Below are 72089 nucleotides of genomic sequence, written 5' to 3' on the forward strand. Positions count from 1 at the left end.
ACAAGTGACTGAAAATGGATCGACCGACGGTGGTTGACGGTGATTGACAATGGCGTCGTGTATTGAGAAATGTGGCCATATTGTAGTAAACATGTAATTGTTTTCTATTTATTTGAACGATAAATAAATAAATAAATTTAACTTCACATTTCACTATTATGTCTTTTGTATTTATATCTTTTATATTTTGCAAGCATAGCAAAATTGTGACAAGCAAATATTAGCTCATTGATTGTTTAAAATTTAAACTGAAGATAAGTGGAATAGTAAATAACGTTTACATTGCGAGAAAGACAACTTATTTCAATAGATGATCTAAATGAAATTGTAATCTCGTAAAATAATCAAAGTGAACATTTGATTCAAATATTGAGAAGGATTATTATGTTGTCTACAATTCCAATTGGGGAGATGACAAGTATTATGTAACGACACATATTTCACAGGCACCGGAAAAGTGAATTTAGGGCCTCCGTCTTAGGAAAATGAGTTCGTAAATATTTATTAAAAAAATATTTACGAAGTTAGTTATGGGTTGAATTAGATTTTAATTAGGTGAATTTATTTTTAATTAGAAGTAATTAGTAGAAAGGACTAAATTGAATAGAGCATAAAAGCTAAATAATAGAATAGAGAAAGAATAAAGGATTAAATTAGTAATTAAACCAAATTAGTGACATGTGTAAGATAGAGAATAAATAAATGTGTATTTAAATTATTAGTACAAATGTATGTTAGATATATACTTACTTATAAATTAAGTAAAAGATATTTACTTATTATTATTATTATTATTTTATATTTTATCTATTAACTGAGATAATGACAAATGTATGGTGTGGGATTAATACATGTGTACATGTGTGTGTGAGTACACATGTATTATTAGTTTTATTTGTTATTATATAGATATTTTGTAATTAAATATTAATTAAGTATATAATGTATTATAATAAAGAATGAATAAAAGAAAGAAAAACAAGAAAAAGTTACGGAGAACCAAACGAAATAGAAAGAAAGAAAGAAGAAAAGAAAAGAAAAGAAAAGAAAAATGAGAAATTAGGGTTTGAAAGTTTGGAAGTTAAATTGGCAAGTCAGTTAAGTCCCTTTCTTTGTGATTTTAATGTTTTTGGAGTCTTAGAGTAAAGTACTCTTGAATTTGTGTGGAAATATTGAAAGTTGATAGACTTTTGAGTAGGGTTTATGTTGAATAAATGATGAAATTAGGGATCAAATTGATAGAATTGTTGATTAAAATTGATTAAAGGACTAATTTGTGAACTAGCCTATAAGTTTTGAATTTTAGGGGTTAAATTGGAAGAAATTTGAAATTATGGTAAAATGATGAAAGATTGATGGTTATATTAAAGTTTTGATGGAAATTGAATAAGAAAATGATGTGAATTGTAAAAAGGAAGAAGATGAAAATGGTTAGGACAAATTTGGGATTTAGGTAAAAGTTGCATGAAAAGTTATTATTTTATATAAAATATGTATGTTATTAATTAATTATAATTATGCTAATTTTTGTAGCAAACAAGGAAACCGAGACGTCGAATACAAAGGGAAAGGAAAAAGTGATCGAGGAATAGCTCGAGAAAAATATCGGTTTTTATTATTATAATTCAAGTTATTTCTTATTAAATGTTTAATTTTAATAAATGTGTATGGAATTTGAATGTGAGGTAAGTAGTGATATTTGAATTGAATGAGAATTGGATTTGATTGATGAATGTATACATGTGTGAAATTGAATTGTATAATGATTTGTGGTGAATTTGAAATTGTGATTGAATTGTTATTGCGATGGATTTGAATTCGAATGATTACGATCAACTGAAAGTGAAAGTGATATGAATATGTGATTTTGATACCCTATTAACAAGTCGGACTATGGTGGATATAGTCAGCATGCCATAGGATAGGAAGAGTTCAGGGATTCTTCGACCTCAAGTCGATGAGACACTTAGTGTGTCATATTTACTTCGGATAGATTCGATAAGGCGTTGGTCGCCACTTTGCTTCGGCTTAGCCGATGAGACGTTGGTCGTCACTTATTTGCTTCGAACTATCCGATGAAGTGTTGGTCACCATTTTGGTGTGTTGGTTGGATCCTTGTATCTGCCAAAGTCTGAGTCATGTTAATAGGGGAAAATAAGTGAAACAATAAAATCAAATGAATTTGATTAATTGAGTTATTGAATAAAATAAGAAAGTGATATTGTAAGATGGAATGTGAAATGAAATTTGTAAAGAGATTTAAGGCATGAACCAAAGGTTCATGAAGTGTTCATATTTGAAATGTGAATTGAATAATTATATGTAGTTGAGAGATAAATCAAAGGTTCATGAGTTAATTGAAATCTCATTGATGATTTATTAGATCTAACATTGGAAATGATATAATAGAAATATGATAGTTTGGTATGAATTTATATATATGATTTATATGTATGATTTGATAATTATCTATGCATATTTATAATATTTTATATTTGCTATAATTTGAATTATAATAATACCACTGAGTATTTCCAATACTCAGCATACGGTTGTTTCCTGTGCATAGGTTAGGTAAAGTTGAAGTTCAGTCAAGCATTCGAGTCAATCCCGACCTCAGCTCAATTTTGGTGATGCATCTATCTTTTAGAAATGTGGCATGTACTAGGTTTGGTTTTTGTCACTTGTAAATACTTTATATTTTGAATGTAAATGTGATGCATAATCTTTAAGAGGTAACGAAATGGAAGAATGAAAATTTGCTAAGTTTGAATAGGTTTGATGAATGTTATTTGATCAAGGTTTATAAGTAAATGTTTTGGGCATGAATTAGGTGTGTTTAGTATATGAAAATAGCTTAAAAATGGTGAAAAATCATGTTTTCACATGGCCAAGTCACATGGGCGTGTGGAAAAGTCAGACTTGCCCACAGGTTTGTCCCACGGCCGTGTGAATAAGTCAGATCTGCCCACGGGCAGGCCACACGAGCATGTCCCAGGCCACACAGGCGTGTGCCCCTATTCTGAAGGAAAAGTTTCCAAAGTTCCCAGTTTAATCCCAAAACATTTCTTAAGTATATTTTGGGTCTTGTAGGTCCATTTTAGGGACTTAAAAGTGGAATTTGAGAAATTTTAAATTGAAATATAGATTTATAACTCGGTGTTGTTCATTATTAGTGTTTAATTTCGGTAATACCTCGTAACCCTGTTTCGACGACGGGTTGGGGTTAAGGGGTGTTACATCTTAGCTATCGGAGCAATTGACTCCACAAGTAGAGACATAAATGTATTCATTGGTAGAATGATACATTACACTAAACCTAAGATAAATTAATTCTAAATCTGTTTGCGAATTATTTTACTTGTGACGTTCATAGTGTGATTTACCTAAATCTTGAGTTAATCACTGACCATGCATATGCAACTCAAGTGCTTTGATATAAGTGGATGCTTATGCTCTAAAGATAATCTAGTCCATAGTCGATATGTTGGGTACATGACTTGTGTATGGTATGGCTTTACTAGCAAGAGTAGAATTCATAATTCAATTAAAGAGTTAATGGTATTCGCTCATTGGCATTATGTAGATTAATAAATATGGAACGTGGCCATGGGTTGTTAGTTCTCGAACGAGTAATTTATCATAGTCATTTATTAAAAATGATCATATTAATCATTAAGAAGATACAATAGTGAAAAATGAGATAAAATATTATTGTATTGAGTGAACGAATTTGACTTAAAGGAATTAAAGATATCATATGAGGGTAACACACACATGATGAGGTCATTGGACAAAGCAGTTGGATGAATTATTTTGTAAAGAGTATACAATAAGGAGTTTTCAACCATGGTACTTCTTGTGGACTGACTCCATGATTAATTAATTGCGAATTATCAAAACGATGTTTCTAAACATAATTGCAATCATTAGAGCCTAATTGCATATGTTTGATTGGTCCCTCCGCTAACTCAACAAAAGCTTAATCAGACTGCATTTAAATCAAAAGAAAATTTTACGACTTTTGGAATAACTTAATTTAGTCAATTTATTCGATATGAAATTAAATTAGGTGGTCGTGAGAATTGTACAACTAGAGAATTTAATTAAAGAATTTTCTTGAAAATTTAATTTGGAAAATCTAAGTGATTTTTAGAAAAATTAATTTTGATCAAATAAAATTAAATTAATCAAATCAATTAAAATTAATATGATATTTTTGGAAGTTAATTTTCAAGTCAGACAATTAGCTCAATGGATAATTTAACTTCTCTCCCTCTGCACTTACAATTCTTCTTCTTCCTCCTCCCTCAACTCAAGTTGTTGCCTTCGTCGGAGCTAGCGATTGGCCTCCCTCAACCCAAATCACAATACTAACTATAGTAAATGCAAAGCTTTGAATTTGAAGAACCAGAGAAGAAGAGGCCTCACTTGGATTCTCCTATCATGGCTCGTAATTCATCCATTCCTCCCAACCACACAAAATTTGTAATCTCTCTCACACATTTCTTTTTTAAAAAACACTTTGTATTCTCATCTCTCTCCCTATAGTTTTCAAGTCACTAAACCCACACAATAAATTCACAAATTACAATACCTTTCTCTATTCCATTCATATATAAAAGCAACAACAACAATTAACGTAACTAACCCTTTGCCTTTTTTATTTAATTTTTTTAGTCTTAAAATTCGAATTTCCCTTTCAGTGTTTCATTCAATATTTCTGGGAAGAACGTGCAAATTTTATATCTTCTTATATGGATTGTATTTTTAGGGTGTTCAATATTGGATTCAGGTGCAATTGGATGTAATAATTGTTTTGAAATTAGGGTAAACGATTGGGTTTTAAATCTAATTGACGACTTTGTTTCGATGTGAAAATCAGAGTCTGGATACAAAAAAGGGCGAAAGGAAGATGATAATCAAACAGACGATTGTTAAGAGATCTGTTTTTTTCTTTTGTTTTTTCATTAGAATAGTTGATCTTCAGGTGATAATTGTCTGCTATTAGACGAGTCTTTTGTTAAGAGATCGTGGATGTTTTATATTTTGTTAAAATTTGGTTGTATTGTTGATTCCTTTATATTTAGCTTTTCTTATAGATGTGTATTTTTATTTGGTTGCTAAGAAAGTGTAGGAAATGAAACGAAGTTATATATATATAAAGACAGAAAAATTGGAGTGGGGAGAAAAAAAAAGTCAAAAGAATTTTTTAAAATTTTTTTAGATTATGACATCACCATGACATCATTTATGTCACGTGTCACAATTTTATTTTGTCACGTGTTTTAAGCTTAATGGCGTTAGACTCAGGTGTCGATTTAGTTGACGAAAAAAAGTTTAGGTATCAATCTGGGACAAAAAAAATCATAAGTACCAATTTGAGAGAAATAAACAAATTTAAGTACCAATTTTATATTTAACCCAAAAAATTCTTAAACTATGACTTCTTCTAAATTAATATAATTTTATTTTTTATATTATAACATTAAATAATTTTATTCATACTTTAATTATAATATTATTTTTAAAAATTGAGACTTTATAATTTATATTAATATTGATAATTTAAATATTATATATTATTTAAATATGGCGCTTTCCTAATAGAATTGTCAACAAAACAGCTAGAGCACATTTAAAATGAGTTATAATACATATTTACATAGTGAAAGATTCTTCTTTTTAATTAATATAGTTCATATGATGTCTAAAGATATTTTTAAATTAAAAAAACAAATCTAAGTTTAACTAAATTTAAAATAAAAAAATTTATTCAGATCAAGTCATAAAATTAGACAATAATTTAACTTAACAAATTAATTTTTATTTTAAAAAAAAACTCTTCCAAGGACTAAAACCTCAAACGATTTGGCCCCGAGAGTACTTATTCTTTTTGACTCGATTTTAATCTTGGAAAGTTATAGTATCTTATTATATTAAAAAAAATCCTAGTAATCAGCTAAAGCAGGACTCGCAAAAGCTCAGTAGAATCTTTCTCCCCCACTAAGCTTGGAGTTTCATGGCCGTCCGCCAGACAGTGGTTGGTAATAAGCAAGGGACCCACAAAATAATACTAATTGATTACAGATCACATGGCTCGGTTTTGGTCTTTTATGAAGAAGATCATCATCATTTTGCAACATAATCATAGAAACAGTTCATGGCTTCGAAATTTACTTGTAATTCGTACATATTTGAATATAAATACAAATATATACACACCTATCAAGTATGCGAAATGTTGGCTCAGCAATTAGAACCAACCAGGGGAGATATTGTACATGAGAACGTGTCTCACAGCTAATTTCTGGTATAATCATATACGCCTGTGCATTTCTTGATACACAAATAATAATATCCTTACAAGACAGTACACCGTTTGTTTTCACAAGTTTTGGGTGTGTAATACTAGCAAGTATTCTTCTGCATACCTTGTTTTCCAGTTTTAGCCCATTTTATGGTTGATCGGGCTAAGGCATCCATCGGATCCATACATTTCTTCAGAAGAGGATCTTCTCTAGGTAATATATTCTGAAGCTCATCAGAAGCAAGGATGACAACATTGACGGCCCTGATCAAAAGCACCTGGATTGCTATTCTTAATAGATTCCGAGCCCCTTCGGTGTCTCGTTTGTTCAATGATTCGATCGCTGGAATTAGAATGTGTTCCATGGTTGCTTTGTCTGGCAAAACTACCTCAAACCCCTGCAAATTTCCAGTGTTTGAACAAACCAAGTTTACATCAGGATCAACATTTCTTCCTACACAGCTAAAACAAGCTCAAAACAAACATGTAATATGTTTCATATCATGTTATTGGACCATATCATCTTCATCTCTCACTTGTGGAATAATCTAAACAGTTCCTCTGTTTCCTCACATAATATGACTAGCTTGGCACAGTCAATTGCAACTGTTACTCGAGGGATTCGGGTATGTTCAAATGTTTATGTACTTGGAGGGTCATATATCCCCCGAGAGAAACAATTTGCCAAAATTTTAACCCAAGATATCAAGACATAACACATACATATATAAAACTCAAATTCATGTTCCGAAATGCAGCGTATGAGAATTCGAATGTTCAATCTGGTACACATGAAAACTTATATGCTCCTTCTGATGCAATGTATATCAACTTAATAACATTAATATATCATCACAAAAACCCAATCCAGAAGCAGATAGTGTAGTGAATGTGCAATAATAAAGCTCCAATAAGGAGTTAAAATGACATTATTCGGGATACCTGATTCCCTAGTTGATCCTGGTAAGAAGCAGCAGCTATAGTTTCAGTGGCAGCCAGCACCCCAATCCGCACATTACTCCCAGTACCATGTGGCTTCAGTTTTGCTTCCTTGAGCTCCTTCGCAACACATTCACCAATATGAAAAAATGGCAGTGAGCAGCCCTCTGATATCTGTTGATGCCATGCATTTGAGATATGGCATGGCATAACTATGCAGCTAGCACCAGACTGTTCAAGGAACACTCTTTTGTGCCTCAAATTCCGGACAATAGCTTCATGATTCGCTTCATTTTGAGCCGTTTCATCGAAAGATGAATGAATTGAGGCTTGAGAAGCAAGTGCCCCATCTATGGAAGGATCACTGCAAACTACAAAAGGCACACTTTCTTCTCCTTTTCTTGAGCTCCACCACACAAGTTTCTCCAGGAAAATAAGAGTGGACAGAACAGAAACCCCTCCAATTATACCTACAGTGTTAGCTTGGCTAAGCAGGGAATTCTGAGCTTGGGGTTTTACTTGTGGTGAACATGAACTTGATATCTTTTTGGACTCTGATAGGTTTCCACTCTCATCACTTTGTAAAAGAATTGAACACATCTTCACCGCAAAACATGGGTTCAACTTTGTTCTACTCCTTCTCCTGTTTTTGCTTATGTTACCTATTATTTGTGGGCAGTTTACAGTATGGAAACACATAGTCATGCCTCCATCAAACATCCCTAATTACCAACAACTTTTAGAAGCTAAAACAGTTAGAATCTTCAAGGAAAGTGCTGCGTTTCAGCACCAAAATCCCACCTCAAAACTAGAATTTTCATGTCTTTTCATCTTCAAAAATGCCCAAGCTCGCCGTAACCATAGTGCAACTCTATACAAAACCAATCCGACATATTTTAAGGGGAATTTTGAGAGCAAAGAGAGAGCCGTAATTAACAATGAGATTTTTTTTTTGCTTGTTTAGATTTTTGTAAAAAAGGCACAAGGCAAATGGGGATCCTGAGTTCTTCAGGGTTTTTATACATGACAATGAAGTAACAATGATATTAAAATAAAAAGGAATCTTCGTAATTGTCACCCTCTTAGCTTATTCCATTGCACCATTGTCCACCGTTCAATGAATGATTTTACAAATCCAAATAAAGACAAACCATCTATTACCTTTGGCCTCAATTATTTTCCCTTTTTTATCTTTTTCCTCTGGCAAATGTGACGGTGATGGCAGGAAGGGGGAAAGTTCTCAACTCAACAACAAAAATCACTGCTGTGAAAAGTTGTCTTCACATTTTACTGCTGAATGATGATGATGATGGTGATATCATATGATACAACAAATCTGACTAAATGGGACTTTTATGCTGATGTTAAATGGGCAAACAAACATGAATGGTGGATTGAACAATGAACGATGAAACAAAGTGTCACATGACAAAGAGTTGATTGTCTTCAAATTGAGCAAGTGGTTTGAAAAAGTGTTTCTTTCTAGGACAACCTGACTTTAGAGACACTCACTTGATGATGATTCAATAGAACAATGCCACGCACAAACTTGTTCAAATGTCATTCTCCTACCATCTACACCCTACTTCATGAATGAGCTTCTTTCCTCTACAACATTTTTTATCAACAGGGAAAAAAAAAGTCATAAATGGTGATGGTATTCTTGCTTAGGGCACTTAATAGAGGTACCATTAGCCAAGTTAGGCTGAATTTAAGTCTAAAATAGATAGGTGAGTTTTATTTGATTATTTGGTCAATCTTAAGCAAAAAGTGCAAATTTCATTTTCAATTTGTTTTCACTACATCATAAATCAATTTCAACTCATTGAATAATTATATTCATGTTTCATGTGTCGAATCTAATTGTTCTCTAAAAAATCATTTTTAAGTTAAAAATATATTTTTAGCACAAAAACAATATACAACATTTGATTTTTACAGTCAAAATCATTATTTAAGTTTATATAAAATAAACCATTTTAAAATCTTAACCAAAACACATGTTTCCAACATTTGAAATGAAGATCATCCATGTTAGTTCATCATTTTAACCAAGAATATTAATAGAATAAGCATGTTGCCATGTTCCATTATCTTTAGGCAATAATTGTTCTGTCATAAGGTCTTAGAAAATAGATGAAAACATGTTTTACTATTCATTGATTGCAAAAAAAGCGATGTATAATGAGAATTTGAAATTAAGTAATGAGTTTTTATTTTTAATTTTAATTTTTAATAAGAATTGAATTTGAATTATAAAAATTATTTTATTTTTTTATTGATAATTAATTACGGAATATAAATATATTTTTTGATAAATTTAAATATTAAGTTTTGAATTTTTTATTTTATTTTTTATCATGAATTTTAATTTGAAAATAAAAATATTTAATAAAATTAACGTGTTAAATATAAAAACATCATAAAACTAAAAAAAATAAATATTTGTTGACAATATCCAAATAATAAAAAATTAATTTAAATTATTGTGGATTGATTTGCAATTTAAAAGATAATAAATAATATAAAAGAAAAAAAACTTAAATTATAATTTAATTCAACATATTATTCATTAAGGTCCTATTTGATAAGGTATAGAAAAAATTCAATTAACTAAAAGTTAATATTTTTATTAACTAATTTTTTAAACACGTTTGATAACTTATAATGAAAACTATTAGATAGAAAAAACTTTATACAATAAAAATGTAGAAAATGATAAGCAGATAGGGACTTATAGTCTACTTATCACTTAATAAAGAATAAATTCAATTATTTTTATTTTATTCTATTTCATTTACGATTATATTATTTTTTTCAAACAATCCAATTATACCCAATATTTAATTTTAATTAATATACTAAATAAATTTTATAACTTATATCCAACCCTTATTTTTTCAACACATTTTTTGAGCATTTAATTTTTTTTAGTTTATCAAACATAACCTAAGTGGTAAATTACCCTTTATATGCCTTTTTTTCAATGAAAATTTTCTATCAAATGGTTAAAGCTCTTGTACTTTCATAAAAATTCATGAATAATCAATATGTGTTTTATTATGTAGTATGTACTTTCATAAAATATCCAATAATAATGTATGAATTTGCTTAAAAAGACAAAAAGTAATTGAATTTAAGTGTAATTGATTATTTGTAATTATCGATGTAATTATCCCAATTTTCACTTTTTCCTAATAATTGGAGAGTAATTAAGGTACTCCAATTATACTCAATTTGAAAGATTCACTAATTATCTAAAAATATTATATATAATTACAAATAATTAAAATTAGATAATTTTGGATCTTAAATGAAAACTTGATTGTAAGACTTCATCATTAGTAGCATCATCAATAGGCAATAGTTATAAGATGTTGAAAATCCATTAAGTACAAAGATGAACTAAGACCCATCTTAGTAATAATTTCCTTTGTTTATTGACTAGGTTTCTAATCGATACATGCTGTTTTCCATCCAATGATGGCTCATTGATGATTATTATTTTCATTTTGGCTAATAACATCACAGTCTTATGTACTATAATTGCCTCTGCTGAATTTTGTAATGTTGATAATATCACTTTACTTTTCCTGTAGGTTGTATTATCAAAGTGCAATTTGCCTTTAACATCAGCTTCCCACAACATTTTAGCTAATAGTATAGTGATAATTGTGTATTTTGCTGATTGAGTTTTAGTTCGGTTGGTATTAATATTGTTGTTAGTGTAGGAGGACGTGGATTATCCTCCTATTTAAGGGTTGTGATAGTTTTAAGCATTGTATCAACTTAGAAACTTTCAGATATTCTCATAATTAAATTAATTTTTTTAAAATGTATATATTTTACAAAAGAGAGTTCAAATCTTTCTTTTTAATTAAAAATTTCTCTTAATTCAAATTTTCTAAAGCTATAATGTATATATAATTGCTTTCTCCTATACTTGTTGAAGACTATTGAGCATATAAAAATGTTTTTGAGGTCACAAAATTTGGTTAAAGTTTAATTTGTTACTTATTATAAGTTTTTTATTATTAAAGAAATATTTTAGTTTATGTTTGAAAAGCTGTTATTTTAGTTCCTTTACTGTTAATGAGATGATATGGTTTAACAGAGACTGTTGTGACATTAAATCAAATATTAAATTAAAGGGTAAACTGTATAAATGGTCACTCAATTATATTTGTGTTTCTGTGTTGGTCACTAAAGTTTAAAAAATTTCAATTTATGCACTAATGTTTTAATTGGTTCTTGTTTAAGTCACCTGTCGTTAAATTGATAATGAAAAACCTTTTTTCTAACTAGTATAATAACACATTTGGTTCTCAATACTTACATATTCTATCAATTTGATCCTCAAACTTTCTAACTAAGACTTTTAGCTTTTAAAACAGAGGCATATCACGTCTATTAATTATTTTATTTATGGTTGAAAGTATCCAATTCAGTACATAACCCTTTTTGTTTATATTTTTAAGAAGTTAGTGTTAGAAATTAACTAAGCACCATTAAAAATAATACAAAATACAAAATACGAAATTTAAAATATAATATATAATAAAATTATATAAATAGTTTAATATTTGTAAAAAATAAAATAAAATTTCATCTAACAAGCAGAATTATAGTTTTTAATTAATTTGGTAAATGATTTGACACTAAATTAGATTATTAGTGATATGTATTGCTTATTGTGGATTTACAAATTAAAAATTAAAAATAAATAGAACACATAATAATCTCTTAATCAATTTATAAAATTAAAAAAAAATCATTATCAATGTAACAAAAGAAAATTCAATTAATTCTTTCTCATTTTTTTCTTATGAAAAATTAAATGTTATTAACTTTCTTTATATAATTATTTATTGAACAATTGGATTTTTCAAAGCCATATTTTTTAGCTTTGGATTTAATCATATTGTTAACAATAAGAGTAAAATGTAAAGTGTTCTTTTTTAAAGGTCTTTTCATTTTCTTTAAACAAAATTTTATCAATCAAAATGTTGTAAAATATGATATTTAGAAGAAAACTAATAAAAAGGAAAAGAAAGGGAAATAAAATTTCAAGATAAACTCATTCGCATTGGGAATAAGATTGGAAAACGGCTAATTAGTTGTGAGGCTTTTTTTTTGGGGGGGGTTACAAATTTATAGATGTGAGATGTGAGATGCTTTTATTTTAAAAGTTCAAAACTTTGTTAAGAAGTTGATGATCAAATTGATAAAATTTTTAAATGTAAATGGTTAAATTTAATGAATTGTTTAAAAGTATGATCAAATTGATGGAATATGTAAATATTGAAGACTAAATGTGTTATTATACCAATTAGATTTCCTTTATCTATTTAACAACGGGTGATTAAAACAGAAACAATTCAAATGTTAGTGTCTAAATTAAAATTTTTAAAGTTGGGTAGAGATAAGAAGTTGATTTTGCTTTTACTTCAAATTATTTTCGATTCCATTTGTTTTTTTTTTTTTTTGTAATAATTGTTGTATTTGAAATATTTGTAGTTTGATTCACATCAACCACTATCAAACCACTTCCATTTGTTTTCAAAATCGGTAAACTTTTTAATTTTGGTCATTTTAGCCACACTATTCTATTAACAATAAACTTAACATGTAGGGTTGCAAAGATTAAAATGTTCTTTTAATAGTAGAAGATTTAAAATGAATTTCATGATATGACCAAGATTTAGAATGGTTATCCTAAAAAATGGACCTAAAATTTTGTCTAAGTCTAGTCCATAATAAAAATGCTAAACTTGAACCCGACCAGATCCTAATAATTATTTTAAATTATTTTTTATATAAAATAAATTTTAAAAAATATAATATATAAAATATACTAAAAATATTAAAATAAATATTTCCCAATAAATTAAAAATACAAAAAAAAATATAGGCATGTGGCCAAAGCCAAAAAAATTTGCCCAAGACTTGGCCCATTTAGTAAATAAGTTTTATTTTTTTGTCTAAGCTATTTTTCAAGTTTATTTTTTTGTTCAAACTTCTTCACTTTTCAATTAAACTTTTAAATTTTGATGAGTAACTCGAGTTATAATCAAATGTATTCAGTATCTATAATCAAAGTCAAGCATCAAGATCAAAGAAGGATCAAAGAATTTTGTCAGACTAATCAACACTTTTAGGCATTAAATATTAATAGTCCAGTTGTATTTTGTGCCAAGCCTTGATATTTTTTTCCTTTATTTTAAATATTTAAGTGTTTTTAGCCTTGAGCATTTGCTTATGCCATTTAATGACTTATTACACAAAAACACAAATTAGGATTTTTGTAAGGAAACATCACAATCACCATATCTTTTTTGTACTAGGGTCAGGGGATTTCTGAAACCTAGCTGCATTGCTTTATTACTATAAGATGTTCTTTTTTCTTCTTTTTTTTAATTTACTAAATACATTATTTTAAATAAATTAAAAAATAGTGTATTAATTATATTTTATTTTTGAATTAGTATTCTATGTATTGCCTGTTAGAAAAGATGTAGAAGAGAAACATAAATTAAAATTTTGAATTGTGAAGACACTTTTTTAAGATATAACGAAGTCATAAATAATTAAATATGACATATAAAATTGATCTTTATATAGGCAAAGAAGAATTACAATTTATATACGTTTCTCTTGGTACCACATATTTTATTTCATAACACTCTTATTTTTTTAATATAAATTTAAGACAAAAATAATTTCCATAATTATTTGGTATACCAATAAAAATTTTACTCTAGAAACGGAATTAAAATTTTATCACGTATAATTAAGTTGTATTTAGATAAAATAAAACACATCACAAATTTAAGCACAACCCCAATAAATGATGTTGAATATAACGTGGTTAACATTTAATTGTTTATATGGTTAATGAATATCTTTCTAGTGTTCTTTATATTTGATATGGAATGTCTCGTTCGATTTTAGCTTCGAATTTTGAGTGTAAAAAGGAATTCATAAAATTTTGGTGGGACTAAAACCAAGCACATACACTTAAAAAATAATACCAGAAGTGGCACACTCCACAATATATATTCCCCTCAACAAAATTCTCTATTTTTCTTAGTTAACATGAGTTTAATAATATTATAAACTATTAATACTGCTTGTAGATTTAAAAAATCTTTATCTATGTGCATCAAATTTTAACCCAAGTCATTGGACACTAATTAACATTCTTGTTTAATATAATGTATATTTAATAATTTTTTAAAAGCCGGCGGCCATCAGTATTCCAATTTTTAGACCAATGACAAAAGCAGCTTTCTGGTCCATCATCTTTGATTCGGTGATTTAAAAGTTTGCAAAAATGGGGGAAAATTTTAGTCCCTAAAAATAAAATCCAATTCTTACACAAATAGATACCATTTTATGAATTTTCCCCATATTGCTTGTCATATTCCCAATTTTCCCACTCCTATATATGCGTATAACAACACTTAGTAAAAACTCATACTTCGTCTTCACATATCTTTGGACTCCCACATCAACCAATAAAGAGCTTTGAACAAGTAAGAGATGGAGAAGAGTGGTCTGCAAAGGTCTACGACTTCGTTCAGGAGACAAGGCTCATCAGGGTTGATTTGGGATGACAAGTTTTTATCAGGTGACTTGAACAAAATGAAGCTTAACAATCAACGTAGCCGATCGGAAAATGGTGACGGGAATATGTACCGGACGACGATGAAGGTGGCGCCCCCTAGCTTCGACCCTCCTTCTCCTAATGTCTCTGGTTGTGGCTTTTGTGGGATTTTTGGCAAACCGGAAGCAGCCAAAAAGAGAAGATCAAAGAAACGTTAGTAATGATCAAGTACAGCATAATTATTATGTTGTATGCTATATATACAGGGCATTCTGATTCCAATTTATGTGTGTTATTCTATTTTATTTGTTTGGGTGTTAAATTTCCACATAATACAGAATTCCAGTTTAAATATGTGTAGAGAGCACAAACCTAAAACTTATGTGTTAATTCTTCTTGCATTGGTTTCCAACAGCTTGTATTTCATGGGATTTTGTTATATATAGAGATGGTTTCTTTTATTTATTTATTTTTTTGGTGAATTTTCTAGTACTACTCTAGCCTAAGTATATTTAATTGCGGAATTCTGATAGAATTCAATGCATTATTGTTGGTATGATTGCACTCATGGTTTCTTTTATTCTAAGGGGTTTTTTGTTGATTCCTTTAATTCCTTTGTATGTATCAACAACTATTAGATGTTTAAATTTTGGTTGGTTACTAATAGTTAGCTAATTCTATTAAAAGCCAGCAAACGTGACCTTTTTATACATGTCAATGTCGGAAAGGAAGGGTTTACATCAACACTATGACCTTTCACCAGCTTAAGGAGAGGAGCCAATGAGGTTACTCTGGTTTGTAGTAGAAGTAACTAACTAAAATACCTCTTTCGTTAAGACACTTAATTTTTTTTACGTGAAATCTCGGAGTTGGGTGAAGGCCTCGCTGCATGAATGCTCAATTGTGGAGGGCCTCATTGTATCCGGTGTGGAAAGTTGTTTTATAATTAATAATAGTAAAATTTTACTTTAATTTTTAAAAATAATAATAAAATAATTTAATTCTTTAAAAATTATATAGATATAAACTATTAAAATAGTGAAATTACATTTCTATTATCGTAGAAATATACAATTTAATTTCGACCCTCCCTCCTAAATATTTTTTAGCTTTGCCCCAAATTAAATCTAATTTTAAAGAGTCAATTTTCGAGTTATAGAATATTATTATTGTATTTTTAGATATATCTTTTTGAGATATGATAGTGGTCGATGTAACCTATTAAGGAGATAAAATCCCACATGGACAAATATTTAAAAATCAATAAACATGTTTATAAATATTATGACATGAAAAATTAACTAAAATAACATAAAAGTTTAACATCGAATTATTGATATTTATTTATTTTAGATGTATTTAACAACTTATTTAAGTAAAATATATTTCACGAATTATGAAGCATAATAACCTTTACACAAATCTCTATATGCATAGCCACAGTTTTTTCATCAAAAACATTTGAAATGAATGCTTTCATCAATTTCTTTCAATTGAAATGAAGAAATTTATCATGTTTCCTTCAAGCAGTTATGAATCATCAATAGCATTAATAGTTACATAAATTGTAAATATAAAACAATGTAACATTAATTAAGTTATGTCGTTCAAACAAATTTCATTGAAACATTAATATGCCTTAATTAAAGACATTTATTAATCACGTAATTATTAACAAGGAAATTTTTTAAGATTTTGAGTTCGGATTACTTTTAAGAAATGGGTCATTTTAACTTGCATTCTTTAATTTTGGTGTATATATATTTAATACTCAAAAATTTTTGTCGATTAAGGTTTTAGTTTGATTGGTAACGACATTATTGTTAATGTAAAAAATTGTGGGTTCAAGTGTGTTACAGTACATTATTCTCTTTAAAAGTTGGGGAAGAGTTTTTGGTAATATAGGCATCTAGAATTAAGTTTGATGATAGCTGCAAAACAAAAAGCAAATAGGTGACAAAATCACCGAAGTTTTTACTTTGGAGCAACCTCCGATTATTAAGTTAGTAAGATGAAAAGGATGAGAGAATAAGGAGTAATAACAGGGTTCATGAATTTACCTTTGCTGGGCTTTGCATGACATATTCATAATCTCATCCTTAAAGTCGATGGGCAAGTGCTCGAACCTAACCATTTAAGGGTCGATCCTACCTTTTAGAGTGCCTTAGGTGTGCTCTTTTACAGAGCTGATAGTTATTTATTTTGAAGCTTCTAGCAGTTGCTCTTTTGATTTGTAGTTTTGTAATGTGAACACGAATATTCATACATTAATAGAGCCCGTTTTAAACTTGTTTCGGGCCCTCCGGTGGCCTTTGATCCTTTGTAGATAACTCACACATGGGGTTATGGATATAGAACACCCATTCTTTCTTTATTGGGCTTTTTTATTTTGGGGATAAATTTTTAGTATTATTGTAGATTTAATATCAATCAAGACTTCAAATCAACGAAAGTTTTTCGCAATTGAATTGAGAATTTAATTTACATAATTTGAGATAAAATTACAAACAATAAATGTAATACAAATTTTACCAGAAATTAAATTTTAAAAATAAAACATGAGATATGATTTTCTTATTAAACATATACTATTAATTGGATTTGAATTTTTCATGTCATGTTTATTAATTTTATCGACTAAACATATCATCTTTGTATCGTAATTTTATATCGTCATATTGGCTCATTGGGTTTGGGTTATAACCCCTTGGGCCATGGCCTTCTATTATCGGACTTCATTGAGAGGCCATATTTATCAGTCAATTAATCCAGAAATTCTACGGGCAAAATGGACCTTTCCCTTTTACATCTCAGAATTCAGAAACGCTGAAACCGGACTACTTTTTCTAGGGCTCAATTCAAAATTTTTCCTCCAGATTTTCCGGGAAAATAAAAATATGGACGGAAATCTTGAAATCTCCTTGGATAAACTTCCCATTAAGCGCCTCGACTCTATAGAAGAAAACGGCGTCGAACGATACCCTTCGTAAGCTTCTCTCTCTGATCAAGTTTCTTCTTCATTTTCTCACTGATACGTACTAATGTTTCCTCCCCCCCCCCTTATATTGAATTACTTCATTATATAGAGATTCGAGCTACGATGAGAAGCGAGTGTCGCTTATACGGAGAATCGACTTCGCGTGGGCGGTGGAGGATGACGAAGAAAGGGAGAGGAAGAAGAGGCAGAAGAAGAGCTCCAAAGATGCCTCCGCTACGTGGCAGTGGCAGAGCATGGTTGAGAATCTCCAGTTGGCTCACCAGGAGCTCTCCGTCATCATCGACCTTATCAACACTGTAAGTTCCGTAGCTATTGATGCTTAGGTATCTTTTCTTTGCTGCGTTTGCAACTAACCTTCTTTTCTTTTAATTATCGAAAGTGAAATTGCATATAATAAAAAATTCTGGTAAATATAAGAATTTAATGTCTGTCTCATACAAGAGTAAAACCATGTATATTGTGTATGAATGTTTTAGTTTCTCTTGATTGAAATTACATCATCGTCATGCGCTATTGTTTCAATTCTTATTGTTTCTGTTTGTTTTTCCCCCTTTTCTTTCTTCTTAAGTAAAAATCTGAATTCTAACAATTGAAATTTGATGCCCTGCCATGAAGCACGAACACTCTATGCAGTGGAGTGACAACACGTAAAAGAAATACAAATAAAAATGGCTACAGTTGAAATAGATCACGACACAGCTAGACACGTGATAAAGAATTTTTTCTACCCTTTTTTTCAGAAATAAATGAACAGTGAGTAAAAACACATACCTGAAGGAAGTCAAATTGCTTGCAATCCATAAAAGAACAAAAAAAGCCAGAATGAAGACTTAAATGCTGAAAAGAAAGGAGGTAGAAAGCAATTTATCTACCTGAATAGGTTAAAAGGGTCCGAACAAGAGAGAAAGCAGATAGAGGTAGTAAAGAACAGTACAAATATGAAAAGAACAATAATCCAGAGTATGGGCCCTTTGCCATTTGAGTTTGAGCTATTTGGTCTTAATGGATTTTTCAAAGTTCAAGTTTTTAATTCAAAACTGATTTTAAAAGACTGAAAAGCTATTTGCATGTTAATATCTGCTTGGAAAGTATCAATTTTACATTTTTTTTTTGTATATTATTATACAAAAGTATTTCTTTATTGCAGTATCTGTGTCTTAATTTCCCTAGAAATTTCTATATGACCTTGTCCACGTTGTGTTGTATCCTTATCATGTGTTCATATCCATGTTCCCTAGGTGCACTGTATTTCCATATCATTGTCTTTATCCTTGAATTAATGAGTTCTGAAGGTAAAAGAGTGAGAAAACATTCTCTTCAGTCGGGAAAAAAAGAGAAGAAAACATTCTCTTCAGTTAGTAAATTTACAATCTATATCTGAAGTTGCCATTTTGCCTATTTGTCTAAATAGGTTTCTTTTATTCTTCTTTTCTTTTAAAGGTGGAAGCTAATGATGCTGTAACAGTTGCTGGCATGACCAGGCCTAAGCCATTACCTAATGAGGTCCTGTCTGATCTTGCTGTATCTGCTGCAACTAAGCTACAATGTTACAGGGTATTGTACTTCTTCTGAGGAATAGAAGTGATGATGTTGAACTCTTTTGTTCAATTTAAGTTTGAGAAGTATGATGAGTGTGGCTAATTGCTGTTGAGAATATGCTTATTTGTCTTAGTACCAAATTATTTCTTTTCTTTTTTTGAATTTCTTATTGAACTTTACTTCTATACTGCAGCAATTGGGTAAATACTTCAAACAGTCTGCCAAAGCTTTGGAAGAGCAGATTGCTAGGGAAGCAAGATTTTATGGTGCTCTAATAAGGTATCCCTCTGCATTCGTTTAAAAGAATATATATTCTGAATGTTCATTGCTATTATGTTTGATGTTTCATCTTCTTGAATTATTATTCTACAAGCTTGTTGTGTGATTTGTATTGTGCAAGCCTTGTTCTTTTACGTACTCCATTTCTCTTATTTCCTAACAAGCTAATAGATTGCAGCAAAATTGGAAGGTTAAACGACAACGGCTGGCTGCTGCGGCATCTAGTAGTGAAGGTTTCATTATTGATCTTTTTGATAATTCATTATATGATTCGGCAGCAATGTGTCGCCCATCTTCTCTTTCTACCATTCGTGTTGACCATGATTCAGCTGGAATGCTTGCTATAAACTTACCTCCAAATTCATGTCGATCTCTTCATTTTGGTTTTCTTGGTGTGCATTCTGCTGATATCCCAAAAGAATTGGGTAAGATCAGGACCCGTGGCTCAGTTGAGCAGCACACAAGAGAGCATGAGAAAGAATCAATGAGTGATGATGAGTATATCAAAGAAACACATACTCTCCTTCGAGAAGTTCATCAATCAATCTTTGATGATCAGGTAGGTTTTTATCTCTTAGCCTTTTCTTTATGAATTTTATATGCTTTCATTCGTTTAATATTATTATGTTGCTTGGTTTCAGGTGTTTGAGATGTTGAATCGTGAAGCATTCAACCAATCTATTGGTGTCAATGTAACTGGAATACGAGAAAATTATTTACAATTAAGCATAGGTCAAGGAAACACTCTTTTCATATCACTTGTGCCATCTAGCAAGGGTGATGATCAGGACGCTGCCAATACCCAGGATTCAGAATCTGCAATTGTGCCTTTAGACTCATTTGATAATGTGAAATTTGAAGAAGGAAAACATGGTACTCCTAAAAGGAAATGGGGTTTCCCTAATCGTACCAGTTGTGAAATTTATCTGCAGCAAATTGTTCATGAACATGCATTTGTTAAGGCAAAGGATAAACCAAATTTATCTGGTACTCGTGTATCTGGTCAATCAGGAAAGGATGGACCTGGCCTTCTTGGTCATTTCTGTCTGTCTCTGGCTCATAGAATCTTTTCGAACAGAGTTCTCGTGGAGCTGGAAAATGTGGTATTTTCCTCGCTAATCGTTTGACATGGATTACTACAAGTTTTTGTTGTATTTTATTGTTCATATTTCTAATGTAATTTTCATGATATCTCTAGGTTTGCAGGGTCCCATATCTCCATTTGATGACCCATCCCACTTGGCATTCTCAGGCATCTTCTTGGACAATCTTCTTGAAAGTGCCTCAGTCCATTCTTCATGCAGAATCTCAATCCCTGAAATCAGACTTCCAGAACATGAAGGATGCTGTAAAATCACAATTTCGTACCAAGGTGGTGGTCAATGATGACCGTATTAATGTTGAAGGGGAAGGTGCTCCTAATGTTGTTAGCCTGTTCAAAAGAAGTTCTGAAAACATATCTTCTGTAAACAAATATGAATGTGACTTGGCCGATCTTCCTGTTATAATATTGCTGCAGGTAGGTTACTTTTGTCAGTTTCTAGGAATGGCATCATTAAGTTTTATTTTCAGACCATGTTTATGCCTATTATATTGGCTAATAATGCTTTCGTGATCTCATTTGATATGTTATATTGTGAATGAATGATGCTGGGTAACAACCTTACTTTGGAATAAGTTGCTATTGAGTTATTTGAAGTAGATTATACTACTATCATTTAGCAAATGTCTGAATAAACTCTGGGTCTTCCAAAGTATGAAACGTTACTGCTACCCCTGCTGAGTGACTGAAATGAATCATTAGCATTACTTAATTGGCTGAGTTTATGTGGTAGAGAATATTATTTTTCTAATTTTAGCAAATTTAGAGTAGGGCATGGGAGGAAGCTATACTTTGGAAACAACTTTTTACCCACTTGGTGATTAAGGGTGGGTTTGGGACGGCGGTGCGGTGTGTTTAGCTTACTTTTTGTCTTACGTTATAATATTGCTACAGTATCTAATCTCACTGCTACCACTGTTTTTACACTGACCGCAGGTAAACGCACCGCCAATCCAAACTCACCCTAAGATGATTCAAGTTACTGTTTGTGCAAATAGTTTATATTTTCTTTATTAAAATTAGGACAGAATAAATTATTCTTGGAAGTTATGAGGGTAGTGCAAATTCCTTACGTTATTTGCCTGTGCAAGCACCAATCATGTGGTTAAAGGGGAGAAGGAGCTGATATTGAAGAATGAGGAGAAGTGATATGTAAAAGTTGTCTACTTTTATTCACTGTTTGAAACATGGCCCCATTTCTCATGTTGGCTCTTTTCCCTGTTTTTTCTCCTACCAAGCAACCCAAAAATGTTTTTATCTTCCATTCTGACCCACTAACCCCTTAGGGTTCTCTCCTACAATATACTACTTTTAGTTACTGATACGAGTTTACTGAGTTTTGTAATAAACTTTTGTTAATTGATGGTTATAATGTGTTACTGTTATCTTATTTGCTCATACTTTTCTTGAGGTGTGATTAGAAAATGTACGTATGTTCATGTGTATATATATTTTTGCTGATATAATTGTCTTTCCATGTAATTGACATGTTATTGACTCTGGCAACAGGCTGCGAGTCAAGTGATTTGCTGGCTTCATGAGGAAGCTCTTATGGTGGGAATAAAAACAAATCGTGATTTCTTGTGCTTGACTTTTGAACTAGAACAGGGGGATACTGTTAGTCTGGTGGCCCATGTGAACCCAGAGGACATCAAAGGCGGCATCGCTTGGTGGTTAGTGATGGAAGATGGTTCCACAGATGATTGGAAACTTCAAATGGACATGTATGATGGTGCATCTGAGTATAGGAAGTTTTTGGGGCATTTAACTTTGGATGTATTATACTCCACCTTGATGGACTTGGTTAGCTTGTGTGGTGGAGGCCGAAACCACTGAGCCCGTTAAGTTCCATCCCATTCAAGTGTTTCTTGTACGATCTAGTCAGCATGTCGAATTTGGTTCCTATGGTGCCCCTCACTAGTAGATGATTTGAATGTTACTAACTGCATAGATCGGGTGTAAATGGGCATTTGGGATTAATGATGGTTGTTGATTTTAGTGACAATGAATCCGAGTGTTTAGTGATATCCTTTTCAGTTATCTTCATCAGATAACCTCCACACTTTCTTTCTTGCCTTCTCTCCTTCATCAACACAATTTTTGATCTTTTTTCTCCAGCCACCGGATGGACTCTTTTAGCTTACTGATTTCACAGGTTCCAAGTTTACGGCTTACTGTTGATTCAAGGTTTATAAGCTCCCTACAAATGAAGCCCAACTTCCAGGTTAGTTGCACTTTCATTTCGTTTGTTACTTCACCAGATCAAGAACATGTCACTTTCATTTCAAAGAACAAACAGATAAGTGGTCTAAATTGCTTCAAAATTATCAGAACGTGCCTTCATGTTCAAGCAAGCTGTAGACTTTACATTTCTGACTTTATATATTGCTTTCTTTCATTCAATCACTTTTTATTTATATTTGAAATGTACGTCTGGATTTGATTCAGGAGTTAAATACTTCACATTGTTATTGGTTACACGTAATCTGCTTTACAATTAAAGAAAACGATGAACATTTGAATCAATAATAGGTGTACTTAAATAAAGTAAAAAATTACCCTAAATTAATGGAAAGGCATGATTATTTTGGCAAGAAATGAACCAAAAAAATTGAAATCCTCAAAGAAAAAAGGCATGTGGTCTGCAACAATAACCCTAACTTCCCAAAATTTCTTAATTCATTACAACTAATGATTAACTAAAATCTTATCCAATTCCAGCTCACTATGAAAAAGCAAAATTCGCTTTAATATGGCAGTTGGAATTGGGAGATAATCATGTGTTTTTAGTTAAGTGGCGGCCAAGTATCTCTCCGCCAATCTTGCTTCTTTTTTTCTTATACAATTTAATTTAATTTAATTTAATTTTTTTGGGGGGGCATAACCAATCTTGCTTTTCAAGCAGCTAAAAAGTAAAAACTAAAGCACAAAAAGGCCTTCCTTTCCTTTTCTTCCTTTGATGCAAAGTCAAACCCTAAAAGGAAGCAAAACCTTGACATTCCATATCCCCACCAATCAACTCTCACCAGGTCATCAAATTTACCCAAATGTGACCCAAAAAGAACCCATAAGTCGTCAACTATCATTGACTTCATTTTAGGTTAACCACCACCTTAACATTATTATTATAAAAATATATCTCCAAACTCTTTTTTTTTTAATACAAAAGAATTTCCATAAAGCCTAGGTAATGATTTATAGAAGTTTCAAGATTGAAAAAAAAAAAAAAAAAGACAACACATTCTTTCTTCTAACTTCTAAGTACAAGAAACGAATCACTTTATAACTTCAGCCATAAAACGACACAAATTTTTAAGTTTTACCTTACAAATTTGTAGCTGAGACGAGCTGAAAAGATCGAAAGACCAAAGTATCCCTTTTTAAAGTTATTTATTACACCATAATTTTTTGGTTTTTGTTTCCTCATTGGCATTGATGACTAGAATCCGGAGGAAACTATTACGTGGGTATCGAGGGAAGCTGAATCTGTATCCGGGTTTTGTGAGATTTTGTGGGGCTTCTTGATGGGTTTGTTTGTTGTACTACCCTTCTTCTTCTTCTTCAGAATTTTTTATTGAATTTTATTAGCCGATAAAATTTGGAACTTTCCTCTCTCGGTTCCTTGAGTGATTTCGTTTCTACTGTGGGTTTCATTTTTCATTCAATTTTCAATCCAATTCCTTAGAATTTTTATTCAAAAAAAGGAGTTATGATTTGGACATTGGAGTAGGGTTTAACAGTACTAGATTCTTTGTGGAATTCCATTCCAGGAAGTGAGTGTTTTTTAGTTCTTGAAAAGAATTTTTTTTCTTCTTTCGGTTGATTTTAGTCTTGTGAGGAAGGGTTAAAAAAATGTCTGGTGGGACACCAGTTGCTGGTGGATATATGAGGCAAAGGCATAGCCAAGGATATGCATCAGGCAATGAAGATCTTGAGGATGATGCATGCTCCAGGTTACAGCCTTTGTCACCGGCAATTCTGAGAACTAGAACTTGGACTGAAATTCTGGAGAATGTGCTTTGGGTTGCTTCAGCATTGTTCATAATCTACTTTGGTGATAGGCACTCCAATTTGATTTATCTATTGTGGCACGATGACCGAATCAGAAGGTAACTGAGTGGATCCAACTTTAACTTACAATGGTTCTATGCTCTTATGTTGTACGGTTTACGAGATTTTTGTTGTTAGTTCAGTGCTTATGATGCTTGAATCTTGTTGTTTTCCTGTTGCATAAATGTTAATATCCTGTTCTATACAACTAGAGCATCTGAAAACTTATCATTCTCCTTGACAAGGTTCATTATTATATTTACTTTGGTTGCTTCAATGTCTAAGTTCTTGGAGCTAGTTTAAGTTGCAATTAAAATTGGTGAAACTAGTTATAAGAAAGGCAACAATACCAAAGGGCTACTCTAATTGTTAGCTTCAATTAGTTCAAAAGTTGAAGTGCTTTGTAGTTATTTGATATTGTAGCTGAAATGGAAGAACTGCTTGAACCACTAAATCTGTGGACATAAAAGTGGAAGTGCATTAAGTGTTGCTTTGCACGTTGTTCTTAAGTCTAAATGAGTAGTTATTCTTTTTGGTTACTAAATGATTGTTTTTATATGCGAAATCTGCTTTGATCAGCTCTAGCATGGAATTTATGTATACATCAGAGGAAGCAGCATCTTGGTAATAGAGGAAGCTCTATTGTTGATAGAGATATTAGATATCTTTTTGTGGATTATCTGTTTTCAAAAACTTTACCTTTTTGAGTAACTTATATATACAGGTTAAACAATATTTTATTGTAATCAGGAAACGTGTAACGTCTAATCTGTCTTTTCTTACTTTGTTGATGCGATTGTGACCATGTGTATGTTTGTACATGTGCGTGCATGTACTCCCAAATGATAAAATCAAGCTCATTCTGAGCAATCATATTGTTTACAAAAGAATGGAAGAAGTCCATGATTATTAACTAATTGAATTTGCTTTGACTTTTTTACTGCACTTGAGTACTTTTGCTTCATTTTATCTATTTTTTCATGATTAATATTGCAACATATATGTCAACAATCTTAGCTATGTCTTCAGGATGAAGATTTTTATTTGATATTGTATGATGAATTGATGATATAGAAACATCATGTGTTTTGTGTGTTTTTATATTATTCATCATAATCTATGTGCTTTCCTTTCATGTAATAACGCATGTAGATTTCATAATGGATATGGATATGAAAATAGACACACTTAAGGGAAATATGTTTTATGTAGCTAGTTCTCATGTTTCACTAAGTTGAATTTTACTCGCATCAAGCTGTGCTGCTCATATCGTTCTCACAATCTATTGACACAAGTGACAAAACCAGAATGTTGATCATAAAATAAATAGCTTTTTAACTTTTAAGATTAGAAATCCAAATGTATGTTTATGGAATCATGCAGGATCATGCATTTTTTGTACCTTTACATGGCTTTGACATCATGTTTGCCAGAATATGGACATGTTGAACAAATTGCTAGAAAAGTGAAGTTCTATTTGATAAAAGTAACTAATAGGTTACTTGTGAGGACCTTTGCATTTAAAACGCAACTTTCCTGGGTACGTCAATAGCCTTGTAAAAGTTATGGCTCAAGCCTCATTCATTGTACAATCAAGTATCAAGAAAGTACCACCATCATCAGTTGTCACTTCCTTCTGTGATGGAGTTGATGGGTTCTGTTAGGAACTGGAATCTGAAATTGTTGAACTTTTGAAAGAAATGCAATTCACATTTTCTTTTTTATGATTTCTTCAATGATATCATTGCCAAAGAAAAATTGCTGGTAGCATCTTTGCCCCCTTTAGGATTAGAATATTTATTCTTTTATTCCTTCTTTTCCCTGAAATATTTTGTGTAAAAGTGGAGAAGTGATGAGATTGTGGTTTCACCCAAGGCTTGTTCCATGCTCTTGATTTATCCAGTTATCTCCTATGGCTGCAGATGGAACCTTGCTGATTGAGAGTGTCCTTCCAATTTATCCAACTTAAAATCAATTAATTGCCTCTGTAATATAGCAGACAATGAGAATATAATATATATTTTTTGTGATTTTGTGATGATATTATTATTTTCATTATTCATTGAACTGGTTTCTTAACAATGAATAGTCCGAATCATGCTTTTTTTTTTCCTTGCAACATTTGTTCCTCTTGCAGTTTGCAGTAGTGATTATATATATGTTCAGTTTGTAGTTGCTCAACGTTGAGATACTGTGTATATATTCATGGGTGTGGTTCAGCTTACTATCACCAATCATCTTATGTCATTTAATTCCTGTGCAGAATGCCTTTATACCTTGGCTTAATTGGAATTGGGTTAAATGTTGCCATCTTCTTCTATACAAGTATGTTAGCATGGAGTGTAAGGAGGTTTGATGAAAAGTGGGAACTGTTAAGCATTATCGCATTGCCGTTTCTTACCTTGCTCGGACTTGTCTCCTTTTGCTTGTAAGGAAAACAACTGTGTTATTTCTTCATAGACTTGTCGTGTAGCATCCAGACAAATTCATTCATGTTCTAACTTCTTTTTTTCTCCTTTCATACAGACTCTGCTTTGCGCTGTGGCCTATTTGGGGTTTCTTGACCCTTCCTCTTCTGGTACATTTCACGGCATTTATTTTATTGTTTTCACTTGACTGATACCTTCAGAAACTTTTTAATGGTATTCTTTTTCCCTGTAGTTCACGCTTTTTATGGCTGGCTTAGTTCTATACCCTCATATCATGATTGAGACATTGAGGCCACAAAATGATTTTTTCCGTATAGATTAAGCATTCTGGTATAAAGACACAGTACTGACTTACATGAAGATAGAATCTAAATGACGGATAGTTGGCAGCATCAGCTATCGGGTGGGGTGTTTTTTAGGGTTCTGCCTTAGCTTCTCATGACAATTTTTTCTCCCTGTTGGTGCCGAAGATGATACGGCTGATTGTCTTGAATTGGTCTTACCTCTTATGTCAACCTTGCCTCGTTAATACTTGATGCACCTTGTTATTGCATCTCAGGATTTTTATTATGATCAAAGATAAGAGGGAAGGTCTCTTCGACTGTTAACTTTTGAGTTCATCTGATGATATTGAGGTACCATTTAGTTATAGTCATAGACATGATTTTTCCTTTGAGATGAAATTCTTTTGTTGTGAACCACAGTTTCCATTCCTCTGCATCCCCTTTGGTGTCTGTGTCGTGTGTCTGCTTATCCGAAATGAAGAGGATATATCAAAAGAGTGTTTCTGAAAATATTAGCTCTCTTGTTATGGGTTGTTAAAATGACCTCCAATCTTTCTCTTAATGTGTTGTAAACCGTGTCTACCTTAAGAAAAGAAGAAGATGATGAAACATATAAGGACATTGAAACAAATTGGCAAAAAATCCTTGTGTATGTGTTCAGTATCTTTGAATTCACGCAGTTGGTAGGCATAGATTTTATTCAGTGTGTGAAAGCCTGGAAAATCTGAATCCATCCAAAGCTCTTTTGCTCATTGGCATTCCCCTGCTCCTTTTTTTATATTTTAGACTGGAAATTTAATATGTAATTTGGGTAACACAAGCTCTGGAGGCCATAACAAGCCATGACAAAGCAAAGCAATACAGCAATACGGTACTCTTATAGTGGATGGTAGGAGCAGTGTAGGTGCATCGTTTGTTTTCCCAGTATCCTTTAGTTTATCACTGCTCCAAATATAGAATTACTCCTGGTTTAGTTGGATAGAATGTCTAAGCCCCACATCGGAAAAAAATTAAATTATTGAAAATATTTCAATTGATTTATTTTTTAAAAAACTTGTTTGATAATTTATAATAAAAATAATCAAGTAATAGAAAAAAGTTGCTTATAATAACTAGAGATTAAGGTGATGTAATCCATAAAATGTTAAGTTTTTCAACCACACAATATTTTATATTGTATTTAAGTTTTTTTATTGAGTTTGTGTTACAGTTAAGAGTACCAATTAAGTTCGAAATTGACTATAAATATTTTTATTTAAAAACTAACAAATATTATTCCAAAATATTATTATAAGGATATTTTTTTATATTTATAAATAAAGTCTATAAAAATAATATCAGCCTAAAATAAATTTTAAAATGGTGATACTTAAACTTGAAACACTAAAAATCTTGAAAATCTCAACTTTACCATTCTAACTAATTTTTTTTTTAATTTTTTATATAAAAGTACTATGAAGTCTGTAGTAGGGGTATGATTGTATTTTGTCATTTCCACTTAAAAATAGGTAAATTAATCCTTCTATGTTAGATAAAAAAGCAAACTAGTTTGTAAAAAAAGAAGAGTAAACCGGTTCTTCAGTTAAAACTTCTATTCATTTCTACTATTAAAAATATTTTTAAAAAATTTAAAATCCAAAAAATATTGTTTAATAATTATTTAAAAAATCACATCTAAGATGAATCTAAAAAACCATAAAAAATTATTAAAAATAAAATGAATCTAGATAAATAGTTGTTCAAGTTCATTCTAAAGTAATATCTTAAATAATTATGCAAAATTATTAAGAATAATTAAGAATGATAAGAAATTATAAACAAATATTATGAAAAGTTACTATTTTATATATGTATATATATTTAAATTATAAGAAATTATAAAAAAAATATTAAAGAATTCTTTAAACATATATATTATAGTTTTTAATTTTTAATAACTATTTACAAATTCTTATAATTCCTAATATTTTTTTATAATTTTGTTTAACTTCTAATAACTATTTAAGAAACCGTTTCAGAATAAACCTCGACAAAAAGTTGTTAGATTCTCATTTGAGCATAGGCAGTCATTTGTTCAAATTCATTCTAGACTTTTTTTATTAATTTTAATAATTTTTAACATTTTTTTATAATTCTTAGTAATTTTTAAATAAATTTATATGTTTTATATTTTTTTTATGGATGAACCGGGACAAAACAAAGTTTTCAAAATAATTATAAAAATTTATTTATTCTTTTAATTTTTATTTTTATATTTTTAAATATTTTCACACATAGCACTGTTACTCTTTTTTTGCTCCATCATATTTTTACCAGTTTTTTAAAATTTATTGTATTTTAAAAATTATTTTTTTATTTTTACATTATTTCAATAAAAAAACCTAAAGAGCAGACTATTTCACCCCCTTTTTTTTAAACCCCACTTGAATGAGAAAGGTCAATAATCCTGAATTTATATCCATTGCTTTATTGTGGAATTGTAGATAAGCCAATGAATTTGTAGGAGAAAGATAAAAAGGAAGAGAACCCCACACTGCAACGACTTTGTTACATAAAAGACCTTCAACCATGTTTTGTCCCCCAATTAGGGAAAACCATCTTTCAACATCTCCATCCTCACCTCATCTATTAAAGCATCATAATTTCCCCACCTTGGTGCTCACAATAATTCTTCTAAGTGTTAAAATCACCCAAACTTATTCCCATTCAATCACCCCCTACTTCATATCCACGTTTATTATACAGGAAGAGGAAGACTTTTTTGTAGAAAATAAAAAGCCGATAAGATCAAAGCAGAATATTGGGTTCCCTTTCTGTTGTATAATTTTTATTCCTACAGCTATTTTCAAGTTGAAATCCACAAACTTAGTTGCAGTTCTACACCATCAATCAGTTTTCACTAACATTTTCCACCAGAAAACCTGCAGCAGCCTTTAATTTTTTTCTTTGTGGTTTTCATTCAACAAAGTGGCCTACAATTTTCTTTCTCCTCTGCTTTATTTCCACTTCTCTTTTTGAACTATGGGAACATTTTTTTTCCCAAGTGATGGCAATGTAATGTAAGCCATAGGTCAATCTACCTACAGTTTACGTACATGACCACAAGTTCACACTCCCTATGATGGTTTTCATGTAAAACTGGCATTTTTTTTGTTTATACAATGCCTATGATAAAGGTGTTTTAGCGCGTTCGTAACTACGACTTTCTACGCTAACAAATAATACTGATGTCAACTGATACTTTCTCTTAACTCAAACATCCAAATGCAATTAAATGGTTTTCTATTATGCTAAGCTATCTGTTTGACTGTTAGGGAAGTATCTAAAGATTGTGAGGAATAGTTGCAAGTGTAAGTTTAGATGACCTGAAAACAATATAAGCAAAGGAAAAACGATATCCCCAACTCAAAACAATGGCATAATAGGCTGCTGAAAGAGTAAAATGACTGACAATATTTTAGTCACCTAATTAAGTCCAACTGTGAGGTGTCTTTGCAAAGGGAAAATTCTTACATGCAAACCTTAAATATAGAAGGAAAGTCGCCACCCGTCTAAATAACAAGCAATTGATACAGGAGGTAGCGCAGCTGCTTTTCCCTCTCATGAGGGACATGTATTGTGTCATCCCATCAATCCTTATTTGGTGAAATGGACGACACTTTTATTAAAAATGAAATTGATAGTCCTAGGGAACACCCTGGCTTCAATCTACATCTACTATCATATTAAATGGTTAAAATAATAATTATCGACATTGTTATAGCCTATCAAGTATGAAACGTGCCAGCACAAAAGATATTTGTAGACAACCTTTCACTTACCTCCCAACCTACAATATTTGGCTTATTTTTCACCTAACTACCCGTATAGTTTGCCTATCACCCGATTGGCTGCTGAGTGACCAACCACCTAGGCACCTCATCCTCCAGACCACTCATTATTGGTTGGTACATAGTCACTTCCACGGAGAGCAACACTAGGCGTAACAATCTCGTATTACCTTAATTAAGGGAATGTCAAGATAGTATCATGCATGAGAGCAACCCATGTACAATGTCCTTAACACTTGAGTCGACCAGATGATTTATATGTCTCGAATTTATTGGTGACATGACCTCACATTTAACACAAAATCTCTTTCTCTATAAATACTTCATAAAACAATGAAGGAGGAATCGATAATTTAGCCTTTCAACAACCTTCAACATTCAACTTCTTTTTCTATATTCTCCAACTCTCCACTTGTTTAGGTGAATCGACTTTCCTTATACCCATCTTTTACTCTTTATCTCCATCCTTATTAACATTTATATCAACAAACATGTTACATTATTTTTTTTCATTGACATATTACTTAATATTCATTTGGATTTTCAATAAAAAAATTTACTTCTCACCGTATTTTCTAAGGTGATCCACAGTCAATAATCAAATGTTCAGTAAGATTTAATAATCCGAGCTACCTACACAGTAAAAGAAGAAACAATATATATGCTGTAAAGATGTATATTAACTGACTAATCTGAAAAGAGAATGAATAGAAAGCATGCATATAATATACTACAATATGGACATGACAGCTATGTGTGGCTATCATAATCTAATCACTGTGATATTATCTTTCAGATCTACTAGGCATGGCCTATTATATTTTTATCAATGAATTGATCATCATCTTCAGACTAGATCCTAAACTGACCAAAATGCCACTGGAATTTTTTATTCATTTATCACTTTTTTTTTTCAATTGTTGGGAAGTAATTTCTTAAGGAAGCATTTAATATTTTTGATTTCAAAAATAGTGTAAATTAAGTTGTAAATTATTTAAAAATATAATATTCATGATTATTGTTTAAAATTTATTGATGAATTATTAAACAATTTAATAGTATTTTGAAAATTTTAAAATATTTTTAAATTTGATAAATCTTTATTTTTAGATTTAAATCATAACGAATTTCAATTCAAAAGAAATGATTTTAAATATATTTTGAACTTATTTTAAAGAAATTTTTTTTATAAGAATGCACAGAGTCTAAAAACAGTGAAACATCAATATGGGGTTCAACATTTACCCCCCACTAGTATCACCAGCGTCTTTCAAAAGAATATTAGAATGAATTTGTATGGGTGGTAGGGTGCATTGTGATATGTATGTTTAGTTTAATTTTTGTCTCATGTTATAATATAATTACAGTATTTAATCTTATAGTTACCGTTATTTTTATATTAACTAAAAATAAATACAACGCCCATTCAAACTTATTATTATTCAGCTCAAAACAAGCCTCCTATGTATAAGCAGATTATAGTCAGCTGCTCCTCCCACTTTGGCCAAGAAATCGGCTGCTGCCCTCGCTACTCAACTGGCAAGGATTGTCCAATTATTTTGACACATACACCTTACACTCTTCAAAACAAGGGTATTATAGGGCTTGTTAATACCTAAGTTAAATGTATCAGCTACAATAAGGAAGTGTTTGATGCTTTTTCATATTATGATTCTAATAAAATGTGATTTATAAATGTTATTTTACAATACGTGGTATATATCAAAAGATATTGATTAAAATATTAAGAAAGTAATATTATCATATTTGGTCCACGAAGTACTTTTTTTAAAAAATGTAATGATAATTTATGAATTTAGCTTTATTAAATAAAAATAATATTCATGTATTTAATTTTTATAACAAACTTAATTCTTGAAAAATATTTGGATTAAATATTTAATAATAAAATTTAATTGAAAGTTTTTTAATTATTTTTAAATTTATAATTTTAATTGAAAGTGAAATTGTTTCAAATTTATCTTGTATATATATTTATAAAGATAATAATGCTTATATATAATTAAGTATATATAAACTTGCTTTGGAATAAATTTTAAAAAAACTTAAAATCACGTTTTATTTTAGCTAAAACCTAACCCAAAAGAATATATAAAAAAGTTGATTTCAGGTATTACTATGAGAAAATCTATAAAAAATTTAAAGATAAATCATGCAAAAAGGTTATAATTAGGTAAGGGAGCTAAACCTAAACCTTAATTTTTTCCCCTTTTGCTCCTAAATATTCATAAAGATTATAATAAAATTAAATTTTTAATTAATATACCGGAAAGAAAAGAGAGAAAACAATAGAAAACAAAGATAATATGTAAATCGTAATATAGATGATTAAATATGCATATAAAAAATAAATTTAGGAAAAAAAACTTACATGCGAAAAATTCGGTGAAGTAATAGAAAAATCAAGTAGGAAGAAGAAGGCAATAACTTTTTTTGTTTGTTTATTAATAGACTAATACTCTAACTAATATAAAATATGGTTAATTTTCTTAATATTTTTTTTAACTTTCTAATTAGGGGTGAGCATTCAATCTAATCGAATGAAAAAATTCTGAGATAATCGAGTTGACGAGTCCTATTTTATTATCTTAACTCGATTCAAAAAATCTCTAATCAAATCGAGTGAAATGAAATTTAAGTCAAGTTGATTCAAATGAAATTGTTCAAGTTAAATTAAAATTTTTAAATATGTCAAATTGAAATCTTGTTACAGTATAACTAATTCAATGTTAGAGCACATAAATTTGAAACCATATATATTTGAAAAAAAATTTAAAGCAACAAAAAAAATGCTTTAATATGATAAACTTGAATCATTAGTTAACTTATTCAGATTCCTAAAATTATTATTTTAGAAAAAAATTTAGATTTTTAACTTTCTTTATATATTCTTTGGAGTTTTTTATAATTCTTTTTTTTTAATTTTTTAAAAATATATATAAATTTAGAAAATTTTAAATATTTTGAATTTTAAAAATTATTTTGAAATCTTTTTGTAATTGTTGTTGAGAGAGTCCAATTTGTTCATTTTCAAAATTGACAGGGATCAAAAGGGTATTTACACCAATTTATTATTCGAATTATAAAATTCAACTCGACTCGAACTCGAAACTTGAATTACTCGATTTGATTAACTCAAAATTTCATATTTTTTTTTCAATTTTTTTAAACTGAATCGAGTTTTGTTTACCCTTAGTTCTAATTTACATGAGAATGTAATTTTCCCATCTTTTATCATGGAAGTCACATGACATGTTTATGGGTTAATAACTCCTAAGAGAAAAAATAGATTCCAAGGTTCTTGTAAATAAAACTTAACATACCAAACGTTAATATTATCAATCATCAGTTTCCTATATTTGTTGCCAGGCCAAGTGCATCCCATCATGGATCGCACAAATTTGTCATTCAAGGACAGTACAAGGACCTAACATTCAATAGAAACCAGCAATAAAATTCTCTCTCAAGTCACACATCAGTCCTCTAATAGCTTGCACACTTAAATTTGGCGACAACGATTCATTTATGTTCAGTTTGACCCTACCTTTGAGTGGCAACTTCCACTGAGTTTCTCGAGATCTATTCCCAACTTGACAAGAGACCCTATACATTAGACAAGTCCCAAGTTGAATTTATCCTAGATTCATTTACAAATTTATTCACTTGTGATGTTTATAGTGTATCATACTTTAATCTTGAGTAGATGATGAATTATGTATGCGTGACTCATATACTTTGATGTATTGAAAGCCTAAATTCAAATAGATTAGTAACCAAAAGCTGATATGATGGGTATATGACTTCTACATGATTTAGCATCATTCTACAATAGTGGAATCATAGCTCTATAAGGATAAATAATATCCTCTCATTGCATTACATGATTGATTTGAAAGGAACATAGCCACAGGTCATTTTTCATAAGGCAAATGTTTTAATTACTATGTGTTAGTAATTAACTTTTTCATGTCAGAAAATGTAATGAAAACTATGAGATAAAATAGGATCATATTTAGAGAATAAATTTTATCCCAAAGAGACTAATATATCTTATAAGGATAATACACTTACGACAAGGTCATTGAACGAGCACTTAATAAGTAGCTTTCATAGCGATATATATAATAAGGGAGATTCAGCAATGGTATTATAGTGGAATGACTATATGAGTAAATAATGTTGTAATTAATAGGCGAAAAGCCAAAACTTAATTACAAATTATTTAAGCCCTAATTATGTATGTCCAATTGGTTCATCCTCTAGTTTGAGATAATCCGAAACGAATTGCATGTAGAATCGGCAATACGTAATGAATGAAAACGAAAAATAAGAGAAATAGATCATATGCATAATTATCCGCAATGAATGCGTTTTCTCGCTAAGTATAAAAGATGACTTAGAAATTAATTTAATTTATTTGTATTATTAATTAATTAATTAATTGAAATTTAAGGTAAGGATTAAATTAATTAGTCGTCGTAGATTTATTGAATGAGGTAATTAAATTTATTTCCTCATAGATTCTAATACAGTAAAGTTGTCATGACTTTAACAGAATTAGAATTTGATTGAAAAAATAATTTAATTGGAAAAATTAATTTGAATTAATTAACTTTTTTTAAAATAGAAAATAACTATTTGTTAGATAAATTGTAAATGTTTGATTGTTATGAATATCTTATTAAATGAATGTCCATCATAATCAAAATAAAGTTTTAATGTACTTTAAATTCTAATAGTTATTAGAATTAGATCTCTACTTCTTTTATACTTCTTATGCCTATAAATAGAAACTCTGATGAAGCATTGTAATCATCCAATTGATCAATAAAGTACATTCTCTATTGCTTTCATATTTTCTTTATTCTTTATTCTCTCTATCTCTTTTTATTTTACAACACGGTATCAGCATGATCTTACTCAAAGTGAATATAATGAAAAACTATGAAATTATTCCCACTAGTTTTGCTTCATTCCCTAAAGTGAATATAATAGTACATAATAATTATGAAAAATGAAAAAGATTGTTGTTGTAATTGAGGATGTGATTGGAGACTAATCATGACAAAATGATTAGATATATTTTGATTTGAAATTCACGAATGTTTTGCGATTGTAATTATGAAATAAAGAATCAATGAAGGTGTTTAAAAGTCTATCCTACTAGATTTATTACATTCCCCGAAGTAAATACAAATATAAAGAAAATAAAAGATAGAATCATTGGCCACTAAAAGTGGGAACATAGTAATAAATAAGAGAACAATGAGAGTTCTCAAGATAACTCTTCAAAGGGTAAAGATAACTTATGTTATCAATGTGATACGAAATATTATTGGTCACATATGTTACATATGCCTAAATTAATATTATTTCAAGAATGATAAGATAATGTAGTAATAAATTCTAAATAAATTCTATCATTATATATAGAAAGTATTTATCTTATTTGGTACTAAAATAAACAAATATTATTCCAATATTTGATAGTACAAAATTAGTCGAAAGCTCTAGAAGAGCTAATATATTAATATCTTGTGATGGTTGTAAAAGCCCATTTTTGCCCGGGCCAATATTAACAGTCCAGTTACAAAATCACAACCCAAGTCTAAAACCTAACCCAAAAACACAGCCCAAAATAAATAAAGACCTAATGGCCCACATGGCCCACTATCTTAAGCTAGCAGGAAACCCTAGCTTCCCCATGTGCGCTGCACCATCCACTGCTCCCTCCTCGACCACATTGCCCGTGCCTTGTCCCGAGGTCTATCTGTAACCTTGCACGAAAATAGCAAGAACCCCTTTTCTCCGCCCTCGTCAGCGTCTGCAAGAACCAAAAACAGAAACAAAAACAAGCAACACGGACAGCAAAGAAGCAGCAGAAGCAGTAACGAAATAGATAATACATTTTGTAATATTTTCGGCTATAAAGCCACCAGAGAAACGATTGTAAAAGGGGGGATTTTTTAATACAAAACATTGTATTACACTCAGATTTCAGAGATCAAAAAAGCAAAAATAAAAAGAAAAGGTTGATTTTAATTTCCATTTTCTCGTGTTCCTTTGGTTCTTTTTTCATTTTTGTTTTTTCATTTCTTATTTTATTTTTTATAAACATATTTCAAACAAAAAATAAAAGAGAGGAAGAACTTACCCGGATCCTCGCAGCCCCGTCGTCAGAGACCTCATCTCCGTTGTCGAAGTCGAATTCAAAAGGGAGAAGGGCCTTCTTCTCTCGGTTTATTTTTGGGGTAAGGAAGGCATGGCCTTCAAGATTGTTTTAAAAAGGTTAAAAACCTGAATTCCGACGACTTCGACTATCGTTCACGGTGGAAACCACAGCAGGTTCAGGGGGCAACGGCGGCGCAAGGCTGGGGTTCAAAACCCTACCAGAGAAAAGGAAGGGAGGGTTCCAATTTTTTTTTTTTAAAGAAGCTGTGGGAATGAATTTTAGAAAAAAAAATTTGATTTTTATAAGGGCACAAAAACGGTGTCGTTTTGCACCCAATGCCCTAGTGCCGAAACGGCATCGTTCAGGGCAGATCCGTGCGCGACCCGACCCGCTCCAGGGGGGATCTGCACTTTTGTTCTTTTGGGATATTTGTCCCTTTAGTCCCTCCTCATTTTTATTTATTTTCATTTAATCCATTCGTCCATTTTTCTTTGATTTTTAAATTTAGCCATACAAATCTGCTCGATTTTCATCTCGGTCCCTAACATGTGGACACAATGGATAGCGGACACTTGTCCAGAGCCTGGGATTTTTTCCCATTTAGTCCTCAGACCTTGCGCGTTTTTCATTCCCCCTGTGTGTTCTTATTTTGTTGTAGTTTTTGCTTCAAATTTAGTTTTTGTTCCAATTTAATCCCTAATCAGCTTGATTTTAATCTTTTTTCTTTTATTTATGCATTTTTATACGCATTATTTATTCTAAACAGTTTTATATCCCATTTGTTACATTTTATATGTTATTAAATTATTCTATTGTTTATTCTAAATCGTTTGTTGGTTATTTATTTTAGGTTTTTTCATATTATATATATTTAAACTATCATTCATTTTAAATTTTACATATATTATTTATTTCAAACTATTTTACCTTACTTATTTTGAAATTATCTATATATCTTATTATTTTAAACTTTTATATATTATTTATTTTGGATCATTTATATACATATATATACATGTATTTTTTATTTAAACGGTTTTTATACATTATTTATTTCAAATTTCTCTTTTACATGTTATTTATTTTAAACTCTTTTATATATTATTTATTTTAAACTATTTCATTTATTTATTTTTTATATACTACCATAAAACTGTTTTATGTTGCTTATCTTCAAATTGTTCTAAATATCAATTATTCTAAATGGCTTCATATATTATTTATTCTCCCTTTTTTTCCGCTATATACATTATTTCATTTTAGTTGTTTCACATACAGAATTTACTTTTGATTTTTATATCTCGTTTCTTGTATATACTATTTATGTTAAATAGATCTAAGTTATTTATTTTAAACTATTTTGTATTTTGTCAATTTTTATATATATTTGTGCATTTTGAACCCTTTTCGTATTAATTATTTTAAAATTTGTTTTTTCTTTCACATATTATTTATTTTAACTCTATATATGTTATCTACTTCGAATTGTTGTATATATTACTTTGTTTCGTTTCTTTGATTGTTAATGTCGATTTTAAAATAGTGTATTATGTGAATATTTTCATTACGTGCCCCATAAATCATTTGTTATTATATTCATCTTGTTGACATTCATTAACATAACATATTATTCACAAGTATTGTTACATGTTATGCATTACATTTATATTTTATTTCATTCAAATCACATTGTGAATTATGTTTCGACATACTCATACATAATTAGCGACTTTATCATACTCCAAATCAAATATGTATCGTTTAAATATCGTATTTGCTATTATTCAAAAACCTTTTAAAAAAAATAAGGCAATATTCTGTTTTTGCGGATTCGAAAGATTGTGCCCTACGTGTTGGGTTTCGATTTTTTTTCGTTTGACCCAAATAACCGAATAACCTTTTAAAATTTCAATGCATGAGTTTTGAAAATCACGAGATGATTTTGGTAACGAAAGTTTGAAATGTCGTGTCCTACGTGCTGGATGTGATATTTTATTTCTTCGAAACAAGAGAATCTTAATATCCACTTCAAGTTATCCAAAATTCATTAGAAGGGATCGTATTTTAAAATTTATTTTAAAATCTTTTCAATTTTCGATATTAAGACATTAATTAATCAATTAGGTACCAATTTTGGGCATTACGAGGGTGCTAATCCTTCCTCGTACGTAACCGAATTCCGTACCCATTTTCTCAAATTTCGTAGACCAAAATCGTTGTTTTAGTAAATCAAAATATTTTATTAAAATGACCAAATTTCTAGGTGATCCGATCGCACCTAAACAAAAAAGATTGGTGGCGACTCCCAATTTTCGTTTATCATTTTCAAAACCAAAGTCTAACTCCTTTTTTTTTTCAAAAAAATAGTTTCGACAATGGTTAATCCATTGGTTTTAAAAGATATTTATAATGGATCTTATATTGAGATTTTGAATGAGGAAAATATTATATTTCATATGCATCACTATTGTTATAAATATCAATTTTGAAAGGATGAAAAAGAGATGATTGAGTTATTAGTTTATATTTATTTTATAATCTTTGTGATCTTCTTTTGTCATCATCCTTATTAAGAGGTTGGAAGCAAAATATTTGACTGTGAAAGATCTATTTATGAGTAATAAAATATGATAATTCTATCTAAAGCTCATTATGGTTGGATGCACCTGAAGTTGTAAATTTTTTTTTAGATATTTGAAAATTTTGGCATATTCCCTAAAGCTAATATTGCATATAATTGTTTGGAAATTATATTTATTTTGTTGACTTAATGATATTATAATATTCACATTGATTTAGACATTTCCAGTAGTAAATGTCACAATAGCACTTATATGTGGATACAAAGTAAAATTATTAATTTGTTACAATTTAGTACAATTGAAACTGTAACACCCCCTACCAGTATTCCGAGCCTAGAATAGGGTACGAAGCATTACCGAACTTAATATGATCAATCATGTAAAAATCAACCATAAAATTTCTTCTAAATTAAAAACTTTCATACATATGTTTAACGTCCTTTATATGGGCCTATGGGGCCCAAAACATACATTCAGGGTGGTTCGGGACCAAACCGTAAACATATGAAACTTTTGCAACACTTAGAAAATTTTCACACTTTGGAGAGTCACACGCCCGTGTTTTCAACCCGTGTAACTCTCTGTTTATAACTTCATCACTCTTGTCAGTCGTACACTTCATATAAATAACAAGAAACGTGTATGGCTCATTTCTCATTAAATTTCTCATATATATATACACAATTTCACGTTATGTAATCATACAACATATGTCAGCCATAGCTCTGTAATCTAAATATATTTTTATAACAACTTATCTTAATTTCATACTGTTTCATATTTAAGCTTAAATAACCAAAGTATTTGAAATATCATCTTTATGCAAATAGTACACATGAGGTATATAATTCCATAATTATGAATAAACACATTTATCAAACATTTTCCATATTCATATACCAATGTCTCATGTCTCCATATATCAATAACCGTCATTTTCATGAGTTCCGAGTTCAATTTCATAATTATTTGTCTCGTGTTCAATTTATTCCATGTCGGAACTTTATTCATTAATACGTTTGAATTATCAATACATATGGACAGTACATTCAAGATGAACAATTATATAATCACAAATGAATTCATTTATCAACCAAGTTCTATACTCATATCTTATCAACTCGTACTTCCTGTATCACATAATTCCATGTAACACTTACCAAACTTTGTCAAATTAGTGAACGTCTTACGGAATTGAGTACTTCGTTTACTCGATGTCATAGTTCAACAATGGTCTTACACATCTTCATTTATCGATGTCATAGCCCAGCTATGGTCTTACACGAATCACATATCTCAATGATACCATATCCCAGATATGGTCTTATACAGTAGCATATATCATACCGATGCCATATCCCAGATATGGTCTTATACGGAAATCACTTGTCACTTGTAGCCGAAGCTACCACTATTCACTGATCAAGTAGCTAGAGCTACCATTTTTCACTGATCAGGTAGTCGGAGCTACCATTTTTCACTAATCAGGTAGCAGAAGCTACCACTTTTCACTGATCAGGTAGCAGAAGCTACCACTTTTCACTGATCAGGTAGCAAAAGCTACCACTTTTCACTGATCAGGTAGCCGAAACTACCACTTTTCACTTGTCATTTGTCCTTGATCAGATAAGTGTAGCCGAAGCTATTACTTATCACTTTCACTTATCCTTGATCAGATAAGTGTAGCCGAAGCTATCACTTATCACTTGTTGCTATGGTCCAACTATGGTCTTTTCCTTCAATTCATCTTGTCACTGAACTGAAATGCTCAATTTGATCATTTATTCAATTTTCATGCTTTTACATTATTCACGATTTTATCATCATTACATATGAAATAACACATCATGAAATTCATAAAGTTAACAAATAATCACTAAAATTTAGCCATATAAACTCACAAGTACAAATTTTGTATTATAACGATAATCATAATTTCATAATAAATATTCCACATAAAACATTATATCATTTCTAATCCAACACTTATCGATTATAATCGGGCATGTGTTTAATTTATACACGAGTCATTCATATATTTTTCCTCCTCCTCCTCTCCATCCACATCCTTGGCATAAATAACACACTTGCAAGTAACATTATCCATAATTTTCACTAATTACTTATGTGAATATTCAGACTATCCACCCGTGTCGTAGTCACTAAATTATTTATATCTGGAGATGCAAAACTCAAAATTAAGATCCGCTAATTTTCCATGAAACTAGACTCATATATATTCTTACCATAAAAATTTCATAATTTTTGGTTGGGCCAATTAATACAATTTATTCATTGAAGTCTTCCCTGTTCTGCTGTATGACAGTTTCGACCCTTCTTCACTAAAATTTAATTATCTCCTCGTACAGGATTCGAATGATGTTCCCTTTTATTTCTATTGAAAATAGACTCATTCAGAATAATAAACATATAAATTTAAGCCCCTAATTATTTTTATCCAATTTTTGATGATTTTACAAAGTCAGAACAGGGGAACCCGAAATCATTCTGACCTTATCTCACAAAATTTATCATATCTCATGATTTACAATTCCATTGCTTACATCATTTCTTCTATAAGAAACTAGACTCAATAAGCTTTAATTTCATATTTAATTCACCCTCTAATTCCATTTCTATAATTTTTGGTGATTTTTCAAAGTTAGATTACTGCTGCTGTCCAAAACAGTTTTAGTGCAAAATGTTGATTTCCATTTTGCCCCAAAGTTCACAACTCATACAATTCAGTCCTTGCTCAATTAACCCCTCAATTAAGATAATTTTCTCAATTAATACTTTTCCTAGACATTATAAGTTATTTCATAACTATTGAAATTCATAATTTCTACATATAACTCTAACTTCAAACTCTTTTACAATTAGGTCCCAAACATTCACTTTCTATTCAATTCTTTCAATAAAATCAGCATATAAACAATATAAAGCTCTAATTACATGCCAAATCATCATATAATTCCAGAACATATTCATATAAACTTTCAATTTCTTTCATAGAATCAAAAACTAATGAATTTAACAAGTGGACGTAGTTGTAAAAGTCACAAAAACACAAAAAATTCAAGAATAATCAAGAATTGAACTTATCTGAAGTAAAAATATGAAAAACCAGCTTAAGGGAACTCTTCCATGGTGTTTTTTCTGATGAGAATGCAGAAAAATAAAGAGAAATCTAGATAATTCCACTTTAGTCCTAGCTTTATTAAGTAAATTTTTCAATTTTTCAATTTTTCCCTTAATTCTCCTTATTTTCTTGCTGATTTCATGCCATTTCCGTCCAGCCCAAAGAGACCTTGGGTCTATTTTCCTTTTAAACCCTCTTTCTTTTATCATTTAAGCTATTTAATCATTTCCCACAATTTTGCATTTAATACAATTTAGTCCTTTTTGTTCAATTAACTATCAGAACTTTAAAATTTCTTGACGAAACTTTAATACTGACTTATTAACACTCCATAAATATTTATAAAAATATTTATGGCTCGATTTAAAATTCTCGAGGTCTCGATACCTCGTTTTCGATTCTAATTATTTTAATATTTATTTTTAGTACACTATTCACTACTTCAAAATTTTTCCTAACTTCACATTTAACTTATACTCACTAAATTAATAATATTTCCGACTCATTTTTCTGATTTAGTGATCTCGAATCACTGTTCCGACACCACTGAAAATTAGGCTGTTACAGAAACACATGTTAAAGTAAACCAGAAGTTTACTAATACAAATGCATTTACTACTTGGCGTGACCAGTTAGACCATCCTGGATCATATATGATGCGGAAATTAATTGAAAATTCATATGGATATTTATTAAAGAACTAGATGATTCTTTAATTTAAAGAATTCTCATTTATTTTTTGTTCTCAATGAAAATTGATTGTTAGAAACTCAATAGATAAAGTTGAGATTTAATGTCTTACATTTTTTAAACGAATATGGGTCTATTCATCCATAATGTGGATGGTTTTGATATTATATGATTTTGGTAGATGCATTTACAAAATAATCACATATGTGTTATCAATTTACAACCTGTCGTTTGTAAAATTGTTTGTTTAAATAATTAATTTCAGATCATGCAATTAAGACAATTTATTTTGCTAATATTGATGAGTTTATATCTTAATCTTTTATTGATTGAGTTTGAAAAACTTTTATAAAAGTTTGCACATAGTGGTTTAGAGAAATTATTGATTAAACACCTCTAATTAATGTCTAAACCATTACTTATGAGAACTAAACTTTCTATTTAAACATGAGATTATGTTAATTTACGTGTTGTACGCATAAAGCCAATAAATTATAAATACTTCCCATTACAATTGGTTTTTTATCAATAGCTAAATATTTCTAATCCTTGAATTTTTTTATATGCGTATATGTTCCAATTGTTCCACCACAATACATAAAGTGAGTGAATCCTCAAAGAAAGTTAGGAATATATATTAATTACAAGTTTCTTTATATTATTAGATATTTTGAAAGTGTTCAAAATTCAATTATGACATGATTTGTGATTACCATTTTGATTTGATAGTTTTCCTGATATTAGAGGAAGAGAAATAATAACTTATAATGAGTTAGGGGGAGAGTAATTTGAATCAGAAGTTAAACGAGGATAACTTATTATAAGTTAACTCTTAGATGTACTTACAAACTTAATGAGAATAACCAATTTTTATGTACCATCTAATATTTTAATTTGAATCAAAGTTCCAGTAAGATTATCAATTAGAATAAATAATTGATTGATTGGTTTCAAATATGAAAATTCTTCTAGATGGTCATATAGTGGAGGCGGGTGCTCCAAAAGAAGCCTAAGACATAACTAATGAGTAAAACTTCAGAAAAGATTCAGGTACCTAAAACTGAATATTAAAATAATGAAAATAAGAGATCTCGATAAGTTATGTCAATTCGAGAAAATATGGAACCGAATAATAAAAGTGATCGACAATGATTTTGTATGCAATATTGTTCTTGAAATAATGAAATAAAAGGAAGATCTTGAATAAATCTATTGAGAAATATAAATATGAAATAAATTGATCAAAATAGAAAGACGCAATTCAAGTACAATTAAAATTCGTTGAGTTTTTGGACTAATAGTCCAAATATATAAATGTATAAAGCCAGTGAAAGTGCAATTGAAGTAGTTTTGCAAAAGTGGAACAAAAATATGAAGTTTTTTGTTAAGTCGTGACATTGATTATGAAAAGATATAATATTCATTTGTAGTAGATGTAATAATCTTTAGATATATTATTAAATTGACAATTTATAAAAGATTTAACTTACATCTAATGATTATTGTTATAACCTTTTATGAATCACTATATAGTAAAATTTATATTAAAATCCTTGAAGGATTTAGAATGTTAGAAGCATATTGAAATTTTCGAGAAATTGTTCATTTGTATGAATCGAAATGATTTGAACATATGTGGTAAATTTGACTTAGTGAATAGTAGTTGAAGGAGAATTATAAAATAATCCAAAATACCTATTTGTGTTTTTATAAAAGAATTATAATTAAAGTTTGTTATGATTATTGTTGAATCTCATGAAGATATCAAAATATATTTCTCCAATTTTCTCCCACTTTTAAAAGAATGGTAATATAAATGATTATCAAATACATTCAAATAGTTATTTGAAAAACTAATATTTAAAATTGAATACGTAAAATACGAGAAAATATGTGATTGTTTCACGAGGGGAAGTAAATAAGCTTTGCACTCTTTTTTCCTTAATTGAAATTTTGTCCCATTCAATTTTCCTGATAAAATTTTTAATGAAACAATATATTATGTGTAAAATATATTTTAAAATTATTTCCCCAACAACCCTATTTTGAGAATTAAAAAACAATAAAAAGTAATAAAAAAACCCAGTTTGTGGAGCAGGTGTAGATGATGTGTAATAAACTAATGTGGGGTGGTTCAACATGAACAAGAAAATCTCTTTTTCTATGTTTGTAAACTTAAAAATTAAAAGAAAAAAAGTAAAGAAGTCTATTTGTTGGAATTGTGGAGGCGGTGAGACCCACAGTTTTTTGTTTTGAATCTTTGTCCAATTCTTGGAAAATAATTTAGAAAGAAAACTCACCAAAATCTTTGTCCTAAAACTATAAGACTTGTTCATACTTCAACTACGGGGCGACAGCTATTTTCCCATTTGTGATTTGGTGTTTAACATTTCTAGGCTTCTCCCATAAGAACAGTCCCACCTCTACCAACACCAAAGTGTCATCATTGAACCCTCATATTTCTCTCCTCCTTTTTATGTTATCACCTTTGCTTTTCTTCCTTTCTTTTGGCGTTTGAATACACTCTTGTGCTTGGTAGGCTGTGCAATTGAGGTAAAATGGGCCCTCAACCCCACTCAAACATTTTAATGGTACTCCATTTCGTCTTTCACTGCTCTCTTTGACCCCATATTGTTTGCTCTCTCACTTTTTAATTTTCTTTTTCTACTTTTAGCTCTTAATGCGCTAAACATAAGATTCTGAGGTTTCTGTGTTCTCCCTTTTGAGACCATCACTGGTTGTTTTATGGGGTTTTTGCATTTGGGATTTTGGTTTTAGACGTGGGTCTTGGTAACAATTTTGGATTTCTGAACTATGGGTTCACTTCTCTCTGCAAAATTTCCATCTTTTTTATATCCTTAAGGTTCAGGTCTTCAAATTAGATTCTCAATTCAAGCTGTGGATTTTGAAAAGATTAAAAATCAGCCGCTTTCTTTTTTGTACACAATCCTTGTTCTAACGAAGTCTCAGAGATTGCCCTTCTGAAATATGGAAAATTCTTGATGATGGTGAACTTTGGATTCTTGGTTTATGTTTGGTGGGTCAAAGAATGATGGTTGTGAGGTAGGGAGCTGGTTTCCTCGAAGTGGATTGTGGTGATTTTGGTGTTGGCTAGTTGTTGAAAGAGGAAAACATGGACAGAATGGTTCAACCTCCATTGGTAAGTTAATTAGTCCTTCCTTTTTCTGCCTTCTGTTCAATCATATTATCTGTTAGAAAAAAAACGTTATTTAATGGTTTTGTGGTGATGAGAGCTAAATGGTTTACAATTGTGATTCATTGTGTATGCCATAGTTGTGTTATAGATGGTTTACAAGTTCTTAGATGAAGTCTAACCTCAAAATTTGTTCACCTGTAGACTGAATTGTTATCTTATTGAAGGTATGATGTTTCATGTGCGAGCATATATGTAGATGAGAAGTACCATGAGGTGCTTATACTATGAGTCAAAATGCATTTTGCTCCCTTCATTCAAAAAATGGCAGATTTCTCCGATGAAAGAGTTTGTTAAAATTTTTACATATTTTTACCCTTAAAAATTGATCCCTGCATGTCGACGTAGAGTACACGTGGACTTGTAGCTGTTTGATTATTCTATCAACTAAGTCAGTTTTTAACTATATAAATGGATGGAATTTTTAACAAAAGAGCCAATTTGCTCTTTGATCTACCATACAGGAGCGAATTTGTTCATTTTTTAAGTAAAGGGGGCAAAATCCAAGCTGACTCCTAGTATAAGGGCATCAATAGTACTTTAAGCCATAATAACATTAGAAATGTACTTAGAAACATGTTTCCTGGACTTACATCCTTCATGGCTATCTCCTAAACTCTTTTCAAACTTAAAAGTTGGTTTTCTGAATCCTTAAGCACTTAAAATGTCAAAGCCAAAGAGTTGACCAACTCAAGGAGGTGTTTTGAGTTCAAATGATTGTAATAGAGACCGAGTTGCTATCTGTACGATCCAGTTTTAGTTTTGAAAGTACATTAGTGTCCACAAAGTTGAAAATCTGTTTTCTTTCAACTCGTTATTTGGTAGTTTAGAGCATTGTATCAATTTCTGGTTCCCTCTTTGGGTAGTATTGTTTCATGCAAATTCATCATACAAGTTAGACATCTCTGCTCAAGATGTTAATCTTTGCTTGTATGCTGGCATATAGATTTAACATAAAATATGATATCATAACATTGAAAGTCGCGCATTATTAGCCAGATTATACATGCTAGAACAGTTCTCTCTCATCAGAGATAAGTGATAGGGTTTAGGGTTTCCATGTTTTTGTTGATACTGACGCTAACCTAGTGCATCTTTCAAGCTTCCTGTACCTATAGCAAGACAATATTAGGGAAGAAAAAACTGTTCATCCATTGTGAATGTTTTTGGCAGGTTGATACAACAGCCTGTTTATGTAGAGTAGATGCTGGACTCAAAACTGTTGCTGGAGCAAAAAAATACGTACCACGTACAAAGCTGTGTCTCCAACCCAGTATTAAACCGTCCATTCATCCAACAAGAAACAAGGCAGCACGTAGTAATAGGAGCTGTTACCAATCTCCTCTGCTCCCAGGACTCCCCGATGATCTTGCTATCGCTTGCCTAGTAAGGGTTCCCCGAGTTGAGCACAGGAAGCTACGTGTGGTCTGCAAAAGGTGGTATAGACTTCTATGTGGTAACTTCTTTTATTCACTCCGAAAGAGCCTTGGAATTGCAGAAGAATGGATTTACATCATTAAGAGAGATCGAGAGGGAAAAATTTCTTGGCATGCCTTTGATCCTGTATACCAGCTCTGGCAGCCACTCCCTCCAGTCCCTAAGGAATATTCTGAAGCCCTTGGGTTTGGATGTGCCGTCCTTAGTGGTTGTCACCTTTATCTGTTTGGTGGTAAGGATCTATTAAAGGGATCAATGAGACGAGTCATATTTTATAGTGCCAGGACAAATAAATGGCACCGTGCTCCAGATATGCTTCGTCGAAGGCATTTTTTCGGTTCATGTGTGATAAAGAATCGCTTGTATGTTGCTGGTGGAGAGAATGAGGGAGTGCATCGGTCATTGAGATCAGCTGAAGTTTACGATCCCAACAAGAATAGATGGTCATTTATTTCAGATATGAGCACTGCAATGGTGCCCTTCATTGGGGTTGTGTATGAGGATAAGTGGTTTTTGAAGGGACTTGGACCTCACCGGCAAGTGATGAGTGAGATCTACCAACCCGAAACAGACAGTTGGTACCCTTTCTATAATGGAATGGTTGCAGGCTGGAGGAACCCCTGTGCTTCCTTAAATGGGCAGCTCTATGCCTTGGATTGTAAGGATGGTTGTAAGTTGAGGGTTTATGATGAAGTGGGTGATTCTTGGAGTAAGCATATTGACAGTAAGATACACTTGGGCAATTCTCGGGCTCTGGAGGCGGCAGCGCTTGTTCCACTTAATGGAAAACTTTGCATCATTCGAAATAATATGAGTATATCTCTGGTTGACATTTCCAAGTCCAATGATCTGAAGGGAACTACTGCTCAACATTTATGGGAAACTATAGCAGGGAAAGGTCAGTTCAAAACCTTGGTTACAAATCTTTGGTCTAGCCTTGCCGGCAGGAACCGGCTGAAAAGCCACATTGTTCACTGCCAGGTTCTTCAAGCATAGCGCGACCGTAATGTTTTCCATTCATGCCTTGCGGTATCTCTTGAATATGATGGGGGTTGAAGCGCCAACAGCTTGGCCAGGTTGATGCTTCTCATGTTGTCAGAATTTCTGTTTTTGCTAGATTGCTAGGGTTACAAATATTTATATGATACACAGTTGTTAAATATAGAAAATTAAAAATGCATGTTCAAATGTTCCTTAGCTCTTCAAATGACTGCGAATATGGTTTTGCCGTATTAAGGATTGGCTATGTTGTTGTAACTTAAACCTCCATTTATAGTTTGAGATGACCTCTGTCAAATGATCATACTAGTAACTCTTCCAATGAGCCGGTTTGAGCTTGCTGTCACCGTAAGAGGAGGCCTTTTTCTGAAAAAAAAAATTGTGCTGGAAGACTTAAGCTACTTCACGAGACATTAATTATCAATCCATTGAACTCGAGCAATCAATCAGAATGAAAGTCAAAAAAATTCCTTACCCAAATTTCTTATCTAATTCGATATCGAAATACGTTGTGATAAAAACCGTGAGAAAATACCGAAAGTAGACATCATAGAGAGCATGATTATCAAAGACGAAAAGATACATCTAGGACAGTCACCTGCCCTGCTAAAACCAGGGTGACCCCGAAATTGCTTTATTCTTTCGATCTTGTTTTTTAGTTTCCTTCTCATACAGGTATACAAATTAGGGAAGAATATTTTACAAGAATACTAACACACACGGAATCAAAATGCTCAAACATACAAATCCATGACATACAGAAACCGGCTATTCGTGAGAACGCCATCAGAGTCTTATGCTTTTCCAGAACCAGATATGTGAGATTTTGCAAGGGAGAAACACATTCTCTTCTGCTTCTTATACTCATTGTACCGCAAGAAGAAATACCCCAGATAATCAAAATCGATGGGTGACATCCTTGCCTATGATTAGCAGAAAAAAATGACAAGACTCAGATGAATGTCATAGTTTCTGGGGCATGAAAAACATAGCTAGGGAATGAAGATACCTGGATTAAGGCCCATAACGCCCAATATAAATGTGAAGCTAACATGAACGTATTAGTCTCCACATACAGAGCTTCAAGGTCTTTTTCTGATACCTGTTGTAGTTAACACAATATAAGGTACTAATTTCAAATCTAATTATCAAAATATATCTCAAGTACAAAAGGCTCTTTAAAGGCCACTATGTAAACAAGATCAATTTCTAGCAATATTCAATGTGTTTTTCATAGTTTCAGCAAACAAAACTTGATGATAAGCATGTGATTGTTTGAACACATGCAGATAAAAAGTTACAGGATTCCGAGGTCTGGTTCTAAGACCCTTCTAATATAATAATGGATAAATTTTATCTCAATATGTAGTATTACATTTGCTAACAGTAAGATCAGTAATAAGAGTGACTCTAATAGATTCTATTATCCCATCTAGGATACATGCAGTTTCCAGTACTCATCTTAAGACGCAACAATAAGTTCCAGTTAACATTCACACCAGATAATAGGAAGCAGTAGCTCCTATTAATTGTGAGATAAAATAAATAAACCCTCCATATAGATCAAATAATGCATATAGAATTTACTCAATCATTGTTAATAGCTAAGTTGTAACAGACTAGCAACGTATTTTATCTCAGGGGCAATCTTGTCAAACTTGAAATATCATTGTTGAAACCGAAATGCACAAATCAGATATCCTTACCTCGCATGGTTTTTCAGGTTCTAAATAATGCCTGAAAAAATGATATTGTTCATCTTTACTCGGATACCTGCATTTACACCATGTTCAATAATCAGTAGGTAGGTGCCAATCCGTTCAAGAACTCATTATTGTTGCACAAGAAAACACAAGAGAATTGCAATTCAAATATAGAAGAAACATACAAGCTATAGTCACAGTCATATCCAGCATATTCATTGAAGTGATTTCCAATGTCAAAGCCTCTGTAATTGTAAGACCCATACTCAAAGTCTATCAAGTAGAGCTTTTCTGGACATCAACGAGGTAAACAGTTAACACACAGACATCGGAAGAATTTATAGGTAAGCAGGAAAAATATTCTTATGTTCCATCCAGTAATTAGGCACCAACACAATATCACATTTTTATCTCTTTAGGTTACAGGTTTCATGATTCATGATTCATTGAATGATACCTTATCTTTGAGAAAAGCCTATATGTACTAGATCTCATATCGACATCACAATGTTCTCAAATCTACATGCAATGGTGTTTTGTTTTTAAGAATGTTATGCAATAGTTTATAGATATTCTTATTCCTTCAAATGTCTAACCAGCAGTGTTGGTTCACTTCCACTACATAAATTTGCTTATCTAGGGATTATATCAAGAGCAACAGTCAAACCCAATATCAGCAACTAGAAATTGCTTTGGATAAAGACACTGCACTGCATCCATACTGACATCTATGCCTAATCCAGCCGAGCTTCCTATTGGAACTAAGTATTCTCATATCTACCACCCCAATATCCAACCGAGCTTCCTATTGAAATTAAGTATTCTCATATCTACCACCCCGAAGTATTCTATCTTTAAAAACTATCATGCAACAGTTTATAGATATCATTTATGTTATGCCTAACAAGCAGCATTGGTTCACTTGTCACTACTGATAATATGTTTATCTATGGATTGAAAAAAAGGGCAAAAAACAAATCCATTATGAACATATGGAAATTTTCTAGAGACGAGGACACTACACTCATCTTGAAATATAGGAGTTAAAAAGGGTGCACATCCATGTAGAATGCAAAATGTGAATACAGCAAAGAGGAGCTTCTTTGAGAGTCAACAGAGCAAGAAGATGGCAGTTTAGCAAATTGAACAAACTCAAATTATAAGTTCACATACCTTGTTCATCATTATGCATCAAATTCCCAGAAAGCAAATCATTGTGAGCAAACACCACTGGAGAATTGAGAAGGGTTGTCAGTTCCTGGTCCATCATCAGGACACACTCTCATAAACAGGGGTAAAGTTCTTAATATTGAATCAAACATATAATCAGAAATCAAAAACAAAATAGGATCTGAGAAAGCATTTGCCGAGCCAATAAACACATAGCACCTTCCCTTCATCAGCACCAGATGAATCAACCAAATATAAAAAGAGATCTTACCTTCAGCTCTTTAACTTCCTTATGCACTTCCTTGAACGAAATTAACTCATATGTCCTTTGTTTATCAGTATCTTCAAACTGGAGAGTAGATGCTGCAAAAGAAGGTCTCATGCATTAGACATGCATCTGGTACTGCTAGGTAATAATCTTGAGAAGAAAGAAACTATATGAGCCCCAGCCCCCATGTTACTGATGACAATTGGCTGTAGCAGACTGTAATCAGTCAAAACTCCAGAAAAGCAACACTCTTAAAATCCAAAATTTGAAAAAAAAGAAGATAAGAACAAGAAGACAGATATTGAGGCAACTCCAACTGGAAGATAGTCCATTTCGATTTTTATGGAAAAAGAACATTGTGTAAAAGAAGTCGGTTCTCAAACCTTTCTCAAAGAACTTGAAGATGTCAACCCATAGCTGAGGTTCTTTAGAACCTGGAATTTCCACTTGATGGAATCTTCGAAGTTGCTTCGCGATTTCAGAAACCAGCTTTGGCTTTCTCATATCTGGCAAGGGGAAAATAGGTAAAAAGCATATTAGCACACAGCTTGTGGACCGAGCAATACTTTGTGCTTCAGTTAAAATAACAATTGTCAGTATTAAAGGTAGAAATTAGTTGCCACAGAAGTCAATGCCTTGTAGACTATTTAATCATACCACCTAGGCCAAATATCTATAATACCGTAAAAGCTTCAAGAGGCAGAGAACTTTATTACTGATGCCGCCAGCACAGAACATGAGACTAAGATGCTTGAAGGCATAAACCCTCTCAAATAACTGATGTCTTAAGAACACAACTTCATGTGAAAGTCCTACTCCCGGAGTTTATCTCTCTGATGCTTACCTGCTGGAGTTAAGGTACGTGCATTTATAAAAGATTGTACCATCCCATTTCCAAATACACCAAGCAACTTGGCACCAAATCCTGCAGCCGAGAGGTATTTGATCGCCTAAAACACAATATGAAGATACAAGTTTATAATGGAATGAAAAGGCCGTCAAACAGAAAGGCGTTAATGGAACCAATGGATAAAAACGGTGGATGAATCATAACTAGAAACAATTTAGTTTAGAAGAACACCAAAAGACATATAAAATCATCATTTGAATTCCCGTTGTACTTGAAACTATTAGCATATCCTTGACCCACCCTGATACATGCATTTAAGCAAGACATTTCAAAAGAAATCATAATAAACAATTCCTTTGGGTAAGATTCGATTACTTCTCCATTAAGTCACTGACAACTTAGTTGACTAAAACACTTCCAGAGAAGTTTCAGAGTTCAGACCCAGGAAACACAACAATGACGAGTTTTACGTTAATATTTAAGCAAGGTTTTAGCACTTCAATATAATACCAACCAAAACCAATCAGCTAAATTAGCGATTATCCCTAAGGAAGATTTTCTACAGATAATTAGTAGCGAAAAGCAACGAGAATACCTGTAACTCACGTTCCCGATTGATGACATATTCAGTGTTGGGTCCATACAGTCTAACTGTTACAGACACATATTCTCCATTTTCTTCCTTGACAGAAACCTTCAGCACTGCAGTAAATTGTTCGTGATTAGCGAATAAACTGCCACAAAATCGAACAAAAGCAGCAAACAGAACCAGAAATATAATGTATAAAATAAACATCAAAAGGCAACCAATCCAAACGACTGTTTTGAAGCCTCGGAATACGGGCCTTTTTTTCCTTCTTATTCTTTTTGAGTTTTCACCTTTCCAATTTAAAACGCGATTACTTATGTTTACTGTTTGGTTGGAAAATCCGATCTAATAAAAATACATACTACTAACAAATTAAGTCGCTACTCTACAGAAAGCAATAAGTTTTTTCCATGAAAGAATATAACAAACATCAAAAAGCAAAGTGCTCACGAAGATTCGTGATGCCGCCTGATACAGTGTCGACGGAGAAGCAAGAATCGTTCAACTTAGCCCATTTCCGAAACAGATCCTTGCACAAGGCGCTGCAAAAGAAGTATAAAACCGAGCAAAATGTCATAAAAGTAAAACCAACACAAATTCGAATTTCCTGGCGTTTGAGGTGGTCGTACTTAGCTTAAATAGAATAAAACAAATATTGAAAATCCGAAAATATCACTACGAGAAGCAAGCCCTAAAATAAGCTAAGTTAACAGCTCGAAATGAAAAAAGAAAAGAAAAAAAAAGGAGAAACAGAGACGAGGAAAAAAGACGAACATGACGCGAGGGACCATAAGGGGAAAAGGAAGGGCGGTATCAACTGAGAGATTAGAGTGGAGGATTGAATGATCATCGAAGGTTGAATTGCCGTTGTGGCTTTGTTTAGCATGGTTCGCTTCCATGGCGGTCCAGATGTTATTCGTTGCTCCCATTGGTGCACTTATTTTTTGATGCTAAGAGCTTATATTGAACAAGTTTGGCAACAATTTTTCACAAGTGAGAATTTTTGGGGTGGCTCCAGTCTACCGGGAAAGGGTAGTTTCGTTTCATAAAGGGAGGAATTATTAAGAAAATTAGGAAATGATGTTTTTTTTTACTGAAAAGACGCTAATGGGCCTATATTTGGAATTTTGTGAATTAGGACACCTTGAATTAATTTTTTTTTCAAAAAGTTTATGATTCTATTTTTATTTTATTAAATTTTGCCGAATTTTTTATTTTAGTGATTAAAATATTTTATTTTTGATGTTTTATTCTTTAAAATATATTATAAATAAAATTTTGAAAATATATTATAAAAATTTTCAACGAAATATTTTTAAAATATAAATAAATTTTAATTATTTAAAATATTTAAAATAATTGAATTCAAAATTTGAAAATATTGACCAATGTTCAGGATCAACCTGATTAAATAATGAACAAGTAAAAAATAGCGAAAAAAATTTTCTAGCTCTGCCACTGAGTAGAACCTTCCAAAATATAAAGATTGTTGATCATTTTACCTTTAACAAAATGAGAGTCCCACACGATACCTTAATGTCGCTCAACTCAATGTTGATTCTACAACATTTCGAGTCTAAAATACTCAAGGAAGTGAGATTCTTTCGTAAATCAGGTACATAAGGAAGTGAGATTCTTTCATAAATCAGGTACATACCTGACATCTAAGAGTGTTCTAATCGTCCCATCGTGCATCCTAATTTTAACAGCACCAATATTGATTACCTTACTGGATGAATATGATCCCTCTTTAGAAGTATTTTGACTAAAACACACAATGGATTTGTAACAGCCTAATTTTCAGTGGTGTCGGAACAGTGATTCGAGATCACTAAATCCGACAAATGAGTAGGAAATATTATTAATTTAGTGAGTATAAGTTAAATGTGAAGTTAGGAAAAAATTTGAAATAGTGAAATGTACTAAAATATATATATTAAAATAATTAGAATTGAAAACGAGGTATCGAGACCTCAGAAATTTTAAATCGAGCCATAAATATTTTTATAAATATTTATGGAGTGTTAATAAGTTAGTATTAAAGTTTCGTCAAGAAATTTTAAAGTACTGATAGCTAATTGAACAAAAAAGGACTAAATTGTATCAAATACAAAATTGTGGGAAATGATTAAATAGCTTAAATGATAAAAGAAAGAGGGTTTAAAAGGAAAATAGACCCAAGGTCTATTTGGGCTGGACCGCAAGAGCATGAAATCACCAAGAAAATAAGGGGAATTAAGGGAAAAATTGGAAAATTGCAAAATTTACTTAATAAAGTTAGGACTAAAGTGGAATTATCTAGATTTCTCTTTATTTTTCTGCATTCTCATCAGCAAAAACACCATGGAAGAGTTCCCTTAAGCTGGTTTTTCATATTTTTACTGCAAGTAAGTTCAATTCTTGATTTTTTCTTGAAATTTTTGTGTTTTTGTGACTTTTACAACTAGGTCCATTTGTTGAATTCATTAGTTCTTAATTCTATGAAAGAAATTGAAAGTTTCTATGAATATGTGCTGGAAGTATATGATGATTTGATATAGAATTAGAGCTTTAAATTGTTTATATGCTGATTTTATTGAAAGAATTGAATAGAAAGTGAATATTTGGGACCTAAATTGTAAAAGAGTTTGAAGTTAGAGTTTTATGTGGAAATTCTGAATTTCAATAGTTATGAAATAACTTATAATGTCTAGGCAAAATATTACTTGAGAAAATTAGTTTAATTGAGGGGTTAATTAAGTAAGGACTGAATTGTATGAACTGTGAAATTTGGGGCAAAATGAAAATCAACATTTTGCACTAAAACAGTTTTGGATAGCAACAATAGTCTAACTTTGAAAAATCTCCAAAAATTGTATAAATCTAATTAGAGGATGAATAAAATATAAAATTAAAGCTTATTGAGTCTAGTTTCTTATAGAAGAAACGGTGTAAGCAATGAAATTGTAAATCATGAGATATAATAAGTTTTGTGAGACAATGTCAGAATGATTTCGGGTTCCCCTGTTTTTACTTTGAAAAACCATAAAAAATTGGATAAAAATAATTAAGGAATTGAATTTATATGTTTAAAATCCTTAAAGAGTCTATTTTCAATAGGAATAAGCAGGAACATCATCCGAATCTCGTCCGATGAGATAATTAATTCTTAGTGAAGAAGGGTCAAAACTGTCAGACAGCAGAACAGGGGCAACTTTAAAGAATAAACTGTGTTTATTGGCTAAACCAAAAATTCTGAAAATTTTATGATAATAAGATAAGTAAGTCTAGTTTCAGGGAAAATTAGCGGATCTTAATTTCGAGTTCTGTAGCTTAAGATATAAATAATTTAGTGACTATGACGCAAATGGACAGTTTTGAATATACATAAGTAAATAGTGAAATTATTGATAATGTTACTTGTTGCATGTTATATAAATTAAGGATGTGGAATGGAGAGGAGGAGGAGGAAAATATGTATGAATATTCAGCTAGTATGGCTAATTTGTATGTTTTAGGCTCATGGACTAAATTGAATAAAAGTAAAATTTTATGGGCAATTTTGTAAAAAAAATGTTAAAAATGACCAATTTGCATGAAATGGATTATTTTATTATTTAAATTACAAAATTGAATGAAATTATTAATTTAGCTCAAGATCAGGGAAAAACATGTTTTAAGGATTAAATTGAAAAGTGTTAAAATTATGGAAAATTCTGACATTTTATGGAATTCATAGGTTGTTATCAATTTGTGTGAGAATAACGGCTGGAAATAAGTATTAAATTGCAATAATTTTATTCTATTTTAACTTAAGGATGAAATCGTCATTAATTAAAAGTTTAGGGGTAAAATGATAATTTTGTTTAGAGCATTAGTTGAATGTATTATAACATGAAATAAATGAAAACGACGATCAAATTTCTTTATAAAGATCCGGATGACTTGAATACGAGACTTGAGCGTGGAAAAGAAAAGATATCGGATTAATGAAATATCTGATAAATGAATCGGTAACTCCGGTAATGCTTCGTAACTCTATTCCGGTGACGGATTCGAGTTAGGGGTGTTACAGGATTTTTCATAATTAATGAACTGATTGGTATTCCTTCAAAATCTGTTTCGTAGTAGTAGCCCTTCTATCTGTAACTTTACCAAAAAAACACAATCATCCGCAAATAAAAGGTGTGTTATTTGCGGACCCCTCTCACTAGCATTTGCACCCTTAATTAGTCCTTTATCTAAAGCCAATCTCAAAATAGTAAATAACCCTTCTACATATCAGAAAAAGAAACAGACTCAAATGATCACCTTGTCGAAGCCCCCTACTCGGCGCAAACTTCTCCCTTACTTTTCCATTAAATATCACCGAGTATGAGACCAATGAGATACACCTCATAATGGTTTCCACCAATCTACTAGCAAAACCCATACGTTCCATCATTTGTTTCAGAAAATCTTATTCCACTCAATCATAAGCTTTAGTCATGTCGAGTTTAAGTGCCATAAAACCCTTCTTCCCCACCCTCTTTTGATGAAAGGTATGTGAAATCTCATAGGCCAATAAAACATTACCTAAAATTAAATGGCTTGACACAAAAGCACTCTGGGCCCCATCAATGTAATCTTCCAACACCCTTTGGAATCGATTTGCTACCATCTTAGCAATCATCTTAAAAAGAACCGTGCATAAACTAATTTGTAACACCCCCTACCCGTATCCGTCGCCGGAATAGAATACGAGGCATTATCGAGAAGCACGAAACACTTACAGATAATTTAAATACATTTTCATAACAATTTGTTTCGATTTCATACTATTTCATATTTAAGCTTTATTCACCAAAGTATTTGAAATATCATCTTTATGCAAATAGCACACATGAGGTACATAATTCCATAATTATGAATGAACACATTTATCAAACATATTCCATGTTTTTATATATATCATAGTTTCATATTTCCATGTATCAATTACCATCACTTCCTCGTATTTCAGACAAATACGTGTAACAATTCACAAATATGCTATTCATTAACTCTTCCTACCAATCACGATTTAAATTGCCAAATCACTTATTGAGCCCAATTTCAATGTTCACTAAAATCTATCATATAAATTTGGATGTACATATTCATCAATTAATTCCATGTACAGATATCATCATCTCATATTTCCACATACATTTACTTTCTACATTTATGAATTCAAATAGCATATACAAGACATACCAATGTATTTCAAGTACATTTTCATGATATTTCATTTCGAACTCAGATTATTTCATACTAGAAGTTTTCTCATTAACTCATTTGGAATACCAATTCATACGGATATTATACTCAAGGCGTAGAAATATATAATCACAAATGAACTCATTCATCAACCAAGTTTTATACTCATGTCTTATCAACTCGTATTTCCTTATGTCGCATAATTCCATGTAATACTTACCAAACTTCTTCAAATTAGTGAACATCTTACGGAATTGAGTACTTCGTTTTCTCGATGCCATAGTTCAACTATGGTCTTACACATCTTCACATAATGATGCCATAGCCCAGCTATGGTCTTACACGAATCACATATCTCACTGATGCCATATCCCAGATATGGTCTTATACAGTAGCATATATCACACCGATGACATATCCCAGATATGGTCTTGTACGAAAATCACTTGTCACTTGTAGCCGAAGCTACCACTATTCATAATCAGGTAGCCGGTACTACCACTTTTCACTGATCAGGTAGCCGGAGCTACCACTTTTCACTGATCAGGTAGCCGGAGCTACCACTTTTCACTGATCAGGTAGCCGGAGCTACCACTTTTCACTGATCAGGTAGCCGAAGTTACCACTTTTCACTTGTCATTTGTCATTGATCAGATAAGTATAGCCGAAGCTATCACTTATCACTTTCACTTTCCCTTGATCAGATAAGATAAGTGTAGCCGAAGCTATCACTTATCACTTTCACTTTTCCTTGATCAGATAAGTGTAGCCGAAGCTATCACTTATCACTTGTTGCCATGGTCCAACCATGGTATTTTCCTTCAATTCATCTTGTCACTGAACTGAAATGCTCAATTGGATCATTTATTCAATTTTCATGTTTTTACATTATTCACGATTTTATCATCAATACATATGAAATAACACATCATGAAATTCATAAAATTCATAAAATTAACAAATAATCACTAAAATTTTAGCCATATAAATTCACAAGTTCAATTTTTGTATCATAATGATAATCATAATTTCATAATAAATATTCCAAATAAATCATTATATCATTTCTAATTCAATACTTATCGATTATAATCGGGCATGTGATCAATTTATACACGAGTCATTCATATATATATATGTATATTTTTCCTCCTCCTCCTCTCCATCCACATCCTTAGTATAAACAACACACTTGTAGGTAACATTATCCATAATTTTCACTATCTACTTATGTGAATATTCAAGCTGCCCATCTGTGTCATAGTAACTAAATTATTTTTATATTGAGCTATAGAACTCCAAATTAAGATTCATAAATTTTCCCAGAAACTAGACTCATATGTATTCTTACCATAAAAATTTCATAATTTTTGATTGAGCCAATTAATACAGTTTATTCATTGAAGTCTCCCCTGTTCTGCTGTCTGACAGTTCCGACCCTTCTTCACTAAAAATTAATTATCTTCTCGTACAGGATTCGAATGATGTCTTCACTTGTTTCTCTTAAAAATAAACTCATTCAGGATTCTAAAAATATAAATTTAATCCCATAACTATTTTTATCCAATTTTTTATGATTTTACAAAGTCAGAACAGGGGAACCCGAAATCATTCTAACCTTGTCTCACAAAATTCATCATATCTCATGATTTACAATTCCATTGCTTACATCATTTCTTCTATAAGAAACTAGACTCAATAAGATTTAATTTCATATTTTATTCATCCTCTAATTCCATTTTTACAATTTTTGATGATTTTTAAAAGTTATACTACTGCTGCTATCCAAAACAGTTTTAGTGCAAAATGTTGATTTTCATTTTGCCCCAAATTTCACAATTCATACAATTCAGTCCTTGCTCAATTAACCCCTTAATTAAGATAATTTTCTCAATTAATACTTTTCCTAGACATTATAAGTTATTTCATAACTATTTAAATTCATAATTTCCATATAAAACTCTAAATTCAAACTCTTTTACAATTAGGTCCCAAACATTCACTTTCTATTCAATTCTTTCAAAAAAATAAGCATATAAACAATTTGAAGCTCTAATTCAATGCCAAATCATCATATACTTCCAGCACATATTCATAGCAACTTTCAATTTCTTTCATAGAATCAAAAACTAATGAATTCAACAAGTGGACCTAGTTGTAAAAGTCATAAAAACACAAAAATTTCAAGAAATAATCAAGAATTTAACTTAATTGAAGTAAAAATATGAAAAACAAGCTTAAGGGAACTCTTCCATGGCGTTTTTTCTGATGAAAATGCAGAAAAATAAAGAGAAATCTAGATAATTCCACTTTAGTCATAGCTTTATTAAGTAAATTTTGCAAGTTTCCAATTTTTCCCTTAATTCTCCTTATTTTCTTGCTGATTTCAAGCTCTTGCCGTCTAGCCCAAATAGACCTTGGGTCTATTTTCCTTTTAAACCCTCTTTCTTTTATCATTTAAGCTATTTAATCATTTCCCACAATTTTGCATTTGATACAATTTAGTCCTTTTTGTTCAATTAACTATCAGAACTTTAAAATTTCTTGACGAAACTTTAATACTAACTTATTAACACTCCATAAATATTTATAAAAATATTTATGGCTCGATTTAAAATTCCCGAGGTCTCGATACCTCGTTTTCGATTCTAATTATTTTAGTATTTATTTTTAGTACACTATTCACTATTTCAAAATTTTTCCTAACTTCACATTTAACTTATACTCACTAAATTAATAATATTTCCTACTCATTTTTCGGATATAGTGATCTCGAATCACTGTTCCGACACCACTGAAAATTAGGCTGTTACATAATTGGCCAAAAATTCGCTAAATTCATTGGGTAAGGAATTTTAAGAATCAGCACAATATTTGTAACATTTAAAGGAACTAAAGTTTTATCTCCATTTAGTACCTCCAGACAGTAAGAGGAAATATCCTTCTTGTGCCATCACCTTTGGTAGAAGAGAGCCGGAAAGCCATCGTCCCCTGATGTCTTCATAATACCCATACCATTCAGTGCCTCCAAGACTTTTTTCTTTGTGTATTGTGTCGTCAACAAATCATTTGCTTCATAAAGATACATTTCTTATCCCAGACAAAATATGAACCGCATCATCAATCCCCTTTGACTCAAAAAGAGATTGAAAATAATTCCTAGCAATGCATTCCATCTCAGTCTCCCTTCTCATTAACCGTCCTTCCTCCCTTACAAGCCACCAAATATATTCATTCTCCTTCTTTGAGAGGAAAAATTATGGAAAAAAGTCATGTTCTCCCCCAACCCCAGCTAATTCGCCCTTGCCCTTTATTCCCAAAAAAAGTCATCTTTATCAATCTCAAAATTTAAGTAAACTTTAGTATCAATCAGTTTCACAAGGTTATCATCTTCTCTATCCCTTTCCAGCAAAACTCGAAGCTTTATTGTTAATTTCTTTTTTATCCCTACTTTCTTTTATCTAGTTTCCATTGCCCATCTCCCTAAGCTAGCTCGAACCCTCTCTAACTTAATAAGAATATCATCGTCGCCCTCTTCCTAAAGATTCCTAACCACTTGTTCAAAAGTCTCTTCCAACACCCACCATGCCTCAAAATGAAAACATTTGGGTCGAAGATTATATCCATCTTGTTCTAACTGAATAAGAAGTGGATAGTGATCAGAAAAAGAGTGTGGGAGATGATGTACCATTGCATTAGGAAATAGAGCTATCCAACCTTCATTTGCTACCCTTATCTAGTTTCTCTCTAATATTTGTTTCCGAGAGGTTACCCTTCTCCTAAGTAAACCATGGTCCAGAATACCATACATCCACTAATTGATAATCACTAAGAACCTCTCTGAAAGCCTTCGTTTTCCTTTCCTCCGTAAGAGCCCCCCCTTTCTTTTCAAAGGAGTACAAAATCTCATTAAAATCACCTCTCACAAACCAAGAGAGATTTGGGAGTGACTTAAAGTCCTGAGTAAGTTCTATGTGTCATCCCTATGATGCGAATCTGAAGTCCCATAGAAACCTGTAAATCTCTACTTATTACCCTCCTCACCCTCTTTAACTTCAATATCAATACGATGTTTTGAGAAACTCCTCAAAGTGATAGTGGAATTTCTTCTCGATGCTAGACTCAAATCCCCTCGAGAACCATCAGCTGCAACATCAATCCCGTTAAAAAAACCAAACCTCCTACGAATATTCTCCATCTTTCTAGAATTTAATTTAGTCTCCATTAAGAAAACAATTTGGGGATTATACACCTTTAACACATGCCGAAGTCTCCTAACAACTCGTGGCCTCCCCAAACCGCGGATGTTCCAACAGAATGTTTTTATTACGATCGATCGGTTTGAAGCAACTGCCAATTTAATATGGTTACCTCTCAACATCCTCCTACTCCTAGCAACAAGAGATCTCAATTCCTCCCCATTAGCAGATTTGTCACCCTCCTTTCTAGGTTTCTTTTTTCCATCACCCCCTTTAATCACGCTTTCTTCCGAGTCATGCTCCATATCCGTTTGTTCATGTATTTTTTATGACCCCCATCCAAACGAGATACGAGATTTAGATCCCCCTCTAGATTTACTCATAAAATCAAATCAATGTGCCTATTCAAGTCACGATCTACAAAAGTGTTCCCCCTCTTTACCCCTTCCCCATCTTCTCGTAGCCATACGCTACTCATTGCAAGGGCTCTTCTAGATTGAGCTCACAATGACAGATCCCAACCCATCTCAGCTACATCAAACCTTAGCGCCATTTTAGCCTAATAGAAAGAATCATTGTACCCTAGTCGTCCACAGAAAAAACAAAAATAGGGTCAAACGTGTTCGTATGTAAAACTAACATAAGAACAAACTCCAGTCGAAAACATAACTTTCTTCTTCCTTTTCAGATGTCTCCTAAAATTCAATTATACCCTTATACGCAAATAAGTACACAACCCCTTTCCTAGACTGGCGCCATTGAACTCCAAAAAATTCCTAAGAAAACCCCGATTTGAAGTGCTAAAGTCCTAGTATAAAAACCTGGCAGCACTTCATGAATTTGTACCTAAAAATTCGCAAAAATTAATGGCACTTTAGCGGATCTTCCTCGTTCTCCAATCAATGTAACATCAAAAACTAGCTATTAAAAGTCAACGGTGATCCCTTTAGTACTCTCTCCAGATCTGTCTTATGAAATTTTTTGAAAAAAAACCTTTTCTCCCCCAGATTTTAAATTTGGACCTCTTTTATCGGATGTCATAAATTTGCCATTGTACTTCTTATTTCCAGGAAATGTATAACACTTGCCATAAAAAAAAACTAAACCAGATAGAGATCAATTTCCACAGGCACAGAATCAGGATCCGTTTGTGCCTGAATATTTTGTCTTCCTCATCATCCAACGATAGATCTGCCAACTCTCTCTTCATAATTCAAAAAAAACAAAGCAACCATAATGTAAAAACGAAAGAAAGAATTCGAACCAAGCTCAACCCCGTCAACAAAAGCACCAATGATGAAAACAAAAACCTATTAAAAACAACAAACAGAAGCGTGCTAGAATAACAAGATCCACGATCTTTGTATTATAACAATTTAATTTGTCAATAACTTTTCAAATTTTGTTTCGAATTAAAAGTTGTGCATACGCCAACCTCTACCAAACTTTAATCTAATATGCAAAATTATTCGCCGACTATAATTTGATGAAATCATATAGATAAACTTAAGTTTTTTTATTTAATTTTCACATTCCGTGTGGCACATTTTTTGTTATTTCATATAGAAATCACTTATATAGCATTTTATTAAATTTAAAAAAAATAATAAATTATCTCCTTATAAATTAATAAATATAAGCTTTTATATTGTAGCAACATGGAAATAATATAAATGTAGGCATATGTTTTTTAATTTATTAAAATGTCACTAACAATTTTCAATTGATTTAGTACGGCATACATAATATTAAAATTGTGTATATTAAAGTATGCATTAAAAATTTAAGTGTAAATTTTAAAAATTATTAAGCAATTTTTTATCGTGAAATTTGACAGTGTTGAGGCAAATTTGATAATAAATCCATTTTGGTTATTGAAATGTGTACAAGCAGCAGTCCCTTTCTGAAAACAAAGTGCAATGTTTGTCGTCATCGACAAATATAAAACTAAAATATAAATATAAATCGTAAAGCAAGAAGTTACTAAAATAATATGATTTTTTAATGTATTAACATACACGTGTCTCTTTTCCTATGTTCAATTGGATCCCTCGATGGATTCTTACTTTATGGTTGGAGAATATGCACCATGAATTCAAACATTTTAATCATAAACCGAACACTTTATTTTATGTCCATAAAAATAAATAAAAAATCTAACTCGAATCTGTTGTGAGAAGACATTTTTATTGAATTATTCCCACAAGCACTTGGCGTTGTGTCACACGCTACACTTGTCACCTATTGTTTGGGAACATGATTCCCAACTTTTTTTTTCTTATCATTCTAATCTAGTTTTTGAAACTTCACTACTCAATTTTAAATTATAAAATAGTTATTAAATTTTTTAAAAGTTTTCATTTAAGTTATTAATTTATTTAAAAAAATTAATTAAATTATTAGTGAGTTTTAAGTGACAATTAAACAATTGGTACAGTGGATCACTGCCCATTGATGAGTAGAAAAACATACCTTAAATCCAAGTCGATATGATGATTAGTGTTACAGATCGGAAAAAAAGCTATTTGAATTTCGATTCACAGATTCGTGACGACTAAAGTTGTTTCATAAAAATAAACTAAACTATAAAAGAGAATCAGTAGGATGCTTTTGATTGATGTAGGCGGTGTAACAAAAAAGCTACACAATAGTAATTTTAACAGTTTAGTGACTTAAATAAAAAGTTTCAAAGTTTAATGACTATTTTGTAATTTTTTAAAGTTGAGTGACCAATACGTAAGTTACTATAATTTAGTGTTCTTGGTGTAGTTTACAAAAAAATCTAGTTATAAGAATTGAAATTAAATGGGAAACTAGCAAAAATTCCCCCTATACTTTTTAAAAATTGCCAATGTGGCAATTGCCTGTTAATTTGTCTATTTGGGTATCCAAACTTTTTTTATCGTCTAACATTTTGGTACATGGGGTTGACGATGTTAATTTCTATCAAATTTTGAAATGTGGGCCAATGAATGGACACCAAGTGGGAATGAGGGTTAGGTAAATGGGTAAATAGAAGGGCCTTGAAATAAATTTCCTTTTTCTTTACTTTTTTGGTCAAAAACATTTAAAATAATATATTAATAAAATAAAATTTTTGAAAAAAATAATTTTAATTTTTTTTAAAATTTTAAGGTTTTTTAAAAATATTTTTTTAAGAATGGTTAAAGATGAATTTACGTATTATCTCATTGTTTCTTCACATGTTAGTCCCATGCTTGTCCACATTAACACGCATTCTTAAAAAAATAAATAAATGATGTTAGTGTAGGACCAATTTGTATAACATATGCCAATCTTAAGGACCAAAATGATTTTAAAAAAATTAGAAGCTTCAATTTCCAACTTATATATTAAGCGAAAGAATTATTAAATGATTGCCTTCGTAATCAATTCACAATTTTGCACAAACTCAATTGAGAAGAAAAATAATCCTTGTTTAAACACTATCCAATTTGAGTCAAATTTGTCAAGTCCATGAATAATTTGATCTTTTAATTAGAAAAATAACCATAAAATATCAAATTTGCGATTTGAAAAATGAATTTAAAAAATATTTTTTGGATTCTCTTTTTGGTGATTTGGTACAAGTTATGGTTACTTGCTAATTTGGTACAAGTTATCAAAAAGTATAAATAAGATTTAAAAAATGTATTCTTTATAAAGGGTAAATTACATTAGTAGCTATTCAAAGTATTAGTAATTATTTTTGGTCACTCAATTATGAAAAGTTACAAAATGGTCACCTATTATTTCGATTGTTTTTTTTTCTATCACCAACAACATTTATAGATTCTGTAAATTGGTTTCTTTTCTGTAGTCTTGCTTTTCTTTGTGATCCGTTCACTTAAAAGCGAAAAAACAAGTTTATCAACTAAATTTGATTGAAAATATACAAAAATGAAAACACCTAAAAATCCAAAATAATAATTTTCATCTTTTCTCATTCTTTTAAAATTAACCTTCAACGTCACAAACAAAAACAAAACTGTAAAAAAATATCAAAATAAACAATGTATAAATGTTGAGTTTTTTTTTTTAAAATCAAAACTAAATTGACATAATTTATAGATGTAGAGGGTTAAAGTTGCTATTATGCCAATTTTAAAAGTTGTCCGTTAGTCAGCCAGTGACCAAAAAAGATAAAATTGAATAGTTGGGTGACTATTTTATAACTTTTTAGAGTTGGGTGACCAAAAAAAATTACTAATAGTTGAGTGACCATTTTATAACTTTTCATAGTTGGATGACAAAAAAAAATCTACTAATAGTTGAGTGGCTATTAATATAATTTACCCTTATAATAATAAATGATTCCAATTTCAATATATGAATATAATTATTTATAAATCCTTTTTAAAACATAAAATCAAACGTAAACAAATTTTATTTGTATTACTATTTAAATTATTGTATTCTTAATTTACCTCTTTTCAAGAAAAAAATTTAATTAAGCCTTTAAAAAATTTTAGCCCTTAAAAAAATTCAACCTATTAAATCTTTAATAAAAAAAAACACACACACACACAAAATAAACTAAACACAATTGTTAACAGAAATTGTCAGTTGAATGGTTTGACCATTGACAACTCCAACGTAAATAACGACAAGCATCAGAAAAAGAGTGTTGACATGGGAAGATTTTTTTTTTTTAAATATATTAAAAATTAATAAAAACCCATACATATAGAATGATACTAAATAAATGGTAGTTTAGGTTTATTTGAATTTTAATAACCATTAGTCTCAATTCCTTTTAGATGAGTATAATACTATAAACAAAATTAGAAATTATAAAATTATTAATAATAACTAAAAATTATTAATAATTTAAAAAATTATAAAAGTAAAAATCTAGTATGAATTTGGACCAAATAATTAATAGACTTGATACAAGATACAAAGTTAGGGTTTATGATAAAAAAAATCAAAATCCAAAATTTTGAAGGGTTGGAAATTTTTTTTTAAACTAGTTTTAACTATTGTTCTATCAAAAATTTGAAACTCGAGAAAAAAAAAATACAAAAGGCAAGGAGGTAGATGTCTTTGCTGGCCCTCTTCCTACATCATTGCTTGATATGATATGGTTAAATATCTCATATTGTATTTAAAAATTTAATATATTTAATAATGTTTTCTTTTATATATATAAATACATGAATTATCAAAAATAAATATTGATTAATTTTTAAAAATTGTTGGTGTTTGAATTAAAGAGTTCAATTTTTTTATAATTATTAATATTTATTAAAATTCATTCTAGAAGCGCATTTTTATTAATTTTTATATTTTTTATTGATGTAACATATTATGTCAACATTTTTTTATGTGGCATCTTTTGGTGCATATCATTAATCACATCAACATCATTAACAATCAAATGGGTTAATTAACGGTTTTTGTTAATGAAAAAGCTTAGTTGATGATTATTATTATTTCATTGAGGGTCAATAGGTTGAATTCTTTTAAAAACTTAAATTTTTTTTAAATTTTTTATTAAGGGTTTTTTTTACCTTTAAACTTTTTAATTTTTATTATTTCTCTCGTTTAGAAATTATAATTTAGAAATACACCATCTAATTTTTTCTTTGAAGAATAAATTTGATATTTAAAACATTACAAAAGAAAGGAGTACAAGTAGGGATATTCTAACGATGATTTGGTTAATACCCAAATTGAATTATCATTAACTAAATTAATCAAAATCATGAAAGTCTTAACTGTTAATTGAATCAAAATTTTTTCAAAATCTACCAACTTAAATAATTTCAGTTAATTTAGCCAGTTGATTAAATTAATTAAAATTTTTAAATACTTTTTTTTTTGTTCAAGTAAATTTGAAACATGAAAAAAAAATACCATTGCAATGTTAATTTTTTTTTTGCTTTTAATTCAAAAAAGAAGGCGAAAACAACTAGAAGAATAGAAGATGGTCTGGCGTCAAGTGGCGTCGACCTAGACTTTCTTTTGAGTTTGATGATGGGAAAAAAATTTAAGACTTCTTTCTTTTAAATTTTTTTTTAGTTTAAAAATATATAAATCTATTGTGATGTTAACCTCATTATTATAATTTGTATAAATCCAATTAATTTTAAGCCCATTCTTTAATTTTTATATTTTGGGTTTACATATATTGGGCTTATAATATTTTGTTATTAGGCTAATTTGGTTCAAAATATTCGATTAATTATTTAATTTTGAACCGACTTAACTGTTAACTGAAATTTAAAAAAGAAACTCTTAACTAATTTCCAACTGAATTAAGTACGGTAACAGATCTAATTAGATACCGCGAACGACCAATTAATCAAAATAATTCGATTTAACTCTAAGTATACACATAAAAGAAAATGGCATCAACGCTTGGTTGAAAGTTAAGCTATACTGGGAAAAATGGCACACTAAGGAATAACGTAGAAAAAAACATGAAATAAATATAAGCCATATCATTAGGCATCAGCAACTAGAACAGATCTCAAGTCTAAAGCTTAGAAATTACTACATGGGTATTGTTGAAACGTTGCTTGGTTAGATGGACCTAACAAGCTACACACAAAAAATCTTATCCATTAGTCCCCTATCATCTAAAATTCTGAGGACTAATCCTAAAGAAAATCCTAAAAATTAAGACTTGGTGTGGTTACCAATTAGAGGTGTGTATGGGCCGGGCCGGGTCAGGCCGGGTTTGAGCTAAACTCAACTAAAAATTTAGGCCCGTTTGTAAGGCCTGGGCCTAGCCCAAATAAAAATGTTAAAACCCAAGTTCGCCCCGGCCTGCCCATATTAATTTTTATATTATTTTTATATAATTTTAAAATATGTATAAACCATCAAAAATACTAAAAACATCAAAATAAATATTTCTCAATAAATTGAAAATAAATTTTAAAAAATATGTATACTTAAATAACACTAAAATAGATGCAACTTAACAAGCAAATGCCTCTAAAATAATAACAAAATTAGCAAATGTCTTTAAAATAATAAAAAAATTAATAAAAAAATAAGTTTTATACAATATCCAAACAATAACAACAAAATAGTAGCAACATAATAGCAAAATAGTAGCAAAATAGAGAGAAAATAATAAGAAAATAAAATTTAAAGAAAAAAGATTTTTTTTGTCATTTAGTGAATTCGGGCCGGACCCGGGCCAAAAATATCTTATCCGAGGCCCGGCTCATTTTTTAAACGGGCTTTTTTTTACCCAAACCTATTTTTCGGGCCTATATTTTTACCCAAACCTTCTCACATTTTGTGCTAACCTTCGGGCCGGGCCGGATAGCCTGGCCATGCACACCTCTAGACTGGTTACCAAGTTCAGAATATTTTTCTTTTTTCATTTTAATCAATTGCCAAGCCTGCCAAAAAGAGACCGTGTAGTACCTAAGGCTGAAGAATGATGCCTGTGCTACACAGTAAAGTTTGACGAATTTCAGTGAACATGGGATTTTTGTTGACTCTTTTTATTTTGCTTTATAATTATATCATATATTTTGAAGTATTACTATATTATTTAACTTAGAAATAGTTTATTTGGTTGGTCGTGAGATTCAATTAACGAAATCCAATTCCCACCTCATCCATCAACACTCAACTACAATGTTCAATCCAATTGAATCCAATTGAAGTATTATGAGTGAGGTTCCAAAGGATGTTTCAGGTTATTGGGAAGGGTTGGTTCATCAACTTTCAAAGCCAATTAATAAATATCTTGTAATTAATTTGGGCATGTTATATGACCTCCTATGTATCTCAAATACTGGGAATTCTTTTGGGTACCAAAAACGATTAGGGCTTTGATAAAATAACAAATTTCCATCTTCTAATCAGAGAATGCAAGATAAGATTAAAAAAATGTTGCGCTTTCAGTTGATTACATGCAGGTAACGAGGTTTAGTGCAACAATTTACTGGGCACTGTTGTTTCAAAAGGAGGATTCGATGGTGGTCGAGTGAGATTGAAATGGTTGAAGACCATATGCTCGTCACTCATGCCCCACGAGTTCCATGCTTCATCCACTTAGCATCCACTCATTTCCTTTACAAAAATTAAATGTTCTTCCTTCTACTTTCATTTCGTCAGATTTGGTTTTCCAAAAATTAAAAAATTAATCCAAATGCTAACGTTGTCAAATCTTATTGTTGACCTATCAATTCATAATTTGAAAATTTATATATAAGGAATTAACAAATTTTAATCTTTGGTTGATACTTAAGTTAAAGATAAAAGTAAAATTTTTATTGTTAAAATATGCCCTAAATCCAGATTTGAAATTTAGTCCCTCTATTTTTTAGATTTAAAATTTTTGATCTAGTTGTTACCACCAATAAAATTCTTTTCTTAAATTCTCTGGTATGATATTTTGAAATTAGAAAAAAAAAACACTTTGTAATCATGTAAAAATAAAAATCATATTAATTATTTACACTAATTAGTGACATTATAAAAGTATAGAGATTAAATTATG

The 72089-nt window shown here is 30.8% G+C and overlaps 6 protein-coding genes and 1 long non-coding RNA gene across 8 annotated transcripts; 4 read left to right on the forward strand and 3 right to left on the reverse strand.

Moving 5' to 3' along the window:
• Positions 1-6151: 6151 nt before the first annotated feature.
• LOC107939412 (broad specificity amino-acid racemase RacX) lies at positions 6152-8270 on the reverse strand. Its single transcript, XM_016872744.2, has 2 exons — positions 7253-8270; positions 6152-6708 (listed from the first exon to the last, which is right to left on the reverse strand). Exons 1-2 carry the CDS (start codon positions 7967-7969, stop codon positions 6412-6414), a joined length of 1014 nt encoding a protein of 337 aa, XP_016728233.1. The 5' UTR covers positions 7970-8270; the 3' UTR covers positions 6152-6411.
• Positions 8271-14750: 6480 nt separating this feature from the next.
• Positions 14751-15279, forward strand: LOC107939422 (uncharacterized protein At1g15400). Its single transcript, XM_016872752.2, has one exon. It carries the CDS (start codon positions 14792-14794, stop codon positions 15071-15073), a length of 282 nt encoding a protein of 93 aa, XP_016728241.1. The 5' UTR covers positions 14751-14791; the 3' UTR covers positions 15074-15279.
• A 2258-nt stretch (positions 15280-17537) lies between these two features.
• LOC107939425 (mediator of RNA polymerase II transcription subunit 17) lies at positions 17538-22819 on the forward strand. Of its 2 annotated transcripts, none has more exons than XM_016872756.2 (8): positions 17538-17841; positions 17942-18149; positions 19294-19407; positions 19586-19671; positions 19843-20230; positions 20313-20774; positions 20870-21190; positions 22283-22819. In XM_016872756.2, the coding sequence occupies exons 1-8, from the start codon at positions 17570-17572 to the stop codon at positions 22607-22609; spliced, it is 2178 nt and encodes a 725-aa protein (XP_016728245.1). In that variant the 5' UTR covers positions 17538-17569; the 3' UTR covers positions 22610-22819. The 2 variants fall into 2 exon arrangements, with proteins under 2 accessions (XP_016728245.1, XP_040973196.1); XM_041117262.1 differs by having other exon boundaries at positions 22382-22819.
• Positions 22820-22854: 35 nt separating this feature from the next.
• Positions 22855-28046, forward strand: LOC107939426 (uncharacterized). The gene is made up of 4 exons (XM_016872757.2): positions 22855-24882; positions 27087-27251; positions 27350-27401; positions 27485-28046. The coding sequence occupies exons 1-4, from the start codon at positions 24626-24628 to the stop codon at positions 27572-27574; spliced, it is 564 nt and encodes a 187-aa protein (XP_016728246.1). The 5' UTR covers positions 22855-24625; the 3' UTR covers positions 27575-28046.
• Positions 28047-36884: 8838 nt separating this feature from the next.
• LOC107939414 (uncharacterized) lies at positions 36885-38299 on the reverse strand. The gene is made up of 2 exons (XR_001695117.2): positions 37542-38299; positions 36885-37211 (listed from the first exon to the last, which is right to left on the reverse strand). It is a non-coding gene; the product is annotated as an uncharacterized lncRNA (long non-coding RNA).
• A 7918-nt stretch (positions 38300-46217) lies between these two features.
• LOC107939423 (F-box/kelch-repeat protein At1g55270) lies at positions 46218-49921 on the forward strand. The gene is made up of 2 exons (XM_016872753.2): positions 46218-47133; positions 48361-49921. The coding sequence occupies exons 1-2, from the start codon at positions 47107-47109 to the stop codon at positions 49618-49620; spliced, it is 1287 nt and encodes a 428-aa protein (XP_016728242.1). The 5' UTR covers positions 46218-47106; the 3' UTR covers positions 49621-49921.
• Positions 49922-50203: 282 nt separating this feature from the next.
• LOC107939424 (probable ethanolamine kinase) lies at positions 50204-55261 on the reverse strand. Its single transcript, XM_041117263.1, has 11 exons — positions 54978-55261; positions 54654-54745; positions 54210-54316; positions 53609-53714; positions 53148-53270; positions 52768-52859; positions 52500-52584; positions 51512-51617; positions 51330-51396; positions 50633-50725; positions 50204-50546 (listed from the first exon to the last, which is right to left on the reverse strand). The coding sequence occupies exons 1-11, from the start codon at positions 55130-55132 to the stop codon at positions 50418-50420; spliced, it is 1155 nt and encodes a 384-aa protein (XP_040973197.1). The 5' UTR covers positions 55133-55261; the 3' UTR covers positions 50204-50417.
• Between the last annotated feature and the right edge of the window lie 16828 nt (positions 55262-72089).

The sequence above is a fragment of the Gossypium hirsutum genome, chromosome A07 (genome assembly GCF_007990345.1).
Source record: "Gossypium hirsutum isolate 1008001.06 chromosome A07, Gossypium_hirsutum_v2.1, whole genome shotgun sequence".
Classification (NCBI taxonomy): domain Eukaryota; kingdom Viridiplantae; phylum Streptophyta; class Magnoliopsida; order Malvales; family Malvaceae; genus Gossypium; species Gossypium hirsutum.

Coding starts and splice junctions, on each gene's coding strand:
- LOC107939424 (XM_041117263.1), bottom strand. CDS start 55,132: ATGGGAGCAACGAATAACATCTGGACCGCCATGGAAGCGAACCATGCT. Junction 52,860..53,147: donor CTTCAAGTTCTTTGAGAAAG/GTTTGAGAACCG, acceptor CTTCTTTTGCAG/CATCTACTCTCCAGTTTGAA. Junction 52,585..52,767: donor AGGAAGTTAAAGAGCTGAAG/GTAAGATCTCTT, acceptor ATGATGGACCAG/GAACTGACAACCCTTCTCAA.
- LOC107939423 (XM_016872753.2), top strand. CDS start 47,107: ATGGACAGAATGGTTCAACCTCCATTG. Junction 47,134..48,360: donor GAATGGTTCAACCTCCATTG/GTAAGTTAATTA, acceptor TGTTTTTGGCAG/GTTGATACAACAGCCTGTTT.
- LOC107939422 (XM_016872752.2), top strand. CDS start 14,792: ATGGAGAAGAGTGGTCTGCAAAGGTCTACGACTTCGTTCAGGAGACAA.
- LOC107939412 (XM_016872744.2), bottom strand. CDS start 7,969: ATGTTTGATGGAGGCATGACTATGTGTTTCCATACTGTAAACTGCCCA. Junction 6,709..7,252: donor AGGATCAACTAGGGAATCAG/GTATCCCGAATA, acceptor GGAAATTTGCAG/GGGTTTGAGGTAGTTTTGCC.
- LOC107939426 (XM_016872757.2), top strand. CDS start 24,626: ATGTCTGGTGGGACACCAGTTGCTGGTGGATATATGAGGCAAAGGCAT. Junction 24,883..27,086: donor CACGATGACCGAATCAGAAG/GTAACTGAGTGG, acceptor ATTCCTGTGCAG/AATGCCTTTATACCTTGGCT. Junction 27,402..27,484: donor TCTTGACCCTTCCTCTTCTG/GTACATTTCACG, acceptor TTTTCCCTGTAG/TTCACGCTTTTTATGGCTGG.
- LOC107939425 (XM_016872756.2), top strand. CDS start 17,570: ATGGCCTTCTATTATCGGACTTCATTGAGAGGCCATATTTATCAGTCA. Junction 20,231..20,312: donor AATCAATCTTTGATGATCAG/GTAGGTTTTTAT, acceptor GCTTGGTTTCAG/GTGTTTGAGATGTTGAATCG. Junction 20,775..20,869: donor TCGTGGAGCTGGAAAATGTG/GTATTTTCCTCG, acceptor TGATATCTCTAG/GTTTGCAGGGTCCCATATCT.